The 59,976-nt window shown below is 40.0% G+C and overlaps 1 protein-coding gene across 1 annotated transcript; it reads left to right on the plus strand.

Annotated features, from left to right (window-relative positions):
* The first annotated feature begins 4,864 nt into the window (after positions 1 to 4,864).
* On the plus strand, positions 4,865 to 21,649 carry LOC128939418 (opsin-5-like). The gene is given in 7 exon segments (XM_054280360.1): positions 4,865 to 5,007; positions 5,009 to 5,175; positions 11,294 to 11,413; positions 14,981 to 15,151; positions 17,583 to 17,917; positions 20,090 to 20,325; positions 21,586 to 21,649. Coding segments are annotated over 7 exon segments (1,236 nt in total).
* The last annotated feature ends 38,327 nt before the right edge of the window (positions 21,650 to 59,976 follow it).

The raw sequence follows: 59,976 nt of genomic DNA on the forward strand, positions 1-59,976 counted from the left end.
AGCCTGCTGAGGACAAAAGACAGATTTCCAGTCCATAGCTTGCATCTTCAGGATTTAGTCCTGAAGTGAGATGAAACAAAGCCCATTTTTCTTAAAAGCATCTCTTTTACTACACTAGGAGATTAAAAAAAAAAAAAGAAAGAAAAAAAAAAAAAAGAAAGGGTGGTATGCTGCTGTAGCTGCTTTGAGATAAAACTTCTGATCCTTGTTGTTTATGTCCCTAAATAGAGGGTCTGGTTGGACTATTAGGGAGTGCTTGGCTGAGGATGGTGTTCCAGATGTGAGTTTTGAGTCACCAGGCTGTGTCAGCAGTGCCCCAGCCAGGACGGTGGGACAGGACGAGGCAGTGACCACTGGGACCTCTGCCTGTGCTTCCACAGCCCCAGTCTGAGAAAGGAGCTCCTCAAAACACCCCGGGGAAGTTTAGGACAAACAGGACACTTGACATTGTGAGCTGGGATCCAGCAGGCACTGAGAGCAGAATAACTTTGCTGTGGAGATACTGAGAATGTAATTGGACAAATTAGGAGATAATTACCTTTTTTCCTCTTGAAAAGATAATATATGCAGGCATTAGTTTATCTTTTATCTTTTTAGCTTTTGTCTTTTACTGACTCAGATAAAATTATTAATAGTTTTATTGTTTTTAACATAAGACAGCAGAAAATGATTTTATTATTCAACACAATTGATAGTGTTATCACTTTAGCTGTATTAATCTTTCAAATGAGCCCTACTGACTCTTTCTATGGGATGACTCTGGGTCCATGGATATCTTTTGTTTCACTTTGCCATTTATCCTCTACCATTAATCTGCTTTTACAAATAATTGCTACACTTGTCTGTGGGCCATCGCTTTGGAAATAATATTTGACTTCTTGTGCTCTCTTGTCAAGTAAATTAAAGCATCCCTGCCACAGTAACTTCCACAGAGGGTTTTGACAGCCTCTGAGAATAGTTCAGTTTCTGGGATTCCTATGGCACTCCCTAGACACTGCTATTTCCCATACTAAATAACTTTTGTCATTGAGCTACAACATGCTTTTAGTTTTTTCAGATTTGTTTTAATGTTTGGCATTAATATTTCCTTCATCTGCCTGCAAATTTACAAAAATGCTTTCCCCACTTCATACCAATTTGGCTGTCATACATAAATGGGGTATATCCACTTTTGGCTGGCTAACATAGGTGCAGTGATTGCTTTCTTATTAATTTAGATTAAATACTAATTAATATTTCTTACTAGTTTAGATTCTTACTAACTTAAATTAAGGACTTCAGATTTTGCTACTATGTATCCATATTTGTCTAAACCCCATATAAGAGGACACAATAATTTGAACCTGGGTTGCTCCACCTCCCATTTGTAGCTTCCCAAAATGTTTTAGGGGTTCCCAGGAACTTGCAAGCAATGAGGATTGGTACAAGCATGGATCATTTGTGTTTCTATTAAAATAACATTTTATAGTCCCTACTGCTGACTCATTAACTTTTAGGAGCTGTGTATCAGAAGACTGATGACCTTTGTCAGGCATTTAATACTGTGGTACCTTATAAAACACAAGTATAAATAAAACCAACAGGGTTGGCAGTTCAAATCTTGGTTCCTGAAATAATGCATTTGTGAGAATGCACATCCCCTATGTTTGCTAGGCTTTGCCTACCAGTATGAAAGCTATCCCTCTCTACATTTTTTTATTCAATATTTAGACACTAGATGCTGATTAGGATTATGGCTTTTTTTGACTTGGAATTGTGAGGGCTAATGATCAGCCCTGTTATTTACACAGTTTTCTGTCTTATGCACTCTGAAAGTGAGATTGATTCTGGAACAAAGCTTTATTTTGGGGGGCACTGTTAATTCCTGTCTAATCAGAATGATGAACATCTTTTAAAGCCATAATCAAGTATTAACTCCCTGAATTGTATGTCACTAACAGTTTTTGTATCAATCAAGTAGAGTTGTTTTTTATCTTCTTATATCTGAAATTTATTCTTAATTCACCAGACATGATTTAAAATAATAAGAAAAGTTTGTGTATACACTTGGAAGTTAAACATTAATTACCCCTTATTTTTGTTAAAAAAATTTCAATAAATAATGTGTTTTCTCTGTTTAAAGCTGAGAGAAAGTGTTTCTTTTTCAGGAACTGGAGAGGAAAGTTTTTCACAACATTAACATTTGCAAGCAGGTCAACAACTTATATCAAGTGAAGCAGCTAAATTTTCCATACCTAGGTGGACCGCAGAGGGCTTTCTCCTGTCCCAAGGCTGTGCTTTGTCTGGCAAACCTGCACTTTGCTTTAGGGCAGATTAAAAAACCCAATGTCTGCACTTCTGGCTGGGTTTAGCTTACACAGAAGTTGAAATTTCCTATTTAAAGCTATTTTGTTTGTCTGCTTGGACATAGCAAAATATTGTCCTTGTGAGCCACCTGATACTGACTGGAGTGGGAGATTCTGCTGTGGCTCAAAGGAGGAACATGCCCTTAAACACTCTGATATTTGCATCAAACCCAAATTGTGCTGACAGGTCCCAGATGTGCTTTTCCATTTGCATCACTTCAGCCACCCATATGGTTCAAACGCTCCAGCCACAGAGGGACCCTGCAAGCTGGGGGACAGAAAAGCATCGGGATCCTTTTAAAGGCCAGGTGGAACCTGGATTGAGACCTGTGGCTTTGATAGGATGGACAGGATGATCGTGATTATTCCCCAGATTCATGCTTTAGTCCATCCTTTTGTACAAGACAAGGTCTTTTTAGACTGTCCAGGCTGTTGTACCAAAGTACCTGATCCAACACAAATGGTTTCTCTGCTGTCTGAAACAGTGAATTTTTTTGTTTAAAAAAATTTTTAAATTTCTCAGTCTTTTTTAATTTAAAGAAAATTAAAAAAACCCAAAAGACAATGAGGCTGCTGAACTTTTGAGCCATATGCCTGGATGATTTTTGTTCTCTCCCATTTTTGTTCTCTACTCTAGAGTAGCGTGTGCCTTCATGGCTCATTCCCCTTCAGTAAAATCTTTCTTTTTTCTTTTTTCAAAAGCTAGGACAATAGGGAGAGGGTTGTGAGTGCTTCAGGTGTACATGAGTGTACCTAGCCACACAGGTCTGTTATTGACTCAGTCTGCCTGTGTTCAAGATGCAGAAGAGAGAGCAAATGGGTAAAATAAAGAAATAATTTTTATTTCTCCTTTAGTCTCCCTCCAAGTTGGACTTCTGAAGGGAAAAATTTAGGCCTTCACAGCTTTTCCCAGGTCCCACAGCAGAAGTTATGGAAGCCCTGAGTCAAGTGTTAAGTTCATGAGTGCCATTCCTGCCCCAGCAAGCACCAGCAAGAGGAATTGGGGTGTCTGAATGCCCTAAACAGCTCCTGGCTGGGTGGTTTCAAGCAGGGAAGAAATGTTTTTTTTTCTTATACATCCTCACTTTGCATCCCTTCCATTGTCCTGAGGGATGACTTTCATAGGTGTTTGCCAGATTCCCGTTTTCCCCTTTATTAAATAAAGGGTTTTCCCCTTTATTAAATGATATAGTTTATTAAATAATAAAGTTATTTATAATAACTTTTTTGGCTTCAATGACCCATTTCCACACAAAAGAAAATGGAAAGAAAACCCAGCAAGCCTTTCTAGATGACTCTGCTATTTAATGCTCCTGCTGCTTCACAATTCCAATGGCCAATTGTTGTTTACAACTGTGGCCATGACAAGTTATTTGCATTGGAACACAACACCTAAGGAACTCTGAGGAGAATTTATGGATGTAGTTGTTCACTTAGCGGTAAAATTTGCAGAGCTGCCATCTGCAGACAAAGTGCCCCTCACGATACAAAGAAACTGCTGGCACTGTCTTGCAGATAATTCCCAGTCTCTTGGCATTGTGAGGAGCAGGTATAGATAAAGACAAGTAGCACAGACCCAGCTCCACCTTTCCTCCAGTCCTGTCACTTCTCATGAGAAGGAACAGATCAGCCCCTGCCCCTCCTCTTCCCTTTATGAGGATGTTAAAGACCACAGTGAGGTCTCCCCTCAGTCTCCTCTTCTCCAGGCTGAACAGACCACATCATCTCAGCTGCTCCTCAAAGGCTTCTCCTCCAGACTCGGGTTTTGTGTTGCTGAAATGGCTCCCAAGGTATTAAAGAGTCTTTTTTCCCAGTCCTGCAACCTAAGAAGAAGTCAAGAATCCTCAGCTCTGGTTTTCAAGGTTTTTTTATTCTCTCTTATCTAATACATTCTTTTTCTGACCTGCTGAGATCTGTTCAGCAGGTTGGGTTGAGTCACACTGACCACCCTTGGGGTGCTGTTATCTTTTTATTCTGAGAACTACATGCACATTATTTACAATAATTTTCCAATACCTATCACCTATGCTAGATCTATGTTAGACACCTATGTTGACTTTAAATCAATCCAAAAGTGCCACCATCACAGCAGAAGATAGAGGACAGGAAAAAGAAGAAGAGGGACAGGACATGCCCAGATTCCTCTGTCTTGCCTCTTGAACCTGCATTCTAAATCCCCAAAATTCTGCTTTTTCACCCTGTGATAAATTCGCTATCATTCTGTTCAAACCCTTGTGGCTTGTAAATCTTCACACAAAGTTGGTAATTTTTTCCATGGGCTAAGATTGAAGGCACAGGTGTCTTTGACTCTGTGCCAGGGTCTCTGAGCCCCCTGCCAGGGTCTCGAGCCCTCCAAGACAGTCAGAGGAATGTCCTAGGTTCCAACACTCCAGACCCTTCACGATCCTCATGGCCTCCTCTGGACACTCTCCAGTAGCTCAATGCCTTTTTCCTGTTGTGGTCCCATGCAAATTATGATGTTCTTGGATAAAGTAAGTCATGACCCAAATCGTGGCACAATGCTTTATGCAAGTTTGAATGGTATCGTGAAATGCCCTGGGAAGTGTCAGGGCAGAATTGAAAACGGGAAGATGAATCCTGTGTATGAACAAAAATATCTTCACATTTTCTGACAGCAGGTGGGATCTGTTGCAAACTCTGTTCTTCTGTTTTTCAGGCACTTCAATGGACATGAATGGGATGGCATCAGATCCCAACAATTCTTCCCAGGAAGAATACATCCCACACTATCTCCAAAGGGAAGACCCCTTTGCATCAAAGCTCTCTAGAGAAGCTGACATCATAGCTGGCTTTTATTTGACAATAATTGGTAATGATTTTATATTTGCTATTTGAAATATGACTGTGCTGCTGCATCCTTACAGCTCTCGGAAAAGACGCAGAAACTGCTGTTCATTAGATGCTAATTACATATTTTTTCATACTAGAAAAAAAAACCTAGGAGGGAGGAGAGAAAATGTGTTAGAAATATGGTGTCAGCAGTTAATATCAACATATAATGCTGCTGCAGGTAGCCTGAAGCGACTAGCAGTAGATGTTCCAGCAAAAAGTGAAGAAATACTCACTGTTTTTAATAAGATATAGGTTGCTACTCAGCAGCTTAATTTGTCCCTGGGCAGAATAGGATTTCCTTCAGTATGCATTGTGGGTTTTATGTCCTGTTTTCACAGCCTGAACACCCTCAGATGTGTTCATGTGACCCTTGCTCAGCTCCTGGCATCATCTGTCCTCTGTTACACATCATATTGAGCAATATTTTCTGCCTAGCACCCTCCCCATCCTTTTGTGATGGAGTCCTTTACAAGGTTCAAAGTGACCTTGCAAGCAGAATAAATACAATTATCTATTGGTTAGTGCACACTCATGATAGCTGGGACTGATTTTAAAGTATTCACATGCCAAGGAGTTATCATTCAGCAGGAAAATGCTGGATTCTATTTCTTCTAGGGATAAGCTGGACCTTATTATTGATAATTTGCCTTCTTTACTTTGTGGAGGAGGCCAGAATTATGTCTTTTTGTATCCATATTTGCCTCAACACCTGAGAGAATGGCATGAAGCTGAGTAAGGGAGGTTTAGATTGGATATCTGGAAAAGGTTCTTCACCCAAAGGGTGGTTGGGTGCTCCCCAGGGAGTGGTCACAGCACCAAGCCTGATAGAAATCAAGAAATGTTTGGGCAAAGCTCTCAGGCACAGGGTGAGATTCTTGGAATTGTCCTCTGCAAGGTCAGGAGCTGGACTTTGATGATCCATGTGGGTCCTGTTCAACTCAGGCTATTCCATATTCTATTCTATTCTATTCTATTCTATTCTATTCTATTCTATTCTATTCTATTCTATTTCATTCTTCTTTATATATTTTAAGTTCCTTTATGCTTTATGGTCTTACTTCATGCAGTTTCTCACAGCTCAACAGCAATTTTTGCATTAAAACTGATCTGAGGACAGAACTGATTTACAAAAACCTGGGCTCCAGGTGTCAGATGCCTGAAGACAAGGCTGAATACAAGATGTACAGTGATTACTTGACATTTATTTCAGTTTTGATTCATTGTCTTGTTCAATGTGTTGTGCACAAAATACCAAGATCTGTCAGTCAGTCCTACCTTTTTGTTTCTCATTCACTGCTTTACAACCCCCCCTTCTAAGACTGTCTTACTGCTTTTCTTTTGACTGGTCTAATTAATGTAATGTTTTCCACAGTGGAGGTAGCAGAGTTTTTATTATTATTTTTCTTCTATTTATGTTTCTGTTTATTTCTCATTTCTCTTCTGCTTATGTCTTTATTGAAAAAAGAATTCAGAGCAGCAGAGGTGACAGGTCAAGCTGTATCTCAGTGCTGTTCTTGGTGTTCATGCACTGGTTTGTAGGTATCCTCACTTTTCACACATATATTTTTTTCTATTTCTCTGCAGACAAAAGTTTTCACTGAACTGTAGAAGACAACCCCCTTTTTGTGGTTTTTTTCACTTGGTTAAGTGAACTTAGCTTTAATCCCAAGAAATATGTCTGATGGATGAATCTTCCTAATATACACTCTGTTGCCTTGTTATATTGATTGTATTTAGTGTAGATTTATCCTGTTCCAAAAATTACCCCTGTCAGGTGTGAAACATCTTGAACAACACAGGCATAATCAAATTAAGGCAAGGAACAAGAATAAAAAAATTCCAGTGAAAAGCCAAAAGCCAACCATAAAGGCTCAGGACAATTTTCTGAGCAATGTGAGGAAACTGAAATTATAATTTTAAAAGGTCTCATAGTAAATTTGATGTTGGACTTGTGATCTCATTGTATCCAGTGGCCTGGGTCAGGGTAGTTCTGCTGTTCCTGTACGTTTCTGTACACATCATATCCCACATTTAGCTCTAAACTAACTTAATTTTTAAAGTGTGTGTTTTGAAATGCATTTTTCTTGGTTAATTGCTTTGCCCTTGTGTGCATAACAAGGTTCACTAGTGGCTTTATTAGAGCTAATTATGGTCTTCCCATATCCATATAAGCGCTGTATTTGCATATTCCTTGGATCTATAGAATAATGGTATAAGGAAAAAAACTCTTCCCTTTGGAAGAATGGTTGAGCAAAGGAATGGGCTGCCCAGGGAATGTTGAAATCTTTAGCCCTGGAAATGTTCAGAAAATGAGTGGAGTTGTCACTTTGTGGTATGGTTTGGTGGTCATGGTGGTGTTCAGTCAAAAGTTGGACTTGATAATCTTGGAGGTCTTTTCCAACCCAAATGATTTTATGATTTCACATCTGTGTTTTTTTATTATGACTTGTGATTCAGACTAAACTTGTCACAGTTTTCCACTGAACTGCATTCCCTACTCCTTTGCAAGAAATTGTGGCCCCTCCTGAGGATGGCCTGTGGGGACATCCTGACAGCAGGGACAGGGGAGCAGGAGGTGGGAAGCCAGGACTGTTTTTGTGCATCTTTTTGCACTTGAGCAGTGTAAGGTGCAAGTAAGTTTCAAAAAGGAGAAGAAGCTGAATAGTGAGTGAACAAGGCTGGATCTTATCCTGCAGAGGTTTTAGGGTCAGACTGGGTGTACAGCTGAAGTATTCCAGTTTGAAATATAAAAATAATTGGTTGTTTGTCTTTGAAGAAAATCAGGAGTCTTGAATAGTCCGATAAATTCTATGTAAGTGCATGATCCTTTATCCTGAGTAGTTAATTTCCATGTGTAGCTTTCTAATCATCTAGGACAAAAAATAAAATCAGACTATGCACATGGTTACGAGAGTCCAATTCTTTTGTCTTTGTCACTCCTCCCACCAGGTTTTTCATCACCGCCTTGATTGATTCACTGTACAGCCAGGCAGGGTGACAAACTACTGAGCAGGGACCTGCTGGCTGCCAGCTCCTCTGAAACCCCTTGGCCAGTCACTATTGATCCACAAGCTGGTGTGCGCACTTCCTCTGTTATGAAACAGCTTAATTGAAAACAAAATCCTGAACCTTTTTTTTTTCTTTTCTTTTTTTAATTTTATTTTCTCTAATGGTTTAGTGCCACTGTCAGGTTGGAGAAGTGGAAGTTTATTTCTCCATTTGACTGCTTGTAAACACTTTCCCCTCTCACTGCAGGTTTGTGTCTCAGCCTGGCTCTGTCTCTGCAGGTGTCACTTTTTTAGTTATCACATCCTTGGCTCTTGATTTGTATATATGTAATGGTGCCATGTTGCCATGGACAGTTCTCCTGGAAAAGAGCCTATTTTAAATATCTGAGAAGTCTTTTTTCCCTGTTTCCAACCTACCAGAGCTGGGAGCTTGCTCCAGCAGGGGCTTCAGCTGACTGCTGGAAAGTCATTTCATAGCAGGAGAAATGGAGCATTAGATGCCTCACCTACGGAGATTACAGAATTTTGATCAAGGAGATAAAAAAAGGTTCAGACAAGCAATTTTCAGATGCAGGCATAGACAAAAGGCAACAAATGATCAATGGACCCCTTCCAGCCATGGGATTAGGAGGTTGGTGGGTTGGGCTCTCTGAAACATTGATATTAATTATAAGCAGTGGTTTCAGAGCAGCTTGGCAATTTCAGAGCTGCTTGGCTGATAGACATGTCTCTCTAGACTGTCAGTCAGTTGAAAAAGATTCAGGAAAATGTCAAATGCTTTCAAAAGGTATTTCAAACTGGATGCTGGCACTCTAGTTATCCTAAATATCACTGGAGAGGAAAATGGCATTAAGAGAGAAAAGGATTAAAATATATGAAAAAAGCTCACAGCACTGAGATTCATTCACTCAGCTGTGAGGAAGAAAATGATTCATATGAATACCTCTATCTGCTTGTAATTCAGATTAAATTTGCAGAGCCATAAGAGTAGGTTGTTCTTAGAATTTAATTCACCCAGGGTAAATAAAATCTAATGAGAAAACCTAAGATCAATAATAAGCCAGCTTCTGTTCTTCTGTTTATTTTGTAAAATAATACAGAAAACAATGCTGTCAATATAAAAATAAAAAGTTTCCAATGTGTCACATTTAATACAAAAAAAATTCAAAATCAAAGTACTTTTCTCCTGAGTTTAGTAAACTTTTGGTTCCTCAGTCACTCATATTTCTTGACAAATAATTTGGTTTTAGCATCTGGGAACCATTTCTCTCTCCGCCTCATGGATGTTCCCAGGTTGGGTTTGTTGATTTTGTGGGGACAAGGCACCCTTGCAAGGGCATTGTGCCATTGATGGACCAGAGTAAATAACAAAATACCCATTTAAAAACTGTATTATTTGTTACTGAATTGCCAAATTAATCACTAAATAATTAAATACCCATTTAATTACTGAATTTAATTTGCTGAGGTCTGGCCTGCCAGAAGATTGAGATGAAAATGATGTGGTATTCAAAGGTACAACATTTGGAGAGGGCAGCAGTGCTGGGGGGCTGGAGGGTGCTGAGGCCCTCTGGAAACAGAGATTGCCCCAGCAGAGCCCCTTGTAAAAGGCAGCACAAAGGATGACTTTGATGTTTCATCAACAGAGGAAAGCTGGGCTGTTCATGACTTTTTTTGGAGTAGTGTGAGGAGTTGGCCTCAGCAGGCAGCCAAGCACTCAGGACAAGCCTCAGAGTGGGACAGGGAGGAAACAGGCAGAGAAAAAGCAGTGGAGGTGAAGACAGGTGGGGATAAAGACAGGAAAATCCATTCTCAGTTACAGCAGCGGGCAAACAGGATCCTTGAGGGGAATAAATTCAGCACGATGGAATCACAGAATGGTTTGGGTTGAATGGACCTTAAATATCTTATTCCAACTTTCATCACGTGGTTCCAACTCCCAAAGCTTAATGTTTATTTACTGATTTAGGTAGTGAGAAACAAAGGTATCAAACCTAAAATACTTATGGCAAACACCTTTCCTCACCCTTTGAACCTAAAATATTTATGGAAAATACCCTTCCTCACCCTTTAAACCTTAAATACTTATGGAAAATGCCCTTCTTCACTCTTTCCTGGGCTGAACTTCTCTCCAACATTTCCCTCAGTGCTGTTGTAGGTCCCTTTTTTGAGGCAATGGCAGCACAGGAATTCTTTGCTCTTCATTCTTTTCTTCTGCACTTCCCTCCTTCTGATCTGGTGTGAGGCTCAGTGGGCCACGGTCCCTTTGGGATTTTCACCTTCTGGCTCCATGAGAAGGATGTTCTGTGCTGTCCTGTGTTTCCACAGCAAAACTCTCCCTCTGACCTTGAACTCTTAAAAACATGAATTAGTGAAGACACATTTTCTGTAAGGGAGCTGGAAACCCTACAATTTTCTGTAGTGGTGTGATTAATTCCATGGCAGATGCACACTTGCAGAGCTGTGAGTCCTTGGGTGATGATATGGAGAAAAATATATCAGCCAATATGAGAAGGGTCCCCTGCACTGAATTCCACCCCTGGAAGTTAAAATCAGATTAATCAGATTTATTTTATAATTTTTCTTTCTTACGATAGAAATAAATTCTGATGTAAGATTTAAGATTTGATATTAATATATTAACTGGAAATGTATCCCTTAACATCTGATTGGAGTGTTTAATAAAGTTGAAATTGGTCAGATTCTGGTTCCTGTGATTACAGAGAGCTGAATTTCATTCTTGTGGCTGTATAAACCTTTGGGTGAGAATTGTGCTGGTCAGGGCAGAGGGATTCTGGGGTTTCTGTTGTGAGCATTCAGTCTGTGTCTGTGCAGGCTCAGCTGGTGAAAGCAATGCCCTCCTACAGAGGGAAAACAGCATTTTCTGTGGGAGGGATGTGTCTGCAGTCCAGGTCTCTGTGAGCTGCACAGTGACAATGATGGGATCACCTTTCAGGGTAAAATGGCCAGCCTTAGGGACCACAAGTTCAGGCTGAAAATATCAGGGAATTTCACCTGGAAGATGGAGTATTGCTGGTTTTGAGGGTGATTCTAATTTGAATGTTGTTCTATTTTCCATTATTACAGGGATCCTTTCAACTCTGGGAAATGGGTATGTTATTTTTATGTCCTCAAAGCGAAAAAAGAAGCTGAGACCTGCTGAGATAATGACTGTTAATTTAGCAGTGTGTGATCTGGGCATTTCAGGTAATTTCATGGTTTTGTTTTCCCTTGTTTTTACCATCTCACCATTCTGCCTGGCAGCAGCAAGAGACATTCCTCTGCAAGTCATGGGAGCATCAAATGCCTTTTGCTGCAGATATTTCTGCTCTATCATTTGCATGTAAATAATAGGGGAGGATGAAAAAAAGCATTCCTGAACAACTTGATGGGAAGAAATGAACAGTACAGAGGAAAAATTAGGGTTGATTTTATCAAACAGGCAGAGCTCCTGCTCACCCCAGCACTGGGCAGGTCTCCAAAGGCAGCTGCCATGTGCACCCTGGCACAATAACCACAAAACACCTCAGTATTACAGGTGCAGAAAATGATGGTTTTTTGCCATAGGGTGAATAGAATGGGTCTAAATGCCTCAAAAATACAAGTTTAGCCAAATAATTGGAAAATGCCAGTGGCCATCAGCCCTTCAAAGCTAATAGTTTTTTCTCTAGTGGCCATCCTCCTTTGTCTCTGGATCAAACATTTGTGTCAAACTGTAGAGCATGAGCCAACTGGGAGGACTTTTATTTCAACTCCACAATCTGGATATCCTGGCATTGGAGGAAGTCTGGATGTCCTGGCATTGGAGGAGGGAGCTTTGGAGAGGTTTATCCAGAGTTGCAGAGATGGTTGTTTTGGCTCTTGACATGAGACCGATTCAGCTGCACACAGGGGAAGGGCTGGATGTCCTTTAGAAAAGGATGTTTTGGATGGCAGACAGTCCAATGCGTATCAGGACGCAGCTGACCATGGGATCTCCCCAGTGCCATAGAAATGGAATTATATTCCCATGCTTGCAGGGTCATCTGTCCCCTGTGTGTTGTATACACTGAGACCTCTGCCCTCAGCCCCACTGCACCCTTTTCCTACCCTTGTCTCTGCCAGATGCTTTTGCCCTCATCTAAACTCCAAAAATATCACTGAACAATACAAAATGATGTCTCCCAGCCTCCCCTGATGCTTTTTTGAACTCTCACAGCACAAGACCAAAGATCTGCTCATCCCTGCAGATTCCAGTGGTTTTGGTCAGTAAACATGGATTTTTGAAGGAAATATTAATTCAGTGGAAGAAAGATGTTAATATAAATATCACTGCTACCACACAGAGAAATCCCAATTATTTCTTTGGCATTTCTGTCATGGACACACTGCTTCCATCTCTCAACCCTTAGAAGTTAAGGAAAAATCAGTGATTCCCAGAGCCATGCTTGGTTTTCTCTGTTCTCTAATTATTTTTATTTATTTATTTATTTGTTTAATTAATGAAAGGTGCTAAGCTGAGAAATGTGATGGGTTCTGTCTGCTGGACAAACTGAAGATAGAATTTTTTTTTACGAAATTTTCATATTTCATACACTTATCTTAACAACTTTTTGAAGAGTTCTGCTTCCTGCATATTTCCACAGGGTGGCACCAGCCCCTTGTTCAAAGCTGCATCAGACTGAATTTGCACTGGCACCGTGCTCGGGGCTGCTCCCAGTTCTGCTGCTGAAGGGAAATTTGATTTGGTGCAAAGAAATGTGTCGGCCTTTAAAGCTGTCAGTCACTTACATGCCTAAAAGTTGCTGACTTGATTGTTGGCCCATAACCTCGACCTTGCCATATTTAATGTTTTTCTTGAAACCTTAATCACTGAGGTCAGCCTTTGCTTGAAAAAATAAAAATTGAGAAAGGCACATCATACATTGACTTGAGCACATCCTGCAGGTCCAGGCAGAACTTTTCTTACAGGCTTAGGCTAATCCAAAAATACCTTTTGTAAAAATGCATCTTATTTTGAAGGGTTTTCAATCCTGATGCTTTTGGCATAGAAGATGGAGCAAAGGTACTTTTCTGCAAGATCCGGTTTTGAAGAAATGTGTTAATTTTCTGTTAAGAATGAAAAGAGAATTCATGGTTTTATGTCAGTTCAATGTGAAATTGAATGTTTTTGGGTAAAAGATCATTTCAACAGAATAGAGATTTTTGTCTTGGTTTCTATGAATAGGTTACCTTGTGGGAAGTACAGTTTGCAAGATCATTTTTGCCATATCCATAAACCAATTCCCTGAGCTTCTATGATATTACAGACACTGGTTCAGCCAGGGAAACCAGCCCAGGGAGGCTGAGGTGTTTTCAAATCCTTGGGGTGCTCTGGCTGCTCCTGTGCAGGAAGGAATACAGTCACAGGGATGCGGAGTTCAATATTTAATGTTGTTTGAATGGTGCAGTTGGAATGTTCAGGCCTGGGAGAATTTAAGATCAGTCTGGTAAGTAAAACTGTAGTGTTTGGAAAACAGATATTCCTAGATTGTAAATTTTTTGAGTTTTCTATTCCATTAAAGTTGATTTATTTTCTTTGCCTAATTAAGACCAAGAAAGGTAATAATTGGGACCAAAAAAGGGAGATTTCCAACTATACAATTAAAATTTTCAAACTTTCTCTTTGTCACAATACTTACAAAGAATATGAAAAATTGAAACCTGCTTTAAGGTGAGAATGGAATATCATTTCCCAAAACTTCACTTCTTCCATAATGCAGCACTCAATTTACCTGTGGAGGAATGAGATAAAGTGCCACTAAGAGAAAGTCTCAAAAATAGTTACTCATTTCCCATCTCTTTGGGGAAGCTCAGAATGTTTTGATATCTGTGGGCAGTGGATTGCTAGGAGGCATCAAAGTAATGTGTGATGTGGAGAGGAGCTGAAACCACTTCTGCAGCTCAAGTGTCCATGTCTTTCCTTCCCACCTAACACTTCACCTCACTGTGTACCCTACTGCTGGGCCTTGACAGGTTTGAAAAAGTCCTGTTTGAAGGCAAATTTCTTTACCTTGTGCTTGAAGACACCTAATTGGCTGGGTGTCTTCACCTAGTCTACCTCTACTACAGGGATGAAGACTAAGTAGATTTGTGCTTGTTTCAAGCCCTGACTCAAACCCATCCTGTTTAGGTGTTGGCCTGTGGACCTAACATATACTCTAAAGGTTTCATAATGAAAAGAGCCTGCCCATGACTGGTTCCAGAGTGTTGGTTTGCCTCTCGTTCCTGTGGTTTGTAGTACAGCCCTTCTTTCCAGCCCTTCTGCAGGCTTGGCTCATCCTACCTCATCACTGGTGCCATGGGATCCAGCCACAGCTGTCTGAGGCTCAGTCCTGTGCATGGGGTGCTCACAAGCCATGGAATCACAGAATGCTTTGGATTGGAAGGGACCTTAAAGACCATCTTGTTCCAACCCCTGCCATGGGCAGGGACACCTTTCAGTGTACCAGGTTGCTCCAAGCCTCATCCCACCTGGCCTTGAACACTTCCAGAGATGGAACATACACAGCTTCTCTGGGCAACCCATGACAGTGACTCACCACCCTCACAGTAAAGATTTTCTTCCCAATATCCCATCTAAATTTACCCTCCAGCCTAAGGTCATCACCTACTCGGTCTGAATCCAATTCTCCATGTTGAGCACTTTTATGGGTATTAATTTTTGCAAGGGAGAGGGTTTGCCTTTCTGATAAAAGGTGATTTTCTCAAGGATGTTGTTTATCAGTGGGCTGACATTCTCTCCTCCTTTTGAAGTTGTAGGCAAACCCTTCAGCATCATCTCCTTCTTCTCCCACCGCTGGATGTTTGGGTGGATGGGCTGCCGCTGGTATGGGTGGGCTGGATTCTTCTTTGGCTGTGGGAGCCTCATCACCATGACAGCTGTCAGCCTGGACAGGTACCTGAAAATCTGCCACTTGTCCTACGGTAAGACAAATATATGTCTCCATATAGATGACTGTATTATCTATGACTGTGGAAAAGCTGTATTAAGTGCTATAGTTTACTACACTGAAGTAATTAGGCTCTTCAGAATACTTCTTATAAATATAGAGGGAATACACAGAGGAGAGAAACGTTTGCATGATCCAAGAAATCCTAGTTAAATTCATTTTGCTGGACATAACACCCTCACTGTTGTCCTTCTGCTGTCTGCTTAAGCCATGAGTTTTTTGTAATCCCTTATAGATAAATCACTTTATGTCCATCAAGGCCTATCTGCATTAACAGATGCAAGTAATGTGCATATTACAGGGTGTTATGGACCAAAACATAAAAATATTCCTTATTGAATGCCTAAATTCCTCTGTGGTGTGTGGCAAGCTATTTTAAGCACCTAAGAGATTTGGAAGGGCAATAAGTCATAATGAGAAATAGTCTCTCAAATATGGAAATGGAACCTGAGAGGAGGAAATGAATTTTGCAGTGTAAGGTGTTACCACCATATCCATCAGTATCTTGTACCTCTGGAACATGATGTATTATATGCTTAATTCTTTCCAGATAAATGATATTGTCACAGTATAGAAAAGATGTTCCTCTGGTATTGTAAGGGACTAAATTCACATCCAAATACAGGGAATGCTCAAGGTGACTTTACAGGCAATAAACACCTTTCCCATGTGACTTGAGGGACACCACAGATTTCTTTATGATTACATGAAATATCGATCATGTTAAGCTGTAAGGAAGGTTGGCAGATAGGAAGGGTAAATAAGCCAGTCTGTGCAAGCAGATAAAAGCTGTGGTACTGTGCTGAGATGTGCTATCACAGACCTCTGTGTGTCCATACTTTTATCCTAAATGGGAGTGCAGGGGGGGTCTCCTTAGCTGGGTGCTAGATACACCAATAATATGAAGCAGGATTTCAGTTTTTTTCTATTGAAGTCTTATCAAAATAATTCAGTGGCAACCCAAATCACAAACAATTTTTCACAGACTTGGAGAGCTGAAGTGAATATTTCATGGCTGGCTGCATTTGCGCCACCAGCTGTGGTCATCTTAGTTCATGAGAGAGAAAACTCTTCAAAACCCTTATTCTCAAGGGCTCTGATCACGGTGGTCCATACAAAATGATGGAGAACAATAAACAAACATGTTTATCAGGCTCAGTCTAGGTGGTTTAAAAATGTTTCTCTTTTAATAGTTATGCTATTGTTTGTGCTATTGTTGCTTTGTTTTTCCACTCCTGAACACAACAAAGCACCTTTTTATCTCTCAGCCATCATATATGAATACATCATTTGTCAGGCAATGTTCATTTTCCTTCCGGTGATTTTGACATGTAAAATCAGCTGGAAAGGGACACATCCAAATTACAGGTGTTTCTTTGCTTTGTTTTTCTTTTAAATCACTCTGAAACCCTGAAGAAATCTTCTTAAGGTTAGTGTGAATTGAGTGAAAAATCCCCTGTGAGTCAGAAACTACAAATGAGTTGGGGGTTCCAAGATGGAAGGAGATGTTATGTTATATGTTATGTTATGCTGCATTGCACGTTTCTGCAAAAATGAAAGACTTAAATTTGTCGGTCCTATCTGAGTCCTACATGTTGAACATGTAGATGGTGATGAAAACAGTGCAAACTGAAACTTTTTCTAGATGAATTAGAGCTGTATGCAAGATGAGAAGAGATGCAAGGTTCTGATCTCCAGGAGTTCTATTTGCATTTAATTAAAAAAAAAAAGGCAAGGATACATGAAAACACATATTACAGATTATTACAGGTACTTCTGACAGGATACACAAGGTGATTTTCTGTACTGGAAAAGAATGAAAGAGTAAAATTAAATCTTAGATATCTTATTTCCACTGTAAAACCTTGTTCTTCAGTCACAGAGTTTGAGCTTTAGTCAGGCAACATAGGAGAGAAAGAATAGGAAAAAACTTAAGTTACATTAAAGAATTGAAGTTACTGGACAAGATTCCTCTGACTGTTGTTGGGCTGGTTGTTTGGATTTCTTTACTTTGGACTCTTTTCAGTTGTAATTCATCACAAATTAAAGCAAAGATCTCAAATAAGGATGGGTGGAGCCTTCCATGTGAGTGTGCCTTTGTCTTCAAGAGGCACAAGGTGAGCTCAGGGTCACAACGGACACCTGGAAACAGCCAAGATGAACATGACAGAGTTGTTGTCAAACAGTCAAAAAACCTCACATTTCAGAGAATCACAGAATGGTTTGGGTTGGAAGGGACTTCAAAGGCCATCCAGTTCCAAAGGCCCCACAGGGAGAGCTTCCAGGAGAGCAGATTGCTCACAGCCACATACAGCCTGGCCTTGAACCCTTCCATGTGACACAACATATTCCATGGTGCCAAACACACCTGGACATGAACTTGTAACTCTTGAATTTTCCTCCAGGTACCTGGCTTAAGAGACACCATGCATTTATCTGCCTGGCAATAATCTGGGCCTATGCTACGTTCTGGGCTACAGTGCCTTTTGCTGGGGTGGGGAACTACGCCCCCGAGCCCTTTGGGACCTCCTGCACTCTGGACTGGTGGCTGGCACAGGCTTCAGTGGCTGGACAGGTTTTTGTTCTGAGCATCCTTTTCTTCTGCCTCCTGTTCCCAACTGCAGTGATTGTGTTTTCCTACGTCAAAATAATTTTAAAAGTCAAATCATCCACCAAAGAAGTTTCTCACTACGATACCAGGATTCAGAACAGCCATATACTTGAAATGAAGCTGACCAAGGTAGGTAGGAACATTTTCCTCAGTTTGCTGTGTTGGGTCTTAGAAGCAGATTTGGAGATAACACAATGCTCTGAAGGTGGTTTTTGTAGCTTTCTCCTCTGTTACTGTCAAGGTGGGTAAAAAATAGGGGTGGAAACAAAATTTGGTGATTAGGGCACTTGGGTCCCTGAGATCATGATCCACTCTAAAACTCTGCCACAGCTTTCCCCTACGACCTTACAAGTCATATAATCTCCCTGTGGCCCTGCTTCCCACCATAAAACACCCTTTGCTTTCAGAAACAGTTGTAAACAGTAATTTAAGGTGACTGATGTGCATAGGAATTATAATAGAAAAGAGATAGAGAGTGGATTATTGTAGCAGGGAAATAAAACTTTCAGACAGTTTACGTTCCTCTGTTAATGAAGATATAAACCAAAATTGGTCCTGTGACACTGCAATTGTTTTTATGCAAATAATTTATCAGTTAGGCTCAGCCATGAACTGCTGACAAAAATGCACTGAATTGCTAAAATTAATTTTCCATCTCAGACCATATCCTGTTTTCCCTTTCTGATTGAATCTATTTTCTTTTTGGCAGTGGTGACAGCCATGATCCTTGATACTGGTTATTGTGCCAGGAAATCTCTCAAAATAAAGGTTTATATTGAACAAAATCAGATTCCTTAGCTGTAAAAGATTCACCAGCCTCTGTAAGACATGCCAAGAGTGAGACAAGCAGCAAGTTTTGCTTGGCTGATCAAATTTTATTACAATTTTTCTGAGTTGAACTGAGAGTTATATAACATGCAGCAATAAGGGACATTATGTCTAAACATATCTGAAAATCTCAGCTACGTACCTGCCCAGCCAGTGCTGCCAGTACAGCTGGTACAATTTCACTTGCCTTTCAAAAGGATGCTTCAAATTGTTATGTTTTTTGGTGGTTATTCAGCAAATTTCCTTTGAAGAGCAATGGAAACTTTTGATTTGAGGCTGCAGGTTTGGGTTTTTTTTTTTTTTGCATATTGGAAGGATCATGTAAAAATTCAATGTTATCTGAATTGCAACAACAGTAATTCTCCCTCCTGTCTTGGATCTACAGTGGAGAATATATTGTTGGGGTAAATATAAATATGGAACATTTGTTTCCCTTATAACCCATTTGACTCCACAGCACAATTCATAACAAACAGGCTGTGTTTGACATCCTTGGCTCACCTGCACTGTTCCTTCAGTGACAGACAACAAAAAGAACAGGCTACAGGAAAGGTTATGCAATGACCAAACCCCTTGTGCCTTCTGGTGATTTTTTTTTTTTTTTTTGGTATTCTAATCCTGCTAATCGCCTTATTCCAAATGAGTGCCCATGTGCCGCTGCCAGTGTGGGTGCAGCACTAATCTGTCAATGGCAGCAGTATAAAGGCAGATGTTTTTCAGGATGTATGATGGCATGGCATCATTTGAAGTGATATCAGGCTGTGACCGAGTGCAGACAGGCTGGTTCAGGTAAAGTATACAAATCACAGATTTTGGGCCCAAACAGGTTTTCTTTGGTATTGATACTAAACTTTCTTATGGTTACATTTTGTTACATTATAAGGAGGTCACTTACTAATTTGCCAGGAACTCATTTATCAGAACTAAAATATTTAACATAATTTTGTGTTTTAAAGTATTTACATATTCTAATAGAGTGAAAATACATTATTTGGGTTAGGAGGAATAAATCAAGACATTTTACTAGCATTCTCACTCCCAGTTAAATTACCAGTTTTCAAAAGATCTTTTTTCAAGAACCTTCACTCTTTGCTATTGTCAGTTTATTATCCTAAAAAGGAGATTCTGCATTTTTAAAGGAATCCTGTCTTTAAATAACTTGAATTCAATACCAAGCTATTATTATTTTCTGAAATCTCATTTGGTTTCCTCATATTTAGCCAGATTTTACTGCATTTTTAAAGGTCTGATAGCAGACTCAATAACTGCTCTGTGTCAGGCAAAAGAAACACAGGCACGAGATAAAGAGACAGATTTTGTTCATATTGCAAATTTACATGAAGAAGCAAGTTATCATTTTTCATTTCCATTCAGTGGAATGTAACTCCCTTGCACTCTGCCCGGCTCTGTGCTGCTCTGCCAGTGTCTGACTGTTGTGGACAAACCCTGCTGTCTCTTTTCTGCTCTCACAAGGTGGCAATGTTGATCTGCGCAGGGTTCCTCCTTGCCTGGATCCCTTACGCCGTGGTCTCCGTCTGGTCGGCCTTTGGACGGCCCGACTCGGTCCCCATCCAGTTCTCAGTGATCCCAACACTGCTGGCAAAGTCAGCAGCCATGTACAACCCCATCATTTACCAGGTCATTGATTGCAAGTTTGCCTGCTGCCGGCCGGGAGGGCTGAAGGACAAGAGCTCTTTGAAGAAATCAAGGTAATTTCTTCTTTGGGGAGTGGGATGCCTTTGAGAACACCATGTTCCAAAAAGTATCAAAATAAGATCCTACATGAATCACAGCTCATTGAATCTTATTTCTTGTGTTTCACCATGACCATTTTGATTTGGGATTTTTCTTGCCATGAGAATTTGTAAAGTGACTGTAGGTGTATAAGGAGAAGAAAGAAGACAGTCCTTACTTTTAGATCCAGCTGCAACTCCATTGATGTAGTTTGGAAAAAGAGTCCTATTGGTTTAATGGGTTTTGGATCAATCCTCTCTTCCTAATCCTTTTCTTTCACATCATCATATGAGTTTTCTCCAGAAGGTGTTGATGACCTCTATTGCCAGAGAAGAAAATGAAAGAGAATTGTGTTAATTCCTTCCACAATTAACCTGTTAATACTATACATTTCAGCCACAGAATCAACAGGGAGAGACAGTAGTTCTTCAGTGACCCTCCAGGTACAATTCATACCAAAAAAACCCACCTCAAACCAGACAAATCAAAGTGTAATTATCTCATAAGAAAGTCTCAGTTTTTTTAACTTACAACCCTCAGGCAAAGTTTGTGCTGCACACCTGTGGAATTCCTGAAAACACTAATTATGCACTTAGGGGAAAAGTATAGTTCTGTATTATGCCAAACAAGTGCCTTACTTTTGTGGTTGAACAACGAGATAACAATGGATGTTAATCTGACAGTGTAGATTATCACAAACATCATAGCACACATAAGTGACTGTGAAACAATAGAATTCCAGTGATTTACTCCAAAGGTCTAAAACATATGTGCCTTGATAGAAACATGAAGGACAATTTTATCATTCATATTATTCCCCTACCAATTCCAGCATTTTTGGTGTGTTGCTCAGTGAGCTCAGTCAGTCTTGAGTTTCTACAGCTTCTTGTAGCAGATCATTCCATAATCTTGCACTGAGATTTATTTCATCTGCAGAACATACAGAGTTTATGTATGTTGTGAATGTCTGAGGTGTTGAATTTATAGTTTGCCAAAATCCCTTCTGCAGTGTTAGTCAAATGGGACACATATTCAAAGAGCGTTCTGTGGATTTTTGGTAGCTGTATTTGTTTTTAACATCTGAAGGTCTTGCCCAATCTCTCAAGCTGAATGCAAGCTGGCTTCTCTAGGCATGTGCAGTGAAAAAATGATCTGGAGGAATCACTTCCCAGAAGCAGGAACCTAATTTCCACCTTGGTGTGACAAAATGACCATTTTACCCTCTCTGCCCACAGGACATACACAATATCTGCACACAGGGACTCCACAGCCATGAATGAAACCCAGCTGGAAGCTTGAGGGCTCATCTCACCTACAGCAAATGAAAATCTGGTGACAAACAACCCTACTGGCTCAAGTTCCTCTTTCTGTAAACGAATTACAGCATGGTGACAGGTTTATTTTACTCCCTATTCCTATGTACAATGTACAGTTCTTTTTATCCTGACCAAAATAGTGCATTAGAGTTGGGCAAACATTCTAAGTACTGAAAGGAAGAAGAAACAGAGAAAATTTGTGTTTATTAAAAATTTCCCTTCACTTGAGATGCTTTAAAATGCCCTTTTTTCTTCTTAGCACTAACAGAAATGATAGTCTGGGCAGTATTTTCCCTGAGGGGAAGGAAAGTATTCGTAAAGACCAGTTTCAGTTTACCAAAGCTAATCTCCCTAAATTCCTGCTGCAGTCACTGGAGACCTGGAGCATGAGAGAAAGGATTCCTTTGAGGAAAAATCTGAGTCAGAGCTTCATTTCTCAGGGCTCTGAATTGCACAGTGGGGAAACATTAGCTGACTGGATTTCCCTGATGAGCATCTTCCCAAATCAAGAGGCTATAAACTGTGTTAAACCCACTTTGACTTCAGTCCTTCAATATTCAGAAATATTTTGATTTTAGTCACGGCAGAGGTGCCACATTCATACCCAGGATCACTTTATGAGATGCAGAATAACAAATCTTAACTCAATTGTAAATGAGAGGAAAAAGGTCTCATGCTCAAATTGTAGATTCATTTAGGAGTTATGAATAACTTTGTAATAAAAAAACAGAGCTGAAATGAAGTCAGCCCAAGCTAAACTGAGCAAACCAATATTTCACACATTTTTATAATTCTCTGGCCAAAATTGCAATGAAATATGATGGCAATAAGCAGAAACATTTTTCACTGTGTATTTTACTAATCACAATTCTTTATCAGATCAATTAATGAGATATAAAATGGCAAAATGTTCCTCAATCCCAACCATGAAACCAGATTCAAAACTGGTGTGTTTGTGAGAAGTTGTTACAGTACTGGTAACAGAGGAGTGTTTCCAAAGTGCAGCTGCAGATTAATTTTTAAACACACAGTCCTGGAAGGATGAGGATTAGTAACTACTTGAGAGAACAAAGTTCTGCAAGTCCCTAATGCATTCAACAGAAAAACAATGTGTCTTGAGATGACCTGCAGAGTAAGGCAGCTGAAACAGTTGTGTGGGATAGGAGACACAATTATTCCTCATGTGTCCTTTTTCTCCTTTGAATTTATCTTAAGGTGAAGGTATCACTATAGATCAAAAATTAGCATTTCAGTAAAAGCAGATTTTTAATGGTTAAAATGATGATTTTGATGTTTATGTGTAATTTCTTCAAGAATGATATAATTCTATGAAAAATAAGTTAATTGCAAATCAAAGAGTCTCCCACACAGATTTATGCTGACTGTTAAAAAAACCCGAAGTTACAAGGGCAAAGATTTCTTCTGAGTTGTTCCTTTAAGGAAAGAAAACATTTGAAAGAGTTTCAACTACTTTCCTGTTTAATATTTCCTGTTTAACATTAATTTATTCTACTGTTATTTCAGAATTGTGTTTAACATGCATTTCCTGCCACCCTGAACTGAACTCCTTTTGTAGCTGATCCATGGTGATGTTAATATTGCCTTATACAATAATGTCATAAAGGTTTAATCTGATGTTTGTTGGCATGTCCCAGCACTCCCATTCTGCAGTTGCTGTTTTACCAAATGATATTCAGACCACGTAGCAGAAGTAGAATTCTGTTGAATTTTCCTAAAGTATTGCTTCATCTCCTGCAATGCTTTAGCAAAAGAAGTTTGAATAAAAACAGAGAACTTGCAGTGGTACAAAGAGTTGCCATGTTACCTACCCATGGTTTTGTGTTAATTTTTCCCCAGAAGTTGGGTTCTTTCCTTTCTACAGACCTTTCAGCAAAAAGACAAAACCATTCCTTAACTATGGTTGCAAATTGAGTCCACAAATTGTTCTAGAGCAGAAGGCGTCTTTTACAATATCTGCAGACTTGGTTATGAAGATTTTAACAACCTTGCCTGCATTATCCTGCAGCTTTTATTATTTTCTTCATCCAGACAAGGTTTTGTTTGTATCTATAGGTGTTTATCATAACTGAAGTGTAAATCACACTTACAGTGGCCCTATAAATGAGATTAGCTGGAGCAGCACTGTTGGTAAAATTGTAGGAATTGCTCAATACTCTGGACAGATTTAGGGGTAGATCAACTCACAGTTTGTGCATGAGCCCTTCCTCTAATTTAAATTGGACAGGCTTTTTTCTTTATTTGTTAAAATTATATACTTACCTCAGAATTGCTGCTGGGTTGTCCCAGAAGTGGATCCAAACTTGTGGCAGGGCTGAATTTTAAATTTTTAAAGAGTGCAAGATATTTTTGGATTCCACTATAGCAAATGGACTAGATACATGTGCTATCTAAAGAATTCAGAAGTTTAATAAATCTACATATGAACTTCCAGAATAATGACAAACATTTCATATGACTTAAAACTATTTATTTTCATATTATTTAATTTTTTAAAATTTTATTTAATGTTGTAACTATTCTTGTCTGAAAACTTAGTTTTGCCATGACTGAACAGTATCTTGCTCCAGGAGAGACTTCAGGAGCCCAGCTTGTGCAGGAGTGAGAGACAAGTTTAGGCTGAGCCTGTGTTGAAGTGGAAGATGTTCCCCTGAACCAAGCAGGACATGCACATTTCAGCATGCAGTGCTTAATTCAAATGCAGAATCTGAACCTAAGAGTAAATGGATCTCATTGGATTCAATGACAAAAGAGAACTGGAGCACTCTCTTTGTTCACCTGTATATAAAGCAGCTCACACAAATTCTGCTCTGTTTGGGATCACAGTGGTAGAGGAGTGAGGGCTCTTATTATGGATTCAAATTTTCAAGGTCAGCTTTGAATTGATTTGAAGGTTGCAGCCAGATGGTTCTAAAGATAATACTTTGCCACAGATGCTCAGGACAGAGTTTCTTCCTCTTCCTGTGTTGAGGCTGATAATTGACTATTATATAAAACTGAGATATGTAAGCTCAGTCTGAGGTCATCAAAAGACAATGAATCTCTCACTCTCCTGTTCTAGAAATCTTCTAAATGTTTTACAAATTTCACACTTATGCCATTTTGTGATTTGGTCTTTGTCAAAGTGGTGACATTATCAAACCTACTTGGTGTGATGAATGAGTAAAGAATAAGACTCTGAAGGAAGATTTCTTTATTGCATTTTCAATATTTCATCCTCCTTGTTATATTACGAATTTTCTTCTTTTTATGTATAAACATTAAGCTAAATGTTTTTCAATGAAAGTAGTGCCATCAAGGATAATAGCTATAAATGAGAATCTTTTATTATGTAACCTCTGTGTGCATTCAGGCCAAGCTGCCAAGAGGCAAAATTCTATTTGAATTCACTGTCCATGACTTGAAGGACGCAATTGACACAGGCTAAGACTCTACTTAGATAATGAGGTGACCTGGACAGCAAGATTGAGAGTAAGAGAGTAATGAGAGCAATACTGTATTTTGAAGGGACAGTGAAATTATGCAAAGCATGTGGATATGGAAATTTTTTATTTGTCATTTTCAGTCATAGATGATGAATGACTATAAATCTTCTTCTGAAGACTTGGAAATCTGTTGACAATGAAGAAATATCAAGATTTAAAATGCCTGAAGAGACTCTTGAAATAGGCGATTTAAACAAAATTTTATGATGGAAGTTGAAAAAAATTAAGTATTAAAAATGTTGGAAGTTATGGTTGTGGGATTTTGGAAGAGAGTAGGGAGCATTTGTCCATGCAGGTGAATGCAGCTGTAGCAAATTTTATTTCTAGACCTGTAATAAAAATGAAAAGACTAACCCAACATGTGATTTGTTAAAAATATTTATCACCCACAACACAAGACTGCTGATAGCAGAAGATTTTTGGCTTTGTGGCATCGAAAGCAAAAGACAAAATTGATGTGTCCTCATACAAAGAGAGTGTGATTAATGAATGACAGGCACAATGATAGTGAATTGGATTCCTTGGTGGAACTTTTCTCTTGGCTGACAATGTCTTTTAGAGCTTGTCCCACCTCCACTGCACAGGGTGTTCTTGGTCATGAGAATCAACCTGAATAGCTGCTAAATGACCAGGCACCTATTTCCCCTGTAGTTCTACATTATTCATGTTATGTTTGTGTTCCTACCTCTTCTTCCCACCAGGGAACTTTCAGACACATCAATCTGTATCCCTCAGGAAAGCATCTTTTAGTCACATTTTCCAGCTCAGGATGTCCTCACATGAGTCTCCCCCTGGGTAAGAAGCTCTTGACAAATGATTTCCACCATAACACCAATTTCTCTTCCCTCCACATCTGTATTTTCCCAAGTTTCACAGGCCTTTGCAGGTCTCTGGGCCCAAGGAAGAACAGTTAGAATACTCATTTTTCTGAAACTAGATTCTCTGGAGAGCTGCTGATGAGCACCACCATTCTGGAGCTCTTGTGCATCCCATAATGACATTTTTCTTAGCTACATTCTTTACTTTTCAGGATAGCTCATATTCATCTTCACATGGAGCATGGTGCACATGGTGAGAGCTGTTTTTGTAACTGCCTGGAATAATTTTCACTTCCCCTGTTATCCCTGTTTCAATTTTCAGCTGGGGGAGAGGGTCTTGGACATACAAACCAGAGCAAAACCTTTTGAAATACAAGATGGAGCTACAGATTTTCATGCTCTCTTTACCTCTGAACTTACAGGATGCTTCATTAGTTTTGGATAAAGAGCCTTTTTCAGTCAGTGACTGCAGTTTTGTGTCTCAGCTGGGTAGAAAAGAAAACCCACCAGGTTTGTTAGAGATCTGTTCTGAGAGACACATTCAGTATCTAATCAGTGACTGCAACAAATGAATGAAAGTTCCTGATAAAGGTTTCCCTGAGTCAGTGAGGTGGTCATTGGTCTGTGTTTTGAAGACAGCACCTGAAGGGAGTTTTGGGACTAGATCTCCAAATCTTTGTGGAATAGAGCTAATAAATTTGTGAAATAACAAGTGAATATTGCACTAGCCAAAACCTGACATTGCAAAGAACTATTTCAGGTATAGAAGGTGGATACATGTGTGGTACACAACATTTAAATTGATAAATAGTGTTTACATTGCATCAAGCATAATCTTACATTAGTGAAAATATGAAACATTTAGAAAATAGGTATGTGTAGAAAATAGGTACATCTAAAAAATAGAGATGGGAAGAGGTTTTTAGTTTCTAAAAGGGGCTACACAGAGGTTCAGCATCCTAAAATCAGAGGCTGGTGTGAAAGTCTTGCTCCTTCTGCACAAATTTTGCAAAATGTGTCAAGGAAGGGATCTTACCTGAGAGCTTTGTATTCATGGAGGCAGTCTGCAACACCAAAATTGTTTCCTGGAGCACCTGAAGATCCTCATTCCTGAATTACAAACCATTATCTGGGATTTATCACTGGGTGGAGAACCTGGCTGTCTGTCTGCAGTTCTGGTCCCCAGTGCTAAGGGAGGTTTAGAAAAAGTGTAACAGGGAGGAGAGAAAATTGGTAATGTGTAAGCAACAGAAACTGAGGTGAGGGAGTGGCAGAGTTAAGCAAAGTAGTCTACAAGAGGAAAAGTCAGATAAAATTATATCAGTCTATAAATAACTTCTAGGAAATAATAATGTAAATGAAAGAAGGGAGTTATTTGAAGTCTCAGAAGATGATATAATGAGAAATCAAAGCTGGAAGCTAAGGCAGGAAAAGCTGGAATGGGACTTTCTGAGCTACAGGAACATTCAGGCTTTGGAAGAGTTCTGAAGGGGAGAAGTTGGGACATGATTAACTAGACACTCAAGAATAGATTATTTAATCTACTAACAAAAAATTTAGACAATTGGCAATATTTCTGAACAGTCACTTTAGTCCTGATATCTGAATTTCTGAGCATTTTCCTAGTTTAAACACCTTAGGAGATGTCTGTGCTGCTGCAGCAATGAGTGCTGACCTTGCTGTACAGACAGCTGGATGGTTTACACTGGATCTGGCTTCAAAAGATCCCTCACAACATGAAACTTCACTTCTGATGAAGTGATTTCAAAATCCAAAGTTGGTGCAATGCAGTGTCATGTGCAGATGCAGAGTTAAACTTTATCATGAAAGAAGAAGCTTTGCTTCCACAGTTATTAGATGAGCTTCTCAGAGAGGTATCATTCTGCAACACTTGCAGTTCAAGCTGAAATAAAGTGCTGTAATTACTGCCATGGACAATTTGTTGGAATAAAATATTTTCAGCTGTGCTATTTAGCTTTTGAGCACATGATGATAAATCTGGAATCCCAGAGTCATTAAATTAAAATACACCAAACAACCACAGGGAAATTACACGAGAAAATTACCTTCAGCAAAACATATATTAGTGGTTTGTGATCTACATTTTCATTCTTAGGAATTATATTTCTATTAGAGTTAAATTTATAAAGATACCAAGAGACTTTTAGTGATACTGACCCAAAAATATCTACAATGTGATTGTTATCTCAAAGCTTAGGTGTATTCATTGTATAGACATATATTTCTGCTATTGAAATATTGAAATGTCCTATTAAGAAATAATTTGAAGTGTAATTTTTTGTGTAAGTGTGCTGTATTTATTGTTTCAGTTTGTGGGCAGTAGGATTGTATTCACATTTAATGTCCTGATACTGGTCTATGCTTAATATTGTAGAGCAAGAAATCACAGACATGTATTCTGTTATGTTTAGGGGATCAGACTCCTTCCTCCTGAAAATACATGCACACCTGCTTGGAAGTCCATGATCTACATGTCTTTCCAGTTTTTAATGTAAAAAAAAAGGTTTTGTGTTTCCTTTGCCTTGCTCATCTCCCACCACAGCAGCCTCAGCAGCCTTTTTGGAGTTGTACCTGGTTAACAAAACCCACAACCGGGAGTCTGGTCCATAGGGAAAAGGCAAAGCAGGGAAAATGTGTGCTTCATTCTCAGTTAAAGATGAGATAAACCAGGTGCAACCCCGCCAAAATCAGGGCACTTCTCTGAAATTGTGCTAGAAATTAAAGGAGAAAATATATTTACAGTTTTATGGGGCCCAAGCAATGCTGGATGTACTGACCACTCTCTGGAAGCTGGTTCTCCAACTCTGTTGCAAACAACCAGACCTTCACTGAGGTGGTCCTTTTTGCTAAGGAGACCAGTAGGTCTGCACTAAAAATTTAACTTGGCTGGTGGCACAAAGGTGAGGAAGGCTGAAGGCCAATTTGCACCTGGCTTTGAGTGATTTTGGCTTCCTTCATGCTCTGCTTCATTATAATCCTTAAGAGAGGCACCTGACCTTCCCAATGACCCACTGGAGAACACAGCTGAAGTGTCAGTCATAGCATGCTGGTGTTGTAAGCAACATTCAAAGCTATATTAAACTAATATAAAAATTCCTAGAATATTTATTACTGAATTTTTTCAGCACACTGGAGCTCAAAGTGTAATGGAGGATGTGAGTATGGTGATTAATGAACCTCAGAGGTCAGAGCAGTGGGAGAGTTCATTAGCTACTATGATTTTGTAACTCATGGTATAAAATTAAATTGTTTGTGTCTATCAATGTTTCCAATACATTGTGTGTTAGTGCAATGTCCTGGAACTGCAATCATCAATGTAAGAGAAAATTTATGGAGCGAGCCTGTAAATAACTGTGTAAGTTCTCAAGTGGTGTTGCTGAGTTAATATGTTATTAATATATAACACTGTGTTATGAAGCAGTAAATAACCTCACTTACTGACTGCACTTAACATCAGGGGACACTTTACTGTCACTGTGTTGGTATAACAGTGGTGATTTTAATTTTTCTCTGCCTTTTTCATTCCCCTAAACACACAACCAGATGGATGACATCATGGGCAGACTTTATTTTCTGCACTTTGTTGTCTGAATGTGCTTTCAAATAAAGTGAGAGAATGGATCAGTGCTGTTACCTGTGGTTTTTTCTTGGGTTTTGATCACAAAATTGCATGTTTTTACATCAAGGCTGCTTTTGGTGTCATTTAACTGCAATCCTTAACCTGCACTTGTCTGTAGTAAAATTTTTTGCTCCCACTGTGGGTAGGTTTAGATCAGAGAATAGGAAAAAAGTCCTTCTCTGTGAGGCTGGTGAGGCCCTGGCACAGGTTGCCCAGAGAAGCTGTAGCTGCCCCTGGATCCCTGGAAGTGTTCAAGGCCAGGCTGGAAGGGGCTTGGAGCAACGTGGGATAGTGGAAGGTGTCCCTGCCCAGGGCAGGGGACTTAGAACTGGATAATCTTTAAGATCCCTTCCAACCCAAGCCATTCTATGATTCTACTTCTTGAGTGGCTGCAAAATGTGTGTGAGGACTATTTCAGTCTAATGAGAAATAAGCAAAACATCCATTTGAGAAGCTATTTGCAGATACTCTTATTAAAATGATTCTCTAAATAAGGAAAATATACTGTCTCCACCTATTTTCTCCCCAACCCCAAAAGACAGTTGGCATCTCTGGCAAAGGGATCCTACAAATCAAAGTTTGGGAGTTGCCATGGTTTGGGCATACTAACCCAGTGGAGTGCTGCTACCTGGACAGGCTTTTCACACACTCTTGCCTGAGAGGAAATCAAAGTGAGATGTTCTCCTTATTGGTAGCTTTGTCCTTTATTCTCTGAGATACCTGAGGAGAGTTGGAAACTGGGGAGAAGCATTCATCCTCTTTTCTCTGTTCATCTGACAACAGGTGCACAGTGAGCCTTGCCAGGCAGTGCTGGCAGCAGGTGCAGAGATACAGGCAGGTGGAGGGTTTTCCTCCAGACTCATCCTGCCCCCCTCAGCAGTAACCTGTCTGTAAATGTGACCAGCCAAGGCTCAGAGACTGCAGATTCCACCAGTGCAAACCTGAGTGCTGGGTGGTATTGACTGGGCTTGGCAGGGTTTCAATCCCATTTTACTCTGCCCACACAGCGAGCTCAGCTAAAGTAAAAAACTTGGTAGGAGGAAGTGGGATTGAGCTGGGAAAGAGTGCCAGAGTCCTGGCACACCACACCTGCACCAGTCATGCACAGCTCCAGTACACTGTCCCAGGAAATGGCACAAGAGGGAAAGAACTGCTTAAGGGCAGCAAAACCAAGTAAAAATCATGGAACAGCTTCAGTACAATGGCAGATTAAACGGACTCATCTTGAAAGAGGGGGAATCTGATGGGATATAGTAGGGCCCACAATGAGCATGGAGAAGATGAAAGGATCATATTTACAGATTTTTTTTTTGCATGAAGCAGGAGCTGGAAGGCACCAAATAAAACATCCCAGTGTAAGACATCAGGCACGAGGGAAAGGGAAGGATGTGCTTTGTCCTGCCAGCACATCATTAAGTGGTGAGGGAGCATTCATCCAGCAGTGGAATTTGGGCTGCTGGATGACTGTGCAGAGGCCCTTTGTGATCACACAAAGGCAAAGGCACAAAGTGAGTTTTCTGCAGGAGCCACAGGAGTTCTTCCTGGCAGGGCCATGTCCCACAGAGGTGACATAAAGAGTGTTACCTGAAAAAGTAGGCAAGGATGCTCAAACAGACAGGTTTTAATGACCCCAGGGAGGGATGGTCCTGCCCACATCCTATGGGTCCAGCAAAACAGAGCACTTTGATTTCATTGAGGCAGGTTTAGATCCAATGACAGGCACTGAAGAAGGAATTTTGTCTTTCTTTGAAGGTTGTACTTATAAATGGCTTTAAAATAGCTCTCTGGGTGAATCAGGTGTTATTTCTATTAGCTTTCTTCAAAGCCAGAATAAAAGAACAGATTTTTTCCCTTTCTTTCATAGACATTACTCTGATATCCTGAAAAAGAAACTGGTTTTTTAAAATAAATTATGAGCAAATATTTATTTTTAGATCAGTAGGAAAACTATAAGATCAGAGGGAGCACCATAACAGATGCACTCTCCATTGAGATTTGGAGATTAACAAGGAGCTTTCTGCTTATGGTAAGCTTTTTTTGCAGCTGAAGCTGAAAAGAAAAGAATTAAATGAGGATTTTAAAAAAAGAAGTGGCTCTGGTGCATCTAGCACCTACATGTGGATGTTAAAAGAGTCAAGGTTTGCAGTCAGAAATGAAACAGGGGTTTGAATCTCAATATGAGTTACTGGTTTCCCTGCTGTATTAAACTGAGACTTGTTCTTTATCTGATTTTGATTTTCAGGTACAAAATACTGTGAACCATGAGTACTTCTGTGATGTGATGCTGGAGCAGCCCTAAGTGTCACAGGGTCAGTGGTTTGGCTACCCCTGAGATTTTAAAAGCGCAGCCTGGCTGTAGCTGCACTCCCTGATGATGCAGGGCTGTGCTTTGTGGGAATCTGGCTGGGCCAGAAATAGGCTCATAAATTGCTGTGTAACAAGAAAACAGGTTTGTGTGAGCCCATCTTTAGTTTTACTGCTATTTTTCCAGGTGTTTAGCATGTGGAAAGGATGGTGGCGTGGAAATGCAAGTTTTCTCCTAGGGACCTAATATTTAAAGCAGATGAATATTCACCTTGTGGAAGGTAATTCCCTTTTAGGATGTTTCAGGGTGACCAACAACAATTAAGTTTTGTGTTAGATTTTTCCCTCTAAATTCTTTTTCTTTAGTTTTAACCGTCAAATAAGAACAAAAATGAAATCAGAAAGTGGAATGACTCAATTGGACAAAGTTTGAAGTTGGTTTGTCACTGATCTGGATGATTATATTTTGTATTTTGACTTTTCTAACTTTGATTTTGTGCTGATGTATAGGGACAACTTTTGATTCCAGCAATACTGGTTAAAAATAACTTTTCTGAATTTTTTCCTTCTTAAAATATGGCAGCCAGAAGGAAAGCTGTGATGGACTTCAAGGCTTCACACATCCAGTGGGAGTCAAATGTCAGACTTTAGTCTAAATACCTCACCTAAACACCACGTTTATTAATGATGTTTAGCCCATTTTCTGTTATGACTTTTGAAAGCTTCACTCAGCATCCAGAGTGCTGAGCAGTGTAGGGTGCACACAGAGGGGGGGGATGATGGGGGTCCAAGTGTCCTTTTCCTCCTGTTGGGAAAAGGGATTTTAATCAGGATTTCCTGTATTGCAAATACTCTTGGTCACATGCCTGTGCCATCAGTTTCTCTATCTTTCTCTGGCCCAGTTGCTGTTTAACTGCTTAGACAAAGTGAGTTGCCTACCTGAGTTCTCCTACCTGAGAAGGAGAAATTGAGGTGCATATCCATGCCTTTACAATAACCATTCTTTTGCAAGGAGGGTTCTTGTCCAAGGAATTAGACTTCAAATCACTACCCCAAAACCACAGGCAAACTTTTTTCATGTGGTTGTGAGGCTCAATTTCTACTTCTCTGAATGCTGTTTTTGCCAAATTCACTTTAATGGTTGGTATCTTGAACTGTGAGATCAGTCTTTGCTGGAATTGTTTCCTAGAACAGTTCTTCCTTATCATGGTGAAAGAAAAGGAAATTAATCCCTTTTAGCAAGGGATTAATTTATTTAAATAGAGATGAATCTTGCAATACTTAGAATTTCTCCTGGAATAACTGAGTGGGTTTTGAAATCCCCTAGTGGAGTGCCTGGGAAGATGTTTAGGGCTTTGTATAAGTCAATAGCCACAGGATGTAGTTTTGTGCCTATCTGAGGAACCCACATGAACCACCTGCTATATAAAGAAGAAAATCAGCAGAAAAAAGAAAAAAATAGTTAAGAGGAAAAAAAAAAGATGAAAATGACACTCTACTTACAAGCAGTTTGCTACTCTGTCCACATGTACAGCAAGGTAGATTTGGGGATAGCAGAAAAAAAATTTAAAGTCCTGATGATTATTGGAAGGAAGTGGAATAAAGGCTAAAGGCACCATGAATGACAGAGACAAAATCACCAGCTTTAAATAAGAGAGTTTGAAGTTTTGCAGCTTTGAAGTTTTCTATTCCTGTTCCATTCTCATCCAATTCATAATCTCCCAGAGGTGTGAAATATGCACTGGATTTTAGTCATGTGGAGTTTTGCATAGAAATTGGTAGGCATTAGTGCTCTAATGAATCTCGGTCATCTATGAGTAGACAGTGAGCCCAGTCTCAGTGAAAAAAGAGTGAGAAAATTATGATGCCCAATCCAATGGTGAGTTCAACTAGACTTGAGGCTTGAAATAGCAAAATAAAATTCCTTATCTACTGGTCTGTCTTTAATCGTCTGCCAGTGGGGCATAGGTGCATGTGCAGAAGCTGCACACTCACCATCCCCCTCCTTTCCCTCATTGTACAGAGAAACCTGGATATGCTTTGGCTGAACTCTGATGAGCAGAAATAGAAGCACACCAAGGTGATTCAGCATCTGTTTATTCTTGCCCTGTGCATAGAAGGGTGGGAGATCTTCCTGCCATTGCAAACTCTTCCAAGGTCACAGTGACTCTCAAAGACAGGCAAGCAAAAATATCTGCAGCACACCAATATTCCAGCTGTACTCCAACAGCCCCACTTTTCTTATTGGCTGCCATTTTCTCCATCTCCTCAGGGATCTGCCTTTATTCCAAAGGTTCCTCTCAGTTTCAGTGTCAATTTGACTTGTGTACAGCTAGACTGGGGAGCAGTGCATTGGCTGTGTTGTTGGGTAACTGCGGATTCCTGTCTCTTGTTTCTCTCCCATCCATACAAAGAGATTGGGTTAAGATACACAACTCTCCAGGGATGCTGCTGGGATTGATGCCAGAAAGGGCTTCATGGCACCAAGGTGGGGCATAGCATAATAAAAGTCATGTTGATTATCAGAAACTTCACCCACTTCTGGTGCCAGAGCCTGCTGCTCCCAGAGATTTTGCTTCAGGACTTAAAGGAACAGAAGGAAGAAATCAACCTGTGGTGCAATTTACAGAAAATCTCACCAAGGAATGACAGCAAGAGGAAGGTTTGCACCTGAATGGCTGAATGGAAAGAGACATCATCAAGCAACAGATTTATTTCCACACAGGTGGGCATATGGGGGCCTATATTAAGCGCTGTCAGTGCTGGGAATATATTCTCAGTCTGCCACATTTATTGCTGCTAGCATCAGTGGCAGGGACACTTTCAGGGATGTATTAAGCTCTGCTGTTTGAAACATGGATGCACCATGCTGTGGAAATACAGAGGACATGTAACTGTGGTTAAGCCCTTTGAAGAAAAAGGGTTTAGTGGGCAGCTGACAAATCATTCAGGTTTGTTATGGGTAGTGCTTTCACAGAGGGTGCATTGAGATAAGAATAGGAGCCATAAATTCTTGCAGTCAAACATGGCCTTTTCAGAAGGTTTTGCCTTGTTTTTCTCTAGCTCCACTTTTATTTTTGCCTTCTCTGGAAAATTCTCCCAGTTCTCATTTGTGGCAATATTTCATTCATTTTCCTATTCCCTGATCAGACACAAGCCAGGATAATGTTTTTATTACATTATAGTCTCATTTTTGAAATGTTGCTGTCAACCTGGTTTTTGTAAATAGCTTATATGCGTTACTTAAATATTGCAAGCCTGTTAATGTCAGTAAGTAGCATTTTTCTGGCTTGGGTAAATGCTGAAAGATATACCAATGGGGAAAAACTGTTCCAGACAAATAAAAAGTGACAGGAGATATCTTATGAGGAGCTGTTTATTAGAATTTCAGTCTTGAAGACTTACAGGAAGAAAAAATAAAAAGAAGGCACAGTTAATCTTCAAAGATATTGGTTTATTATATTTGTTTGCCTTCATGTGAAGTTCCTTTGCTTATTAAAGGATGGCAACTGGATGAAAAGGAAGTTGTGGGGCAGCTAGGGAAGGACAGGGTATTGTTCTGTCTCCAAATACCCAAATGAGCCTTGTGTTCCTGCAAGGTCAGGTTCAGCTCAAGGTAGGAATGGTGTGACACCTCTGATAGATTTGAATTATTAAAAGCAAGATACTTGACAAAACAATCTTTCTACAAGGGAAAAATCTAGACTCCCAAGCCAATGGAAGTGCTTAAGAATGGAAAGCTATTGTCAGAGAAAAACCCCTTTGCTAGTCACACCAAAATTTCCTTTCTCCTCTGCCATTAGTGGGGTCCATGTGTATGCCAGCAGCAAAGGAAGCACCAATAAAATTCGAGGAATACCACAGGGAACACTGGGTTCATTCAAGCATTGGTGTTAAAATGCTGCCAACTAGATGGGATCAAAGCTGAGCTTTGATCAGCTGAATTTTCATCATTCCCAAAGATGGGAATACCCATATTTAATGTGCAACAGTAGACCCTTTAGGATGCTAGCTAGAAATTTGGACTAATATCAGATTAAAGTGACACCAGACCCCGGAAGATGTTCTCAAGTCTCCATGAAAATGCCATTTCTGCTTTTGGAGGCTTTGCTGCAATACCCACAAAGCCAGAAAAAGTCTGCCATGCTTTTGGGGCTGTGAATCAGCTCCTTCCAGGGCTGGATCCACCCCCGATGGAGGAGGCCATGGGCATGTCCTGGGCACACCAACCCCAGCCAGTCTGAGCTCTGGCCTGGGGACACACCAGCACACACCACCAGGTTAAGCAGTGGCAGCTGGCTCCTAACTTTGGGACAGGGTGGCAACAGCATCTTTTCCAGGAGCAGCTGGGTGGGAGCATTTTTCCTTCACCCCAGAACAGAAAGTCACAGTGTCCAGTTATGGAGTCTGGCAGATGTTTCCGAGGAGACTGAGTTTGCAGTATACAAATAGAGTATAAATAATAACTATAATAAATAATAAAAACTGGGACAATCTGCTTTAGGCACAAGTCTTGACTATGAGTTGAAACAAATTAGGGTGGGAAGGGGTGGAATCCCCATTCCTTGATGACCTTAGTTCCAAAAACCTGGACTTTTTATTTGGGGAAAGACACTTTTTGCTACAGGGCATCAAGAAGGGGAATAATGACTTTTAAATCTTTTTATTAGGAGTAGTAATGAGAAAGCCTCAAGGTTTCAGAGACTGGGGATTATGATTAGGAACAGAAGTGGTTTGCTGCCTTCTCCTCTAACTCAGTATCTCAGAAAAATTCAAAAAAGAAAACCTGGAAATCAGTAAGATAGGAAAAGCTTCTTACAAAAAGCAACAATAAAACTAATGATACAAAGAGAACAATGTAATTATCTGGAAAATAGAAATGCATATGGATCTGGTCAACTGAAGGGAATATAGCCTAGCATGAGGTAGGAATGAGATAAAGACATTCCTAAGGCCATGCACATTATTTTAGAAAGACTGTGAAGCGGAGAATTTACCACAAAGCTTAAGAAAAGACAAGGGAACAGCATTTTTCAGGGGCTGAATGTGAAGTTGCTTCTGCCTGTAGCAAATGCAACAAAACAAAAATGAAAAAAAACCAAGGGCAAGATCTTGGATGCCGTTTTCTCTGATGTGAAATACCTGGTTCCTTAAATAGAACTATTGACAGTGGGAGATCCTTCAAGGTGTTTGGGTATTTTTTTCCAGTTGTTTTCTGCCACAGAATTTAATAAATAATCAGTATTCATTCACTGTTTATTTTATGCAAATTTCTTGAAATTAACCTGTTGGTGTGGCTATTCAACAACCATTGTATCCATACTTCAGCTCCATCTTTAAGGATGCAGCAGTGGCAAATGTGCAGTTTGTATAAAATGTTAAATTGCTGAAAATGCTTATTTTTAGAACATTCTCAAATGTTCTAAGTTTTCTGTCTTAAGCTGAATCCTGGAAAGCAACAACTGGTCATGGAGCCCAAGTCTGCAGGTGTGATGCTGTAGCTGGCACAGATGTTGGACTGCCTTGCATGACAAGGTAGACAGGACAATTTGGGAAAGAAGTTTGCTAGGTGTGAGATAAAAACAGATAATAACTGAGATATGGCAATACTGGCTTGGATGGACTGAAAATTCAGGATTGAATAAAAAAATCTCTTTGCTTTTGGTGTATTTTCCATAAACAATTCTTACAATCATTTCTAAAATCTGCCCAAGTTTTTATCACCAGGCACTGATTGCATTTTCCAAAGAAGGTGAATGGTTTTCATGATAAACCCCAAATTCCAGACAATATGTGCTTTTCAACACACAGATTTAGCATTAAAAAGGAAGACCGCCTCTGACTGAATTATGCTTTTAGTAAGAACTTGGAAAGGCCAACTGAAAAGAAAAAGGAAATAAAAGAAAAGAATTCTTTCAAGATGCTGAACATTACTTTGTTTCCTTTCCCTTTGTGTCAGTAGCATTCCCCTCAGAAATTCCCAATGGGCATGTGATTTGAAGACACACTCTGCATCTTGGCTGCAAGTTAATACATGGGGTACACCCAGACTGACCCAGCAACGGGAAAAAAGGAAATTTTCCATTCCATTACCCTTTATCCTGGCTCTTGAAAAGGGAGCACTGTTGACAATGTGCCAAGTGTAGCACATAATGGACCTTATGAATCACAGTCATTGTTCCTTGGGCATAGAGGCAGAGTACAGAGGTTATTGTATATTAACTACCTCAGTGATTCAGGTCTTAATCAGGAAGGAAAAGACTTAAATGGTCACTTGGATGTGTGTCTTTTCATATGAGAGAGTTTACAGATTCTTCAAGCACTGAAGGTGTTGTACACATGGTAGATCATGCAGCTGTGGTAGATCCAGATGTGGTCAATCCAGCTGTGGTAGATCCAGCTCTCCCCCAGCAAAGCCAATGAGAATTTAACATTGATCTCAATAAGAGCAAAGAGGGAGTTGAGACAAGCACTTTACCATGGCTGTCTGCACTCAGCACTGGGGAGGCAGCACCTCGAGAACTGTGGCCAGTCCTTGGCCCCTCACTTCATGAAAGGCATTGAGGGGCTGGAGTGGGTTCAGGGAAGGGCAATGGAGCTGGGGAAGGGTCTGGAGCACATATGGTCAGGTAGTGATGCCTTTATTTTGTGGCTGCAGCTCTCTTCACAGTGAGCATCAGACACAACCTTCCTAGGATTTCTCCTGGGGAAGGCAGTGAGAAAGCTCAGAGAAAGAAGAGAAAACAGTTCTTATCTCTATTTGCTGCGCCTGCTGTTTGGCACACGTGGAATGTGTTATGGAGATTGTTTACCAAAAGTGATTTGTTAATCGGACTCTGGTGATGGTTGTTTTGACTGATTGACCAATTAGGTCAAAGCTGTGTCATGACTGTAAGAGGTCATGGGTTTTCTTTAGTTTAGTATAGTGTAGTACAGTATAGCTTAATAAAGCGATTGAACAGCCTTCTGAAATCATTGGAGTCACTGCACATTACTCCCTGGCGGGGGGTCATCTTACATGAATATTATGTTTTAATATCATATATCTATTCAGATTGTGCCAGCTGACTTCTGCAGTAGAAAATGGTTCCTAACACTATTTAATCCTTGATGGAGATTTTCTGCTCAAAAAATTAGGCAATGGGTGCCAGAAGACTATTTTTTCCTTCCATGTCTTCTGTGACTTCACAATGCCTTTTAGATGGAATTATATACATATATAAAGTATAAATCTGCATCAACAAGCCTATTTGTGGAACAGGAAGGGATTTTTACATTATTAGGCTTTTTCTATTTTTATTTCCTGCTGAAAACTTTTGGTCACGATTAAAAGGTAAAAGAAAAAAACACAAAGGCTTTCATAAGTGCTGCTTTCTATTTTAGGAAAATTAAAAAGAATGAAAAAACCAGAGTCTCACACTATCATGTTCTTGAATATTCAATGTATGTGACCAACTCTTCATTTAGAAAATGTAATGAAAACTCTACCATGTTTCTGTCATTCTAGTTTTAATTGAATCAATGTCAGCTAATTGATGTCAATAAATTATGGTATATTCAACAAATAATATCTCAATGATAGCAAACATAGAATCATTCCAAGGTCAAGCTAATTGGTGTCAATAAATTATGGAATATCCAACAAATAATATCTCAATGATAATAAACATAGAATCATTCCAAGTTATAACAGAGCTTTCCTATACTCTTTTCCATGTTGTACACAAAGTGCTTTTCAGGACTTGAGTGCTCTGAGATCTCTTGCAGTGGATCCATTGCCTTGCAGGCAACGTGGTAAAGGAAAGAGAGGTCCAAATCCCTCCCAGAGAAGTTCTTTCCCTCACGGCACAAGAGCTGAGGAGAGAAATCCAATAATGTGTCAGTGTAGGTTAATGCACAAGGTCCATGTGTGTAGCTATTTCTTTATTTTCAACTGAGTTAGCTTTGGAGACCACAGATTCACACAGAATCACAGAATCTTTTAAGTCAGAAAAGACCTTCAAGATCATGTCCAACCTTTGGTTGATCACCATCTTGTCAATTTAGTGCCACATCCAGTCATTTCTTGAACGCCTCCAAGGATGGTGACTCTGACACTTAGGCAGTCTATTTCAGTGTTAAACAACCCTTGACATGAAGCAATCCCTCCTGATGTCCATCCTGACACTCCCCTGGCACAGCTTGAGGTTGTGTCCTCTCATTCTGTCACTTGTTGCTTGGGACAGGAGACCAGCCCCAGCTGGCTGCACAACCCTTCCAGGGAGCTGTGGAGAGCAGTAAGGTGGAAGTCAGGCAGCCCAAACCTCAGACAGGGCTGTCTTCAAGGCCTGTGGGGTTTCACAGGGCAGTTCCACATCCAGTTGAGCTTGAGTGCTTCCAGAGGTGGTAATTCCATGTCTTCCCTGAGCAACCTGATTCTGTGTTTAACTATCCTTATGGTGAAACCATTTTTACCTTGTGTCTCATCAACATTTCCTTGTAGTGTTTGCTGCCCAGTGTCACTTGTGCTCTCCTTTTACTTCTCTGGAAATTCATTTAGACTTTATCTAAATTCCTTAACCCAAATTAGGCTATGGAAGTCTCCTGTGACACCTGACATGTAGTTTTCTTTATAATAATCTGAATAAACCCCAATCCCTCAGTTTATATCTGTATGTTAAATGCACCCCTGGTCCCCTGAATATCTCAGTGACATTCAACTGGAATCCCCCCAATTTGGCAATGATCTTATTTTACGAGAATATAATTCCATGTTACACAATAAGATTTAGAGCAAATGCATCACATTTTTATCACTTATTGTGCTGGAAGCCTGAGCCCACTTTATACCCCTTGGTGTGTGCAGCCAGAAAACTCTCATGGTGCAAATGGTTCAGACAATGGGCTCTGCTAATACAAAGAGAAAAATATGAAAATATTTTTCAGTCACAGTTTCGGCCACTGCAGAATGTCAGCAAGTTTAATCCCAGACTATGAAAAGTATGCACAATTTTTTCATGTGAACATAAGAATTGCGAAATCTATCTTGGGGGTGATTTTTTATGAAAAAGAAATAGGTAAATGAATAAATCAATAGGTAAAAAAAAAAAGTTAGAAAAAGAAAACAATGGGTAAATAGGTAAAAATTGCTCTGGTTTATCAACTGTGTAGCTCTACATATTGGGGCAGAAGGAAAGTGTTAGTGAAAAAAAAAAGGCAACAATCTGGAAAGAAGGTCCATTTTCAGACGTAAAAATATGGAATAAAATGAAAAATTGGCACCTAGATAAACAATAGAAGCAAAGAAATTATGATGGCAAGATAATTCCTTCTTCTTCTTCTTAAAGTGGAGCTATTTTCAAGGTGGAGTCATGGATAGTATACTCTCAGGGAGAAGTGGTGTATTCCATCTTAAATTATTCTTTTTGTGAACACTTAAGATAAAATATTGTTGGTTGATTTACCAGTCACCTTCACACTTCACTACTTGAGAAGGTTTTGTTTATGCTTCACAAAGGCAAAGAGCTCTCTGCTGTTTGGGCTGCCTGCTTTAAATGTAAATATGAAGACACGTGTTTGCTTTTGGTTTCGACCTTTCTTGGTGGCTTCTGCAGCTGATGAATCTGAAATTTCAAGAGGCTCTGCTCCCACCTGATATTTCTGCTAAAACTTTGGCTAATTGTAAAACATGAAGGAAAAGAGAGGAGCTGGCTATAAAATTGCTGTACTCAATAACCTCAGTATGGGCCATTGACGTCAAAACAGGATGATCAATTCCTGGAACAAAGATTTAAAGACCCACTAGAGAAGAATCTTATTTTTTAAGAGAGCATAAAGCTATTTCTTACTAACTCAGGACTATTCTATATGTACCAGGAGGAGAGTGCATATCTTGATTAGAAATTCATATTTATACATAATGCATAGCAGAAAAATGCGGATTTTAGGGTCCTTTGGAGATCCTAGAGAATTTAGTCATCACACCAAAGCTGTGCTGAGCAGTCTCATTTGAAGCAGTTTTTCATTTGCAGCCCTTATTACTGGAGGCAGTGTGATTTGGTGCGCTGAAAACAAATTCTCTGTATCAATTTTTCCTACATTTACTAATGCTGGCACTAATAAATACAGACAGCAGAGCACTGTATGAGAAGAGAATCCCATTTTGGAAAAACATACATTTCCATCAGTGTCTCAGCTGGCAGGGGAGTCTGGACAGTGGCTGTGTCCCTCTGCTTGTTCCCTTGGCCTTGCGTCCAATGCAGATTACAGATGCAGGGTTGCAACCACTGCAAAATCCTTCCTCACTCACCATGGTGCAAAGTGACTTCAAATGATTCAGATATGGCTCTATTTGGGTACCTTCCCCATCATTACACAGATGGGAACCAATTCCCTTGATTAAGAGACCATCTTTGGGAATTCATCGCATTAAACTTTGTGTGGGGAAAATCATCTCCTTTCAGACACCTGCCTGGGTGTTTATGGAGCTGTGCTTCTTTTACAGAGATAAAAGATAGCAGGTGTTCCAAAGTGGGGTAAATGGACATTTGTGTCTGAAAAGATATGCTTTTCACATGAGGCTGATCCTGTGTGTTCCAAAGATGAAGTAAACAAGAGCAGAGAGACGTAGGAAAAGTGAAACAAAAAATAGAAAATGGGATGCACCTTTCTCTGAAAGGCCAAAAGTGCCAAGGTGTCCAGGACTCTCAAAATAAACAGGTCCTTCTGAAAATTACATTTCTGTCTCAGGAGCCACAGGAGTGAATTTTCTGTCCTTGTGAAAGGAAAGAAAAGAATAGGAGTTTGAGGATTTTTTTTATTAACATGATCCCATTGGAAGGCTGAGTTTCTGACATGGGTTGTCAGTGACTGATTTCAGGGTAGCAAAAGAGAAATCTACAGCACAAGGACAACAAGATTGTCATTGAAATCAAGCAGTGGCAAGTTTCACATCCTGGAATAGGATTTTTTTTCAGATGATTTATGGTCTGTGGAATTCCTGCTCTCAGCAGTACTATATGGACCATAGTGACCTTCAAAGAGGGAGTGAGTTATTGCAAGGATAACAAGAATGGCAAGAGAAATTCTAATAAATAAGAAAAAACACGCCTTGCCTTTGTCAAGGGTTTTAAACCTTGTCTTCCAGACATTTAATTTGTACCTTCTGGGAATTCACTCTTTCTTGATGGCATTTACAAGTCCCTCCCACAGGAAAAATTTTATGTGGGTCTGTGTTTTTTCAGTAGGACTTGATAAGGAATTTCACCTCACTCATGGAAATCCTGAACTTGGATTCATCCCATCTCTTATAGAGCAAAATTTGAAGCACAAATCCTGTCCCTGGTTTCTCTGGGCAGTTGGTGGAGGGAGATAAGGATGGGATAATCTGCCATGCACCAGTGTAACAGTGACATAATCCCCTGGCACAGTTCTGCTGCTTTCAAAGCATCAGGCACATGCATCAAATAATGGGTAGGCTAAATTTTAAATTAATGCCAGGTTAATCATCAGGAGAGATGGCCCTTTTCTACGTTTTATCCACATGCACTGACCACCACTTCCAGTTCAGAGCAGTGGGAATGGATGTGCACAGAGCAAGGGAATGCATTGTCACAGCACTTTGCAAATGCAACTCAATGATTTCATTTCACATGACTCTCCCCCAAAGTAAAAAAATACACGCACATTTGTTTTCTTTATTTGACAAATCTTTAATTAGAAAATCAGTCTTTTCTTCATTATAAAATTTCACAGGCTGATAAATCTTTGTTGGTTATAGAGAGAATATTTTTTTCATGAACCTAATATAAAAGTTAAAATAAATAACAGCATTCATCAGATTATCTCTCCCCCCTCCCACTATGTTCCCAATTACAAAAAAACTTATAGTCATCAATTTTTATTTAAAAACCATAGATGTATATTGCAGCCTTTATGACTTGAAGGGATGATATTAACATTTGATGATTTATTAATCATTTCCTGTGACTAAATGGCAGGAGTGGAAACACAGCAGGCTTGGATCTTAACCCATACATGGAATTTTAATGTTCTGAACTCAGCAAAACAACAACCTGCAGGGCAGCACACACCAAACTCGATGATTGCAACACTGTCTTTTTAAAAAGAAAACTCCAAGCACTGATTAGCATGAAAACATTGAATCAATCAGAGTCGAGCTTGCAGTTCTATAATACAGATTTGGCACCTGATTTGGGTGCTGCTCACGTGATGCTGGTGTGCTGGGCTGCCCAGGAGCTGTGGGCATGCCTATGGATCAGGATGCTCCAGGTGAATTCACACAGGACTGACACAAAGAGGCTTGGACTAAAGGTGCAGGACTGTGACCTGAACATTTTTACAGAGCTGCATCAAATGATGTGACCACTGCTGAGCTCACCCATGCACTGACATGCAAGGGCACTTGGAAATGGCCCAAAGTTTCTTTACAGCATGTTTACAAAGCAGCTGCTTCCCTGGAAAGAGGAATCTGAGCGGTGGAATGAAATCTCATATGAAAAATGAATATACAATATCTACATCACCTTATGTTCCTCATTAAAATGATGAATAGTTTATCATTCATATCTAATTAATAGAACAGAGTCTAAATTCTGGGATTTTGTATCTATTTTGCATAGTCCATTTAGTACCCGGTATTTTCTCACTTGCATGATTAGAGTCTAAGAGAAACAGTTAAATAAATACACAGTCATTTACATAATGTCACAGTTTATTTAAAGCATTTTGAAGCTGAAGTGATGAAAAGAGGACTGGGTAAATTACTTGGCAAACTGCACATAATTTATTACTACACTGAGCAAGTATATTGCACTGTCTGAAATAGTCACTGTTAAATTACCAACTTTCAGACACTGTCTAGATAATTTTCCATGATTTTACCCCCCTCCCCCCAGGCTACAAATACACATACTGTTTTAAGTCTGGGTTTTAATGGGAGCCCCACTGAAAAGAATTATTTGTTGTCATCCCAAGGTTGGGATCAGCAATGAACATAGCAATAATGCAGCTTTTCTAGACACCTCACTGCTGATTTCCCTGTATCCAGACCTCTTCTGAGATGCATTTGTCAACATGTTCTCAGACTGTTCTCTCAGCAGGCTTGTTCTAAAGCTCACTAATGGTCGTAAAAATACTCTTGTTTCTAGGCTTCAGGCAAGTCTCAGGATGTGCTTTACTTGGTGTTTGTAGTTTTCCCATTGTTCCCTGGAATTAGTTTGCTGATATTTGGCTGTACCTGTTGTTCCCACTGGTGGCTGCCATCAGAGGAGGTTTACTCCAAAAGAAATCCTTTCAGAATTGCACTCACTTCACCTCCCTTCTACATCTATGCATAACTAGAACATCTGGTAATTCATCTGTGCATTAACCAGAGCTCCCAAGCTTTCTTCCTCTTCAGCAGAAAGAAACAGGCACTTTCAGGGCACAATTCATTTCTCCTGGTTTTTTTAACCTTTGTCATGACACAATGGATTTTGCCCAGGAAATGCCTGCTTCTGTCTTTTGGCCAAATGCGGACTCTAGAAATGTCCCTATTTGGCCAGGAAAATCCCAGCTCCCATGCTGGAGTCCTGGCTCATGCAGGTGCAGGAAATTTTAAAAGCAGTCCTCATTTACTTGTCAACACTGATCAAGGTCAGACAAAGTTTAACTGCAGAAGCCATGAGGTTGTTTATCTCAACCATACTGAAAAGTCTGATTCTGACACTTTACAGGAAACTGCCACCTTGAAATTGCACAGAGGTTCCCAGCCGTGTGTTTTGCTGGAGGATGAATTTGTCTTAGTTAAGAAAACACAGCTGGATCAGAGATTCTATCAAAAAAAAAAAAAAAAAAATAGAATGGAATTGAGTTATCTTTATTTTTTGTCACTAATCATCATCAAAAGAAACATCATTATGATGTGCAGGTGGTTTGGCTGAACACATGGATGCATTTCAAGCTCTTCCACATGTTTCAAAATGCTGAAGGTTTCATAACTGCAAGTACTGTATACTAAGAAAAATCTAAAAAAATTACATATTCAAACTTCTGATGTTAATGAGACTGAAGTTTGGACTTCATTGATCTGGTGCTCAATTTCAAACATGAAATTAAGTACAGAAGGTAACTTTATGTAACAAGTGCAACGCAGTCTCCCTTCCTAATTTATGTCCTGAAATTCAAAAACAACAAGGAAAGGTCAAAATGAAACAGCTCAGAAAGCATGGCATTATCTCCTCTTTGTCCTGAAAATATCATTAATAACTGAATGGATCCTGAGAAATATTTGGACTAAAAATGTAAGACTGATGTTGCCCTGGGTGTCATTTTAGCATCTGCTCTTGTATTACTGCTCTCTATAAAAGCCTGCATTCTCTTATGTTTCAGTCAAGTTATACCAACAATTTTGGACACAGCCATCTCTTGTTGCCCTACAAACTGATGCAAAACCCTGCAGAAGTCAAAGGGAGCATTTCCAACAGTTCCAGGAGACTGTGGAACAATCCTCAGTGCAAGGAAGTGAAATACAGGATGAGCCCAAGTGGGAGCCTCTATCCAAAAGAGTCTCCAAAAGCCTCTATCTCCTTTTTGAGACTCAACTCTCAAAAGATGCCAGGTAGCAAATCCTCTCTTAACCTTTTGCAGGACTCAAAACATTTGGTGCTCGTCCACTCTGGTGAAGGCCACGGCACACAGCTTGCAAAGAGCATCTCAAACAGCTCTTCAGCAAACACCAGACACAGTGCCCCCAGGAGAGCATAATCTAAATTATTTCACTAAAATGCTGGACAATTTCATGCTCAGTGGTAACTAATATAGGGAAATGTTGGAGCACAGGAACAGAAAATGAGGAATTTTCTGTTTGAAATGTACACAAGACATCACCCTTTGCAATGCATGTGCTGAGAAAGCAGAACCTTTTGCTGATTCATACTGCAAATTTTCATCCTCACAGACCATGAACTAAACTCTGGGTCATGAGCTAGTAAAATTTATCATTTGATTGCAAACAACTTTAAAAAAATGCATATATATACACACATATAAATTAATCATTTATTTACATTTGGCAATAAAACATGAGGTTACTCATCCATTATTTATCCCTGCAGTGCAAAACAAGAGTGGGGATGCAAAATTTCATTGAAACTTTTCTTGCTTGTGCTGAACAACATTTCGTTCTGAACTAAAATCCCTTGAGTCTCTTCTCCCTTAAATTTGGATCCAGAGCAATAAGGAAAACTTCTGCACAGATGGGGAAACACATGGTACTCCTTGCCCAGGCTTTCAAGAAGAGAAGAAATGGCATCTTGCTCCCTTATTTTTGCTATCTTTTTTTGGGCGTTCTTTGTTTTGTTTTTGTTGAGAATAATCTAATTTAACCTGTCACAAGAGAAAACCTAAGATAATTCTGAAATTAATAGGAAGATGTGAGGGCTGAATCCCTGCTTATTTTTGGCACAATAAATCCATTGCTCTTAAATCCAAAACTGATAAATTTTACCAATAGTGGAGCAATGTTACATAAGCAAGGTAGTGTAGGAATTTTCATAGGCAGCTATTACCAGGACTTTCTCATTGGTTTTTGGACCTAAATTTGTGTGTCTCTTCCCACCTCCCCCCCACAAGAGCTTTAGCTGCCTTGGTACAATCTTTGTGTATTTTTGCTTCAAGAGATCCTACATATCAGAGCCCTGTGAGCTCTGCCCCGTCCTTGTCCTTGGAAAGTGCTGTTTTATCAACACTTGCTTTTCTTACAAATGGCATGAACAGTTTGGTTTGACTATTGGTTTTGACTATTTAGTAATTATTATCATTTATTATTAATTTTATTCCTAAATCCTGAAAGAGATGGATTTGTAAATTATTAATTTCATGTGTTTGAAATGGAATCAAGTATTTCAATATTTTTCCTGAAAATATTATGTTTTGTTTGTTGAACTCAAATTCCTTCAGTCCTTGTCCTTGGGACATAAAACTATATTTCCCTGTCATTGCTTCACTGTCTCCTCTTAGGCATTAGAATTTCAGCATCCTGGCTGACTCAAAGCTGGGCTACCTCTCTTTCAATGCCAGCACAATTCCCATGGGATTCAATGCTCCCACGGCCCCTTTCTTAGGGAGATGTATAGATTCCCCCACCTTGGCAGCTCATGGGAGGAGCTATTTGGCCGTAGAGCCTGACCAACACATGGTGGAGAGATTGAACTTTGTATAACATCTCCTCAGGGTACCAAAAGTCATCAGCAGCTGGGGTTTAATGAGCTGATGCTGAGGAGTCAGTTTATGGCAGGTGGTTTGGGAAATCCTCCCAGCTCATGGTTAACAGCCTCGAGGAGGGCAGAGACTCCACTGCTGCCTTGAGAACTTGACAACATCTCAACCAAGTTTTCCCACCTTTGGCTACTCAGTTGCTTAGAATTTTTTTTCAAAATTTACAAACTTGATAGGTTTTGTTGCTGAGTGAATGGGATCCTATGGCTTGGGTTGGAAGGGACATGATAATAACCTTATCATACACAAAAACCTTAGCTCTCAACACCTCTTTACACAAAAAATTGACTTTGACCATGTGCAAACACACACACACACAAAACATTTACATGCCACTCTCAGGACAAGAGATATCCACACTGCCAGCAGGTAAATAATCGAATCCTTCTGTGCAGGAAAAGAATTTTCAATGGGTGCCAAAGCAAACCTGCTTTGTCCAGGAGAAGCTTGTTTCAGAGTTAGGCAGAGTATTCATGTACTTACAGCCATGCAAAAGCTATCACACAAAGGTAACACTATGGGTAAGGTGTAAGAGCAGAGGGATGTACACTCTGAGGAGCACAGGAATATCCTTCAGAGACATAATCTCTGACAGGACAAAATATTTCCATGTGCTTTAGCACAATGCCTTACAATGCCTTCAAGAAGCTGCTCATGCAGATTAACACATTAACAATGTCCTCTTATTCTGTTCTTATCTACTGTATCTCCCTTCACCTCCTCAATACACTCTTCACTGTGTTATCTTGCATTTCACACTTTATCTCTCTCTTGTCAAGGAATTATGTTTCTAGGAATATCAGTCTGTCAGCTACTAAGATGACATAAAAAGAAATTTCTGATATCCCGTTGTCTAAAGCCTTAGATCTTGCTCCTCACACACTCTAGAAGTTTTGAAATCTTTTTTTCCTATTGATCTTAGAGAAATTAATGGTGTCTGGACATAATAATCCAAGAGTAATACACCACATAGCAAGTTTTCTCTCTGCCATTCCTGATGACACCATGGATGTATTTATTGTGGCATCAAGTTTCCCCGTTCCATGTGGTCTGCACAGTTCCCTCATTTTTTAAAGGTTGTCATTTAGGATGCTAATTATACCAGATATGCCAGTAAAAACATCTTCTTGACAGTGGCCCTTGCTGTAAAAATATATTGTTTCTTGTGCGTGCTTTATCTAATTAAAAAGTTCCCATTTTGCTTTGCTCTACTTAAAGTTTATTGAGTTTTGGGTCACAGTGAAAAACTTGCTCCCTTTCTTGGCTTACTCAGCTAAAAGGTACTCAGTGACTTGACAATCTTCGTTCTGCTCTTATTTATGTGGTTTTTCAGCTCCTGACTAAAAGCGTTCAGGTACAGCTGTTCCCAAACCTCCAAACAGAAGGCAGAGGTACAAACCATACCAGGGCATGGTTTTATATCAAATCCCAAATGCTGTAGGGAGTGAAACCAAATTCCCAGGTCCAGATTGTGTCCATTTGGGACTGACCTAAAATGACAGTACGTGTATAATTTCTGGGATAAGGAACTCTGCCATTTCAAGGTGTAATCCAAAGATTGTGGCTCATGCTGAATGCTCTCAAGTCAGCAGTGAGATCTCTGGAACAATTCCAGATGACCTGAGACACATCAGGACAGTGCTGGCCACCTGCAGAACAGAAGGGAGGAGGGCAATATGATGCCTCAATGTTAAAAACCTCATCTGTAAAGGTTCTCTGCTTCGTTTAGAGCTGTGCATTTTCTCTTGCCTCTGCTCCACTTATATCCAATTTCCACACAAGTGTCCAGCACTTTTTACAAAGTGTTATCTTTTTCAGCGCTTTAATTGTGACATAATCAGGATTTAATTTTTGCTTGGATTTATCTCCCAGAACACAGACTTATTGTTTTTGAGGAGCTGATCGTGCAAGTGGGTCAGCTTGGGGAGGGCTCTGTGCAATGTGACTGATTTCACTGAGTCTCTCTCTGGATCTAGGGAGCAGAACTGAGCTTTTCTCTCCTGTTGATGAAAGTTGAGGGTTGAGACATCAAAGGGACTCTGTCAGGATTTTAGCAGAAGCTGCTTTAAGTTGACTTTACCTGCATGAATAATGGAACCTATACCTTACATTATTAAAAATTAATTACTTTTTAAAAGATTAATGCATTTTTAACTGGCTTTGGTTCCCATTTCCTTCTGCAATACACTTTTCAAAAGCAGTGAAATTTATTTGCTCCATTTCAGTTTTATTTCTAGGCAATTTCACTTTTTTTGGGTTCTCCCATTAACATTAGGATGGCCAGGATATTTGACACCACATCTAAGGACTTTTGAGTCCTTGATTAGATATCCCTTACTGGATACAAAAGTGATGAAAGTACAAGCTCAGAAAAATGGGCTTCTTAAAGTTCTTCGTCTGGGGAGCTCCACTAACAAGGCAGTCTCAAAGCTGCTGCACAGCCAGGCTTTTCAAAGCCTTTGCAATGATAAAAGTACATTTCTACCAGATTTTAAAAAACTCCTAAGCACTGAGCCTCAATGGGAGCCAGGCACCAGCTTTAGGAATCTCTTAAAAATTCTATCTTGTTTCCTGACTTTTGTAGACATTGGCCACAGTGGGTCATTAATGCTTTGTGTAGGCTACTTATACTTTTGGCAGTGTTTCAAGGGGGTTTCTATTACATTGGAACTTTTATTTCTGTTCAGCCACATCTATTTTTAGCAGTCAGCACATGAATCACATTTTTCAGGAACCAGCTGTCAAGGGACTTCTTGTTAGATTTTATGAGCAGGAGATCCCTTACAGTTCTGTGGTCTTAAAAGAGCTATTCCTCTGGGAATTCCTCTGAAGAATTAAAAATAGGAAGTTGTCTCATTGAGAACATAAGTTCAAATTTATGCTGAGGAGCTATTTATAGCAGGATGGCCAAAATGATGTGGTAAAACTATTTAGAGAACTTGCTCTATAATGTTACAATGAAGTCTTAGGGAAAAACACCATTGTTTGAATGTCAGGAATTGCATTAAATACTTTAAAAATGAGAGAATAATAACATGCAGAAATACACAAAATTTATATGCTGCCAAGCTGTCAGTTGCTACCAACTATATTTCTTTAAACTGAGGCTTTTCCATTATAGGGATGTCAAAAAAAGTGATGATGAGATAACCTGATTTGTATTCCATCCAAGTACTAATTCATTTGGGGAAGAGTTTTAATGCTACAGTGCAGAAATGGATACATTTCTATTTAGAAAGGTGTCTGTCATCTCTGTGACTGAATATGGATAGAGAATTTGTTCTAATGTAGCTGCATTTTTATGATCACAGTTATAATCTTGATTTACAGCAAAGGCCAAAACATTGCTGATAGCAGGAAAAATTATTTCAGTGAAAGACTAATTATTTTGCTTGGTGGATGTAGCACAATACTTGGTTTGAACTGCCTGCAAATATAAAAATGTGAAATTTAGCTTCATTTGGAGCTCTCAGAGGTCAAACCCTGCTGTCCATTGGTTTAGAAGTCCAGGGCAGAGTGGCTGAGCACCACCCCCAGTCATATTTCAGAACTGTCATTAGGAAAAAATTCTTGGCAGGGAGGGTGGTGAGGCCCTGGCACAGGTTGCCCAGAGAAGCTGTGGATGCCCCATCCCTGGAATATTCAAGGCTGGGTTGGATGGGGCTTGGAGTAACCTGGGATAGTGGAAGGGGACTGGAACTGGATGATCTTTAAGGTCCCTTCCAACCCAAACCATTCTGTGACTCCAGGAGATGCCTTGGAGAAAGGGAAAAAGAAGGCTGAGAGAGGTAAATGAATATGCAGCTCACCCCTGGAGGCAGGAGCTTCACCTCTCCATCCACCACAGGCCTGTGGTGTTATCCAAAGGGTGTGGGGTCTCTGTGGGAAAGAGTGACTCGACAAGTTTGGGGTGCTTGAACCTCTGAGTCCAAAGGACCCATAAGAAGGTTGTAGAAGACCCCAGGAAAGTGGCGATATAAAAATCCACACTACAGCCAGAGTGAGGACATAGTTCTGAAAATTCCTGTGGGAGACTTTTGGTTTGAGTCTGGGGAGAAGAGGGGACTTTGAGCCAGAGAAGCTGCTTCCTCCTGCCTAGAGGCTGTGCCTTTCACATCCTTTGTAGGTGAAAGAGGAGGATGCTGAAGAAATAGCTGAATCCTTTATTGATTTCTCCTGCCAACAGAAATGACAGCAACCTCCAAAATATGGATATTTGCCAGGAAGGGAAAGAAAAAAAATAAGCTCTAAAAATAGATCTATTCCTATCTCAATTTCTATTAACTTTTTTTTTTTCCTTTTGACTGGTGTTAGACATTATAAATGTAGTAGGGGAGTGAATTTTCCCTTGCCTTCTGCTGCTGCAGATTTACTTATACTCCAAGGGCTGTGGACTCCTTCAGAGATGCTCTCTTTTAAGATGTACTCTGAGAAAATTATTAGGACTGTGAACTTCCAACCATTTGTTAAGAAGTATGTGCAAGCATCTTTGAATGAAAATTCTGTATAACTCTGAAAGTATTCTGCTAACACAGGAGCCTGGAGAGGTTTTCTAGAATAGAATTCTGTATTGCCACAGGTGCACAGTTTATTGGGCAGTCCTAAAAAAATGGATGTTTAGCAGTACTTTTCAGGGCTGTGTTTCAAAGCTGTTTCTGCTTACCTCTGCTGACACCATTACCTTTCCAAAACCTCATGGTGCTTTGACCAAGAACTGAAGAAATCAGCTAAAATTTGAGGTGGTCTACACACACTCAAGGGACTATATTTTGTCAACTACTTAGAAGAGACTGTGATCTGCACAGCACAACAGAACAGAGAGATATGAGGCATATTTACCTTATCTGAAGTCTATATAATCAGTCACAAATCATAAGCTTCAAATTTGCAGTCATCATGACTCATTAATTATATCTTACATTATTTCTTCAGCAAAAATCCCACCATAAATACAAGTATTCAAGTCTATTTTAAATTCTGGTAAAGCAGGCTACAGCATCACGTGGGATGAAAAGATGGAACTTTAACAAACAGAAACATTTAGTCTTCTAACAAGAAGCCAACAAGAAGTAACAGCGTGGTTATGCTATGGCAGCTTCTCTGCATCACCAAATTTAATTTTTAGTTTTGTAGCTTCTTTTCCTCAACCAAGAACAAAGAAAATCCCATTTGAACTTGTCTTTATTCCTGCCTTAGAAGGAATTAAACACCCAGCTACTTACAGTTCAATAAAGCCTTCAAATCCTGTGTGAGCAAAATGAACAAGGCTCATAAGCACATGTTCTCTCCACAGACACCAGTGGGATGGGAGCAGGTGCTTGGAAGTTTTGGGTGAAAATGGGAATATCTGTGCTTGTAAAGCTTGCAGGGTTAGGTGTAGAGGATCTGAGCAAAGGTACTGGTGTGATTTTGACAATGGTGTGGTTGTGCTGGTGTGTGTTACTCACAGGACAGCCCTGTTTCAGCACAGGAGGGACAAGCTCCAGCCTGGGCTGTGCTGACAGAGCTCTGTCTCTGCTTGCAAACTGCTCTGTCTGCTCACCAGCACCACTCAGTGTAGGAAATCCCTCTGCAAGGCTGTAGGTTGGGACAGATTTGCAATTCAGTAAGTAAATTCCCTTGCACACTATAGGATGAATCCAAGTAAACTATGCTTATGTCAATCAGTGAAGTTTCTTCCACTTTATGCCCTGATTTTTCTATTTACAGCATTTTCAAACTTGAGCCAAAAGCCAAGGGACTGCAGTTAGAGTGATAAGGAGCAAAGCCATGGCCATGAAGCAAAGAGGATGTTTTGGGACTTTGCTGTCAAGCCTTGATCTGTTCAGAGTTACTCCAGGGAAGTTTCAGTTCTGGAAAGCCCCTGAGAACATCTGCAGGAGCCTTCACCTTCACAGAGGGGTGGGGAAAAGCTGCTGTGGGCTGTGATACAGCGCTGCCTGCAAGCAGCAATGACTGCTTGACGAGACTGAGCTCTTCTCCTTGCTCCTCCAGCTCAACGGAGCCTTGAAAATCTCGAGGGAAGACTTTCCACTCTGCATCAGTGATTATGCTCTTAAAATGCCATGGATTTGCGCACAGAGGAGCAATGATGTGTTGCCTTGGCTTCTTCCTTCCTGTGCCTCAGTTCTTGCATATCCAGTTCTCCCAAATCACACAGAGCAAGGACGTCCATCTGATGAAAGCAAAAGGATTGTGCCTTGGATCCTGAACTCAGTATTTTTGTATTCCCTTGGAATCAGCTGGATGCTGAATGTCTTCAGCTGAAGAGTAGAAGAGATTGCAGTGGTTCTGAATGAAAATGGCCAATGTCAGCACAGTATCACACAGTGGATAACTTCCAGAATAGAGATGACCTTCTTGTCTATCATAGAGCAAGAAGGATTGTGGGATTCCAATTTAATGTAATAAAATGTCATCACAAACATGAAATTTTAAAGCCGTCACTCAATAATTATAATTAGCCTATGGCAAACTGCTCTGAATACTAAAGCAACTATAAAAGGTGAAAATTGTCTTAATTAGCAAAGATGCAGAAAATGTGTGAGACTGACTCACGTCAGGGAAGACTCCAATTAACCTGGCCCAGATTGAGATAATTAAGAGGGCAGCTCCAATTGTGTAAAGAATGAAAAATTTCTGGTGTGGTATGAGGTCTTGTATTTTTCCATCCCTGGGCCTGTTCTTCACTGATACCTTCAGGCATATCATCTGTTTACATAAAATTGTTTCCTGAGCTGGCTGCTGAAAACCAGACCTACATCCAGCAAGCCCTGAGGATGCTTTGCAGACCCTTTTGGTTATTAACTCTTTCAGTGAGTATTATCAGTTCAGCAAGCTTTCTGCCTGGATGCTACACACACCCGTTCAAGCTCTTGTTCAATACTATTTTGGGGAAGTCTAGACCGGAAGGATTGGTAAAATTACTACCCCAGACCAATAAAAAACAAGAAACCATTTCTTTCTTTATAGGGGAATCTTGTGGACACACCACCTCACAGTGGGGCTCTGCTCATTGTAGCTGAAAAACTGCTCAGCCTGGACTGACGCTACACCTCAAAAACACTCCGTGGATGCTTCTCATTGGAGAAGTGAATGGTCTTTAAACTGTCAATGGTGGTTAAACTCTCAATTGTCAAGGGGAAATCATGCAAAATCCTTCAGGTCCAGAACAGAATTCTGTTCTGACCTGTCCTGCTGATTACTATGCAAACCCAGGGCGCTGCAATGGGGGTGGGAGCCAAAGGTTCATTTAGTTTTAAGAGCAACAGAAAAGTTACCACTGATAATGAGAGCAACAGGGGTTTCTGCACAAGCCATTCACTCAGGCACTTACTCAGCTTCTCATAAATATTTGTTTGCATCCCATATTCTAAAACTGAGAAATGTCTGTGTGAGCTGCAGCCATATATCTGAGAAAAAGCACTAAGTAAAGGAGGAACAGAAAAAGCAACCAGCACCACTGCATCATTCCCAAGTGAAATGTAAATTGCAGCTAGAAATCCAAAAGTGATCATGAATGAAACAGCAGAGTAAAATATGCTCAAACTTTTCCACTCTCTCATATTTCTACAGGTACTGCAATCAGCCAAAATACAGGTCAGTTCTTGGCAGGTGATGGGTTCTTACAGCACCAATAATACCTCTGGAACACTCAATTTGCTGTGAGAAGCTGTGCCAATCCTTTGAGCTGAGGAACATATAAATCTCTTTTGTTGCACCATGAGCTCACAGACACTTCAATGCTACCAATGCTTTGTCTGTCTGTGTGCTGCCAGGAAGATGCCTCCTGACTTTCCCACTATTCATGGATTTCAGAGGTGCATGAGAGAGAACCAGGAACTCAGAACAGATCTAAGATCCATCCATCAAAACATCACCAAAATTCAGTACTGAAAGTACTGTTTTCATAATAACAGCAACAAACATGGATTTTTTTTTTCAGAACTAAAAGTAAAATGTCAATCTGTATTAAAAAATCTTTAATTGAAACTCTTATTAACTGTGATACTTTAGTAGGTCCAAAGTTATGTATTTGTGTGGTTTTTTCATATTTAAATCCATGTTATTTATTTTATTTCTCACATTAAATTGATCTAAATTTTCTTTTGCTTTAAAAAAAGCTACAAATAAAATTAACTGGAACTATTGTTATTACTTTTAGACAAGAACCTGCTAAAATTCTGGAATGAGAACTGCAGTTTTCTCTGCAAATTGAGCAGACCAGAAATAAAATGCAACAGAAATACAGAATACAGGTTGGAACAACAGTCTTTATCACTGGAGGGCAGCATAAGCACCAATATAAGCTAAAATAGCACAACCCCAGTATTTTCAGCTGTTACTTTATATGCCAGAACAGCAATTGCTGCTTCTTTATAGTGGCCAGCTGCAAACAAGAGATGCTGCAGCCAGCAGGTCTGACTTGCCTCTGAAAGACAGATTTGTTGTCATTAATTTTACTTTATTGTTGTAATTTCCCAGACAAAACCCAGGTTGGGGGGTGAAGAGAAATTTATTTGCAAAATTAATATTAAAGTTTTCCCCCCACCCCTAATTTTAATAGCAAATATATTTGCCAAAGCTCTCACCATATTATGGCTGCTACCAAACCTGCATGCAGTCTCAACCCTTTGGGATCTCTCTCTTACAGCCAGACATAAATTACCCTGTTTCGAGGAGCTTAGCAGGTTTAGGGCCTTGCTGATTGAAATGAGTTTCTAATTGTTCTATTTGCAACATGCACAGAAAACTTGGTCAATGTTTTCTATGTCCTTGGCAATGAAGAAGAGAAATTCATGCCACAGTTCTAAGCTACCTTTTCTTATTCATAACAGTTTAGGGAGTTTTTTAACTATTCCTTGGAAAACAGTGAAAAAACTCTTTTTGGTCTCTAGGGTACTTTTGTAACTTGTGGTCAAATATGCATCCTCCCTCATGAAAATGAAACTAGCACAGAATCAACACAAGCAGAATCAGCAGGACCTAGCGCAGGTAGGAGAAATAGAATTATTGAATCATGGAATGGGTTGGGTGGGAGAGACCTTAAAAACCATCTGGTTCCATCCTCCCTGCCATGGCAGGGACACCTTTCACTAGATCAGGTTGCTTCAAGCCCCATCCAACCTGGCCTTGAGGCACCACTGGCTCTCTGCTTCATTCACCTCGGCAGGTGTCAACACCTTCTCCCAAATAAAGCTGTGTTAGTAGCTATGATGTAATAGAGGAAAATTCTTTTTCCCCTTGAAATCAGTCTATTAGAAGAAAAATAGAGATTTTCTACTTTTTACCCCCCTAGTTAAATGAAACAAAAGTGGTTCAGGTTGGAAAGGACAACTGGAGGGTATCTAGTCCAACCCCCCTCAATCAGGGTCTCTTAAAATGTATAACTCAGGACAGTGTTCAGATGATTTTGGAGTATCTCCAGACAAAGAGATCCCAAAACCTCTCTTGGCAATCTGTTCCAGAGCCCAATCACCCTTACAGCTAATAAGTTTTTCCTCATATTCAGGTGAAAATTTATTTGCTGTGTTTTCTACCTGTTTTCATTTGAAAGGAAACCAGACACATAATCTGAGTCCAGTATGTTGCCTGGGTGTCACAGACCAGGACTTCAGGATGCAGACAGAGACTTGAAGGAAAAGCACAAATATTCCCATTTGCACTGGATGGAGGAATGTGAACGAACATGTGAATGATTTAATGTGTCCTTAGAAGCTCACTGTAAACTGCAAGGCCTGAGGGATGCTCATGCTGGTACCTGCAGTACTGAGAGCAAGAGAAGAGGTGGCACAGAGGCAGGGGCAGATCTCTGAGCCATGAGGCAGCCCTGGGTGCAATGTGAGCAGATCTCCTTGTTCTTCCCAGAGACGGTCAAGAAGTCCTGGGAAAGATTACCCCATGCCTTTGGCTTGGAAGGGCTTGAAATTCCAACTCTACCAGCATAGGAAGAGGAGCTGAGAGCTGCTGGGGCTGTGAGGAGAAGGGAGAAGGCTGAAGGAGAAACCAGGAGGAAACCTGGGGAGAAAGGATCCACTGGCGGGAATGTTTGGTGAGGGATGGGAGTGGCTTTTGTTCTGTGGAGGCCATTGTGTAGCCAGCTTTGTCGGGGAAATTGAAACATTTGGTAGCATTTCACACAGCTTCAGGGCACCTGTAAATTGCCTATCTGCAGATAATCAGTGAGGGACCATATGCCAGCTCAGGGCTGCCAATTCCCTGGCTCTGACCCACTCTTCCCAAGTCCTGAAATGCCCTGTACCTCTTGTGAGGACGGAGGTGCCAGCTCCTGCTGCTGCCCAACATCTTAGCTCCACATTTGCTCTTAAAAAAGCCCTGTTCATTTCCTCTAAATCTAAATGTAAGGCAACAGGCAGCTGACAAAACGGTACTGTAATATGGATTAATACTGAAATCTTTCTATTGAAGAAAGGGGAAATTCTAATATTTACAAGTAACATATTTTATTAAAGATTTCAGTCTTTAAAAGACAAAAGTATTTGGTATAGAGTTTCAAGCTCAGTAGAAGGCTTTTATACAAATATGGTCATGGCTGAATCTTGAAAAATGTTAACAGTTTTTGGCAACAAGGGAGCTTTATGAGGGAGGAAAATCAATATTGACTTATGCTATTTATCCATAGCATAGTAAAGTTGCCTACACCTGAGAAATCTCAGTAATTAAACATCTAATCTACATTCATACAGAAAAAAAAAAAAAGAGTGAAGCAAATTCTGCAACTTAAAGGGAGGTAGAATATCTGACCATTACGGGCTAAAAAAAAAAAAGAACAAGCATTGTGTTGAAAGAAGGGGCAAATGGAAATAAAGAATGGAAAGAATTACCTGTATTTTCCTTACAAAATATGGTTAATTCAGCCCCTGTTTTAGTAACTCTTGGCTGCTCACAGCTGCTTTGTTTGTGCTGCTCCAGTCACTGAGCTGCCCTCATGGAGCCCTAACGGGGCTGCCCTAACCCCCACCAGCCAAAGAGCACAGGCAAACTGGCCACTGCCCATCACCCCAGAGCCACTTCTCAGCGTTTTCATTGCAGTTGCAACCAACAGAAATGCCCCCGAGGCATCAGCCTGACCCCATTTTATGCTGGTGCCCTCAGGTTTATGAACTGCTTATCCCAGACTATTCCCCAGCCCTGGCAGCTGCTGCCAGACTCGTGCAAGGGCCCTCATCCTAAAGGATCCATCTGAGCTCGAGGAATTGCAGTGCATGTTCCTCTCCTTTGATTGTAGTCTGGGAGGGGACAGATTTTTGCACATTTCTTTCCATCCATGCTTCCACAAAGAATTGTCTCCAGGCATCTCAGGGCAGGAGTTACTCCATGGTTTTGATTACACTCCTAAATGCATATGGAGCCTGTGTACCTACTTTATGCTTTTAGGCAAAGTTTTATGCTTTTAGGCAAAGTTTTCAAAAAAGCTTTGCTCTTGGAAGAGACAGAGATTAGTTACACTGAACCTTTCTGAGGGTTTTGAGGAAATGTTTGGCCTAAGAAGTTCTGTTTCCTTTTCAGATTAGAATATCAGATTATCCCAGTCCTCAGACTGACAAAGACTTATGTGCATATCTTCATATGCATCCTGATGGCTCCACTGAAGCCAATTGGATTATTCACCATGTTTATGGCTTGGCAGTTGCATTTGTTTTTGCACAAGTTGGGACTTGATTTCTCTTCTCAGTCTATATGTGTTCTTTCCTAGATGCAGCCCCAGGACATGTGGTTCTCAACTTCTGTCCTATTTATGTCACCATTCATATTTAATTTAATTAAA

This window comes from Melozone crissalis, unplaced genomic scaffold (genome assembly GCF_028551555.1).
Source record: "Melozone crissalis strain CALT ecotype California unplaced genomic scaffold, PUWL_Pcris_2 ptg000027l_1, whole genome shotgun sequence".
Lineage (NCBI taxonomy): Eukaryota > Metazoa > Chordata > Aves > Passeriformes > Passerellidae > Melozone > Melozone crissalis.